This window comes from Ovis canadensis, chromosome 5 (genome assembly GCF_042477335.2).
Source record: "Ovis canadensis isolate MfBH-ARS-UI-01 breed Bighorn chromosome 5, ARS-UI_OviCan_v2, whole genome shotgun sequence".
NCBI classification, from domain to species: Eukaryota; Metazoa; Chordata; class Mammalia; order Artiodactyla; family Bovidae; genus Ovis; species Ovis canadensis.
Genome location: NC_091249.1, coordinates 75639361 through 75705519, shown reverse-complemented (window position 1 = coordinate 75705519; position 66159 = coordinate 75639361). Strand labels below are relative to the sequence as shown.

Sequence of the window (66159 nt, the reverse complement as noted above, 5' to 3'; positions counted from 1 at the left end):
GTGCTTTGCCGGAATAAACAAGCCTGCCATAAACGTCCTTATTTACCTGTTCTATAAACTGGTAAATTCTTCACAATAATTTGTTTTGAAAATAAGGTTTTCCTGCTAAAAACAAACTCTAAAAGCCACAGGATTAAAGACTCTTTCATCTTGGGTCTCCTGAGAGTCTCTTTTTCTTCAGGTGACTGTGCTCACGATGAGTTAAAAATGGGTGGGCAGCCAAGACCCCAGGAAGGAAGCCCAGGCAAAGGGAAGGCTTCCTGGTGGGGTAGGAAGGAGGAAAACAGCCCAGCACTGTGGTTCCCAGCTTGGAGCTGGTGTTTATCAAGGCGGGCGGGAGAGGAGCTGGCCAGACTTGGAGGGTCCAGTGTTGGCTGGGAGAAGGGCCGGGAGACTGGAGCCATTCAGCCGTGTTCTAAAAAGAGCAGGGAAAGGAAGGAAAAACAAGCCCAGACACACACTGGGTGGCTGCCGGCTGGCCAGGGATCTTGGCACAACAAGCCAGGTGCCGGGCATTGAGGCCAAGGCAGTGGGAACCCACCCCAGACTAGGCAGGTTGAGGTCAGTTCCACAGCTGCCTCTGTTAGGAATGAGTTTTTACAGAATATGGAATAATTCTGTACTTTTCCAGAAAGATGAGCAACATGGGCCAGAAGGGTGCATTTCTAGCCATGTTGTATATGAGATCCATGTGTATTAATGCATCCTTTATCCCTCAAAGGGGCTCAGCATCATTTGCCATGGTGTTAGTGAAACACAAGAGCCGAAGTCAAAAAAGTCTGGGAAATGCTAGGTCAGTCAAAATCAAGCAAAATTCTCTAGTCTGGGAATTCACAGAGCCTTCAATATACTAATGCCATAATTCATGGATTTTCCAAAAGGAGAGATTGTGTTGTTTCCAAAACTTGGAGTCCTCAGAACACAACTCTACCCCCAAACACAGAACATATAATAACATCTTTGCTAAACGTTGATTGCTAATTTTAATCTGTAGGATAAGGCAGAAGCCAATAAGCCTAACCTTAAACATCCAAAAATCTAGGAGAGAGAGAACTGTGGAGCCTGGGCAATATGGGATGCTGTCAGGCCCTACAAGAAAGCATGAGGGGCACTTTTCACAGTGTAACATAATTGACTTTCATGAGCGCAAGGGATTCCCTGGAATTCTGACTTGGGAGTAGCCCCATGCAGGTCGCCACATTTGACTGATTATGGCAGAAGAGCTCTGGTTTGCTCCAGCCTGCATCTCACTCCTATTGGTCCTAGAGACTCAGCAATACCACAGTGCTCTCTGAGGACCTTTGTGTATCAGAGTGGGAGCACACAGAACCATAGGAGAGAGGCCCTATGCTGGATTCTGAGAAATGCTGAGATCACTTCATCCAGTTAGCATCCCCACTGCATGGCTCTGTGTCTGTGACTCCACCTTTGCTGATGCCTCCTTCAAGGTTAAAATGCAAAGCCATCTGGGGAGAACCACTGGCAGCCTCTCTGCCCTGAGATCTGAGTGGAAAGAGCCAGGTTTGGTGCTGGTCAAGGATGAAATGCCCTGTACTAAACAGGCTGTATTTGCAAATCTTTCCTATCCTTGAGTAACTAGGTAAGGCAGATACCTTGTATCGAGGGTCCCTTCCCTTAGAAAGAATTAGCAAATGAAATGCTAAGGTGTCAGGGAAAGTCTGTTTCTCTGCCACTAATTTGCTGATTGATATTAGAAAATCCTTTCCCCTCTCTGAACCTCACGTTCTCCCTCTGTAAAACGAGGTGGTCACACTATTTCCATTATTTTCTAACTTTTGACCAGAGGAAGACTTTGGTCAAACAAAGTCTTAAACTTTATCCTGTATATTGGGTTGGCCTGAAAGTTCATTTGGATTTTTCCATAACATCTTATGGATATTGTGCTTTTAGGAGCAAAGAGGTTGCTGTGATTGAGTCAGAGCATGTGGAGTTCTTCTGTATGACTGCAAAATTCTATTTCCTGACCTGAGTGGTAGTTACAACTGGTGGTTTCCTTGGAGAAGGAAATGGCAACCCACTCCAATATTCTTACCTGGGAAATCCCATGGGCAGAGGAGCCTGCAGGCTACAGTCCATGGGGTCACAAAAGAGTTGGACATGACTTAGAGACTAAACAAGCACTAACTCCAAAATAAAAGTGGCTTGGGAATTTCCTGGCAGTCCAGTGCTTTCATTGCCAAGGACCTGGGTTCAATCCCTGGTTGGGGAACTAAGATCCCACCAGCCAAGCACCAAAAAATCAAAAGTCAACAACGACAACAATAAGAAAATAAAAGTGGCTTAAATATGACAGGATAAAGCATCTGCCTATAATGCTGGTAGACCCAGGTTCAATACCTGGGTCAGGAAGATCCCCTGGAGAAGGAAATTGCACCCCACTCCAGTACTCTTGCCTGGAGAATCCCATGGACGGAGGATGCAGTCCATGGGGTCGCAGAGTCAGACGTGACTGAGTGACTTCACTTTAAATATGACAGAGGTTTATGTCTCTTTCGTATAAATGAAGTCTGGAGATAGACAGTCCAGGAACTCAATATAATCAAGTTAGAACTAAATGATCATCATGGATGACTCTTTGCAACCCCATGAACTGTAGCCCACCAGGCTCCTCCGTCCATGGAATTCTCCAGACAAGCATATTGGAGTGGGTTGTCATTCCCTTCTCCGGGGGACCTTCCCGACCCAGGGACTGAACCCAGATCTCCTGCACTGCAGGCAGATTCTTTACCATCTGAGCCACAAACAGGCAGGTAAATGAAATGACCATCAAAGACCCAAGATCCTTCCGCTGTTTTTGCCCATTATCTTCAACATGAGACTTCTAAGTCCAAGGTAGCCGACCGAGCTTCAGCATCATGTCCACATTACAGCCAGTGAGAAAAGGGAAGAAAAAGAGCATAGACCCTCACTTTAAAAAATCATCCAGAAGTAGCACTCACAACCATTACTTATATCCCAGTAACCAAAACTTCATTACATGGCCTTACCTAGCTACAAGGGAGGCTGGGAAATGTGGTGTTTAACCTAGGGGGCCATGGACCAACCCCCCGCCCCACCCCACCCCCCACACCAACTGTAGTTTCCACAACAGACAGAAGAAGGAAGGGTAGATTTAGGGGACAGTATCAGTGGACTCTGCCACAACATACTAATGAATTTTCATTTCTGATGTGTTGAAAGTTACAGGTGACCAATATTGGTGTCTTCGTTGTTTTTCAGTCACAGTTTTAAATACAGCTTGAGGTATACAAAAGGAGATGAATATTAACAGTTTGTGGAACTGTGGAAGCACCCACAGAACGTGGCTTAAAAACCCCTGAACTAGAAACTCCCTAAGAGATTTTCCAGCACTGACATTCTAGAATTCTATGAAAGCCCTGCCCGTTCCATGGGCTAACAGTGGGCTTTCTCTCTGGGGACTGGCAGGGGACTTCTTGTTACCTTCAGGACTGAGAATTGTACTGCTTGTTTCTTCTGAGTCAGCATGGCCCCGGCCAAATATCTTGAAAAGCTCTCTGTCATTCAGTAGCCTTCCCTTTTGGGCTGGGAGTTCCCTAGAGGAGGTGGAGTTTACTGAGGCATTGATAACTCAGTGTTTCAAAGCCAGGGCAGTTTCTTAGCAGGGAATGGCTCAGACTTTCCGTCAAGAGTTTCAGAGATCTTTAGAGTAGAGGGACCTATTTTTTGGTTCAGCTCTTTTATTATTTCAGAGAAGGAAGAACTGATCCAGAGAGGTTGAGAGATTTATTGAAAGTCATCAGCAACTTGATAGCAGGGCTGGGTCACATACTGACTTGTCCTGATGCTTTCCATCAACTGTGATAGCTTGAATTTAATGTACACTTTCTATGTGCCAGGCTCTGAGCTAAGCACATTACTTGCTAATATAATGCCCTCCGGCACCAGAGGCTTTTAATACATTCCTGAGACACAGGAGGGAAGGGATGAGGTCATGGGCCTGAAAGACTTGGTATCTTAGAGAAGCTTCTAGAAAGACCCAGAGGCCAAGGTATTATTTCCTGATTCTGACCACATTTCTGAGAGGAATGTTGTGGGGTTTGGGACGGCTGGGCAGCCTGTTGCGAGGGTGGTGGGGCTGGAGCAATGAAAGGGGATCAACATAGCTGACCTGCCTCTGTGAGAGCATAACCCTGGAAAATTCCAAAGCTTCGAGCAGCCTAGTCTGGACAGAGCCACGTTCGAAGAAAACAAAGTCCCACCATCACCAGTCATTTAAAAGCTCTATAATCTTTACTTTTATATCTCTAAGAGCATTATAAAGGATCTAGTTAATTAATCTAATTAACCAATCCATTCCTGTCCCCTTCAAATTCTCTCATTTTCTCACTCCTACTGCTCGACTGCTAGGAAAATACAAAACCCTGCACCTGGCCTTGTAAGTTTTTGTCTCTTTTTTCCTATTAATGAAAAAAAGAAGAACTTTTTGTAGAACTTTTAACTTTGAAATAATCATAGATTCATAAAAAGCTGCAAAGGTAGTAGCAAGAATACTCAGAGGTCCCTATCCTCTCTATCAGGTTCCCCCAGTGGTTACTCCTTATGTAGCACTTCCATGTTACATCTTCCCAGCTCATCTAACCCTTGCAACAACTCTAAGAGATGACTCTTACAATGATCATTTTACACAGGAAGAAACTGAGTCTCCAGAAATGAAATGCAATGCTCAAGATCCCCAGCAATTTGGTGCAGATAATCAGGACTTCGATTCAGATTTTCTGACTGTAAAGTTGGCACGTGCTCACATGAAGTCTTGTTCTCCCTCCGACTTCTCCCTGACCCTCCCCAGGAAAGAGGAAAAGTCCAGAACAGAGAGGCCCAGCCCCCAAAGAAGGCAGTTCTTCACATGTCTCAGGAGTGTGAGGGCCAACTGCAGTTTGCTAAAAGTTGGAGGAGCCTCCCCTACATAGCTTGGCTGTAGAGTCATCAGAATTATGTGCATGACCCAGACAGTGGCCCCAGACACTGTTTCAGTTCCTTTCCAAAGCTGGGACACGTTTTCTGCTCTCCTTCAGGTTGCTCTTTGCCCTCTCCCGGGACTTTCTTCCTCTCTCACCCCCCTGCTCCACTGTTCCTCTGAAACCACAGGGTGATTCTCCTCTGCCACGTAACAAATATCATCTCCTCTTGTCTTAAAGCTACGACTGGGGCTCACGTTGTAGAAGAGGTTAGCCACCCGCTTGAGTAAACACAAGATCTCCTCAGAGCCAGAAATCTGACTTTTTCTCCTGAAAGGGACAGAGCCCCCAAGCTGAAGCAGCATAAGCCCCAAAGGGACTCGACGGGCTCCTGTAAACAAAAGGCCAGGAGCAGGGCTGTCTACCCTGAAGGGATCGCAGGCGGCTGGGTGTCACAGATGTTTGCATCCAAACACGTCTGCCTCACTCTGTAAAGCAAGCCATTCCATCTGGCAGCCTTCCTGGTGCCTCTCGCTCCCCTGCTGCTCCCCTTCTAATCTCTCATGCCTGCAATCTGAGAAGACAGGGACAAAGAGCAAAGGCTCCTTCCTATCACAAGTTTCCCCAGAAGCTTCCGGGCACAGACCTGCCTACAAGTCATTGACCAGCCCTGGGTCACATGCCCTCTCTCTTCATTGTAAGGAGGTCTAGGAAGCTTGGTGTGTTGGCTGGACATGGACAGAGAGCTCCCCGAGCTAAACAGAGGGTCTTCAGATTAAGCAGAAGAGCAGACAGATAGCAATGGCTGCCCTGGGCTGGTTTAGGGACTCAGACCAGTGTCCCAGGATGGGTCTCCGTCTCTCTCACGTTGGCTTCCTGTTCATATGGGCCTCCCAGGGTGATCTTGGAGAGGCTGTTTCTACTCTGGATCTCACATGCACTGCTAGTCCAGCCCAGGAGGAAAACACCAGATCCTTTGCTACAGACCTGCCTTCCACCTCGTGTTCCTCCGTGAAACAGTCACTATTATCACGGAGCCTGGAATGCTAAGTAACTTAAGTAACTAAACCATTCCTGTCCCCATCAGATTCTCTCCTCTCCTCATTCCTACTGTCCGACTGTTGGGAATTAGCCTAGTCACACCCTCTTTCTCTAAAATGGACTGAGAATGCAGGAGAGGGTGTCATTGCCCAAGAGGGAAATCAAGGCGTGGTGCCAAAGAAAGGACAGTGGGTACTGGTAGCCCCCAGACCCCAGCAACTGTCTACTGCTGAACCTTAGGCATCATCCAGTTCTGAGATTCTTCAGTCACTGAAGGTATGTCCAGCTTCCCCAAATATTTGATTGAAATTTCATATTTTAGATCAATTCAGTCCAGTTCAGTCGCTCAGTCGAGTCCGACTCTTTGTGACCCCATGAATCGCAGCACGCCAGGCCTCCCTGTCCGTCACCAACTCCCGGGGTTCACTCAGACTCACGTCCATTGAGTCAGTGATGTCATCAAGCCATCTCATCCTCTGTCATCCCCTTTTCCTCCTGCCCCCAATCCCTCCCAGCATCAGAGTCTTTTCCAATGAGTCAACTCTTCGCATGAGGTGGCCAAAGTACTGGAGTTTCAGCTTTAGCATCATTCCTTCCAAAGAAATCCCAGGGCTGATCTCCTTCGGAATGGACTGGTTGGATCTCCTTGCAGTCCAAGGGACTCTCGAGTCTTCTCCAACACCACAGTTCAAAAGCATCAATTCTTCGGCGCTCAGCCTTCTTCACATCCATACATGACCACAGGAAAAACCATATTTTAGATCAGTGGCTCTCAAAGTGTGGCCCCAGGGTTCCGGAGGTCCCTTTAAGGGTCCACAAGTTCCAAACTACGTGTTCGTAATACACTAAGATGTTATTTGCCTCTTTCACTCTCATTCTCCCCCAGGGATACAGTGGAGTTTTCTAGAGGGTACGTGATGTGTTGGCTCCAGATGTTGTTTTGCTCTAATACCTAACGGGGTGTGTGTTTGTATATTCTTGTTCTTTAAAAAGGTCTTAGTGTTCATTTCTAACACAGTGAATATTGACAAATATAACTAAATAAAACATTTATTCAAAGTCACAACAATTTTTTTATTTTGGGGGGCCATGCCACACATCTTGTGGGATCTCAGTTCCCCAGTCAGGGACTGAACCTGGGCCACGGCAGTGAGAGCCCAGAATCCTAACCACTAAGCCACCAGGAAACTCCTCACAATAATTTTTTTTTAATTTAACTCACAATAATTTTTAAGGCAATAAAAGGGTTCAAGACCAAATGTTTGAGAATCATCCTTCATATTTTGGAGTGGCATATTCTGCTCCCCATCAGCTATTTTAGATATTAGGTTCACTTGAAAGTCTTAAAGAACAACAGGGGCAATTACCAGTGTTAGGTAACAAATTTTAACCCATTCAAGACCATCATCTGTTTAATTTTCTGTATCACAGTTTCAGCTGTAAGTATCAAAAACCAAGTGAAAAAATAGCAATGCCTTAAATAACACAGAAATATGTTCTGCCCTCAAACAAACAAAATTTGGAGGCAAGTTATCAAGGGCTGGAGTTCTGGCTTCTGTCAGGGCAGCCCGAGTGTGGGCTGGAAAAGAATTTCCAGACACACAGTATTTCAGAAGGGAGTGTGAGTTTATTAAGAGCAGGGAGCAGAGATAATCAGGGTTCTGCAAATGCATCAGGTTGACCTCCTGACAGACCAGGGAGAGCCAACAGGATGCTGTTAGAGAAGAGGGCTGGCTCAAGAGAGAGCTGAGGCTTTTTTCGTGGGTTGCATTCTCAGTCGCTTCAGTCCCCTCTGACTCTTTGTGACCCTATGGATTGTAGCCCACCAGGTTTCTCCGTCCACAGGATTCTTCAGGCAAGAATACTGGAGAGGGTTGCCATGCCCTCCTCCAGGAGATCTTCCTGACCCAGGGATCGAACCCATGTCTCTTACGTCTCCTGCATTGGCAGGCAGGTTCCTTACCACTAGCGCCACCTGGAAAGCCCTTTCTCGGGTTAGCAGTCAATTTTTACAGTCTCAAGACAGAAAATTCCTGCTGGAAGGGTGGCATTAGGTGATTTGTTAGAGCACTATAGGGTAAGTACCAAGGTGGGCATTTTTGCCCAATTTGGGGTCAGGAAGCTTGCTGGTGATGATTAAGGGGGCTTTTGGCAATAGTTACAAAGGGTTAGCTTCAGAGGTAACCTTGGTGGTGGTCTCCACTTCGGTGGCCTTGGTGCAAGGCCCCATACCTCTCTCCTTGGGATAGGAATCCACAGCTTCATGATCATGCGAGACCTGGATTCACTCTGTTTTGCTGCTCTGCCACACTTTAAATGTTGTGTTCCGAAGTGGCTGCTTAAGCTCCACCCACCCCAATTGCATTCTGTCAGCAAGACATTTCCCCAAAGTGGCATATGACACTACTATGTACATTGTTAGGCCAGAACTTAGTTATATGACCACATCTATCTGCAAAGAACTTGAGGAAATTCAGTTTTTAGAAGTCTGTTCATCACACATTCAGTTAAAAATCAGTGTTTCTATTTCTGAGAAAGAGGAGTCTACAAAATATCAGGGATTAACTATCAGGTTAAGTTTTTTTAGGTGTGTGTAGACTTTGGAATCAAGCTTCTCCTTTATTCTCTGTTTGTTGTTCAGTTGCTAAGTTGTGTCTGACTCTTTGTGACCCCATGGACTGCAGTACATTAGGCTTTCCTGTCCTTCACTATCTCTTGGAGTTTGCTCACACTCATGTCCATTGAGTCAGTGATGCCATTCAACCATCCATCTTCTGTCACCCCCTTTTCCTCCTGCCCTCAATCTTTCCCAGCATCAGGATCTTTCTAGTAAGGTGGCTCTTCGAATCAGGTGTCCAAAATATTGGAGCTTCAGCTTCAGCATCAGTCCTTCTAGTAAATATTCAGGGTTGATTTCCTTTAGGACTGACTGATTTGATCTCCCTGCTGTCCAAGGGAATCTCAAGAGTTATTCTCTGTTTAACTGCAAAATATTCTGTGTTTCAAAGTGAGCTGTTTAAAAACTGTGCCCATTTTCAACTATGTATCTATAAATTGATATTCTGTCAATATTATGGCATAAAAAATACATTATTCAATGAATTGGCTGTGAGGCTGATTGAAGTCTATGATTGAAACCTAAATCCCAGTTTTAAGTTCTTGTGATCATCAGTGCCTGCTCTTCATGTTGACTGGCTTTCACAAACAGATAAGACAATGTTTATTTAGCTATTTATTTATTTTGGCCAAGCCACTGAGAAGGTTGTAGATCTTAGTTCTTTGACCAGGGATTGAACTTGGGTCCTCGGCAGTGAAAGTCCAGAGTCCTAACTACTGGACCTCTAGGAAATTCCCAAAACAATGTTTAAAATCAGAAAATAAATTTACACTGATAAAACACTACTGTTATTTGTTAATATTTTGAAAGTCTGTGTATAATTTCATTTGGAATTGGGGATATATTGATAGCAGTGATTTTCTGAAAGTCCTAGGCCAACAGATATGTTTTGTTTGGTGACGACTTTGTTCATAGCATTTTAAATTTGAACATCTTTTATAGACCAGATACTCTCCAGTTCAGTAAGGCTCCATTCCTCCCTCTTGTGTTAAACTGGGCTATTTAACCAAATCTTAACATATGCCTGGAGGCATCTGAAATTTCTAACAGATTATACAGAAAGGGAAAGGTTTTGTTTAAAGTCCAATAAGCATTTGTTGAACTTGGGAAAAACCAAGAAAGTAGGTGAGCAGTCTACAGAGAATAATCACTAAAGTATGAATTAAGTACAAGTTGTATAAAAGATGATGGCATATGTTGAGGTCAGATGTTGGAGAGTCTTGAAGGAGAGCTGAGAAGTCTGGCCTTAACTACATGAGAGATGGGAAACCGCTGGATGATAAATTTTAAAGGGTTTAGGATTGTTATGGAGGTACTGGGACATGCCTCTTTAAAACCAAGGGTAAAATGATCTATTCTGAAGATGAGACTAGGGCACATTAAAGCAAGGCACATAGAAATGGCCTCTTGCTTCTGTTGTTCAGTTTCTAAATTGTGTCTGACTCTTTGCAACCCCCTGGACTGCAGCATGCCTGGCTTCCCTTTCCTTTACCATCTCCTGGAGTCTGCTCAAATTCACCTCCATTGAGTCAGTGATGCACTTTTCCCCTACCTATTTGCCATAAAGTGATGGGACTGGCCTGAGGTTAGTGTTAATAGAGACAAGGGCTGGGTGCGTCTACCAAGGGAATTTGGAAAAGTCTTTTAGGAAAAAAAAAGGATCAGATCCATCCTAGCCTCCTGGCTGTTCTTAATGGTCATTAGTATTCCAGTGAACACTCATAGAAAAGAATTTGATTGATTTCTTGAGTGTTCCAAGGATACCTGCTTGGGTCATTCAACTCAGGGGCCATAAATTGAATGACCAGGGTTCCAAAGTTGGGTTTTCTGGGTCCAAAAGGAGACTGAGAGCAAGGGTCACAGATAATCAACAAGAAGGTTACACTCCAAAATAAATAAAATAAAATAAACAAAAGACAGTTATATTCCAGGAAAGCTAGGCAAGCTAGAGAGTTGTTTCTGGGTCTGGTGAATGCATGGAGTGGACAAGAAGCAGTGAAATGTTCCAGTTACTGTGCTAAGCCTTTTACATGGAGTATCTGCCTGGATCTTAATTGCTTTATGGGGATAGATACCTTTATCCCTAATCCACAGAGAAGGTAGAAAGGTTAAAACAATTCTTTGGATGGATTCCTATTGATACATTCCCATTGATGGGTTAGTTAAAAAGTAGTGTAGTGACATTTCATTATGTTATCTCCCTGCAGAGGAATGGGCAAGCGTGGTATCTTTATTCTAGCACTTGCAGTGAGGTTAAGGGAAGCAGTGGGCTGGTACCTTTTGTCCCTCTGCCTTCACTGACACTTTCTCCATTTTATTGCACCCAAGTTTTCCCCTGGCCCATCCCTCTCCCCACTCTCAGCCCCTGTGTGGGGAGGGTAGACTCTGCTTCAGGATAAGAACAACCCCCCTACCTAGGCACTCAGAGGATTGCATCTCCTGGACCCAGAGGCAGGAGTTGTTCTGAAATGCAGGCAATTTGGGGAGGAAGAGTCAGGATTTGAGTAGACAGGAGACCTGGGAGAAAATGATCAGGCTCCTTCCAAAATGTGTCAATACACCACTGTCTATTTTTCAGAATAATTGACATTCTCTTGGAAATAGCCAATTACAGCTAGACTCTAAGCTCTATGAAGGCAGAGACTATGTCCAGGCTCATCCCAGCATAAACAACCATCAATAGCAGGTGTTGAAAAAATCGGTTGTTGAATGATTGAATGAGTTGTTAGACACTTTGATCATTTACTAAATCACAGCATGACATAATTGGAGGGATCCTTGAGATCTTTTAGCCTGATTTCTCCCATTTTACAGAGAAAGAACCCAAGGCAAGGGAACTTCCTGTGAGACAGTGCTGAGTGAGAATTAGATCCCAGGCCTCCTGCCCTGAGTCCTGGGTTCACTTTATAATACCAGAGCTTCTCAAGGTGGGACACAGACCATTTTTTGTCCTGAAGATTATTTTTTGCATGAAACTACACTGAATCCACAGAGTAAATAAACTATTTTTCTTTAAATATTTTTCCAAGCCTTCTGATCATGCGGAGGAGAAAGTCATGGTTTGGAGCTAGTAAATTGCTAACACCCGTCACTTGCTAATAATCTGTTTTATTCTTATTTTTTAACAAGAAGAGAGCCCATGTTAGGATCAGAACCTTCACAAGAAACAGAAACAATTTAGTTTAATTCAATATTGTTATCTAAATGTTTTGTGGGAAGTTTCAAGCAGAATTCAAAACAAACAGAATAATATTATTAACCTTCTAAGTACTCAGCATCCAGCTCTAATCACTATCAAGAGTTCATCAAACTTGTTTACATACCCAGCCCCATCACACACTTTTTCTTATGAGTCTTTCAAAACAAATCTTGTATTTACATTATACCATCACAACCATAAATATTTCAGTATGTAAAGCTAATAGCTAAGAACTTTCTTTTTGGTAGAGCCACAATTTCATCATCTCACCTAATACAACTGAAAGCAATTCCTTAGTATATATAGGAATAAAACTACCATATGACCCAGCAATCCCACTACTGGGCATATACCCTGAGAAAACCATAATTGAAAAAGACACATGTACCCCAAAGTTCATTGCAGCACTGTTTACAATAGCCAGGACACGGAAGGAACCTAGATGTACATCAACAGATGAATGGATAAAAAAGTTGTGGGTACATACAATGGAATTTGTGATATGTACATTGGAATATCACTCAGCCATTAAAAGGAACAAATCTTAGTCAGTTCTAAGCAGATGGATGAATCTAGAGCCTGTTATACAGAGTGAAGTAAGTCAGAAAGAGGAAAAACAAATATATTAATGCATATATATGGAATCTAGAAAAATGGTACTGAGGAATCTGTTTGCAGGGCAGGAATAGAGACTCAGACATAGAGAACAGACTCACGGACACAGCAGGGGCAGGAGAGAGTGCCCCTAGGATGAATTCGACCCTGGGATGAACTGAGAGAGCAGCACTGAAATACATACGTTACCGTATGCAAAACGGCCAGTGGGAATTTGCTCTATACCACAAGGAGCTCAAAGCAGTGCCCTGTGACAGCCTAGAGTGGGGGGATGGGATGGGAGGTGGGAGGGAGGTTCAAGAGGGAGGGGACATAGGGATACCTATGACTGACTCATACTGATGTAAGGGAGAGACCAACACAATTGTAAAGCAGTCCAAGTGAAAATAAATAAAATTTTTTAAAAAGTAATCTCTCCTTATCGTTCAATACCCAGTCAGTGTTCAAATTTTCCAGATTATCTTAAAAATGTTTATTTCTATTTGGCTGATTTGAATCAAGATACAAAGAAACCCACACTCTACACTCTTCTTATGTCCCATTAATCTATTGTAGTTCCTACCCCCACCCACCTCTTTTTACACCGTTTATTGAAGGAACCATCTCATGTGTCCTGCAGAATGTCTCACATTCTGGATATGGCTGGTTGGATTCTCGCAGTGTTTCTAAATATTTTCCTCTAACCCTTCATTTCCTGTAAACTGGTGGTTTGATTCAGACACAGATTGATACGAGATTGGCTCCCGAGGAATAGAATATTAAGATGAGTTTTTTAAATTCGTTCTCTAGTCTGACTGGATTTAAAGGCAATAATGATCTGTTTTCAGTCCTAAAGGGGATATTTGCAGTCCATGGCAAATGGTGGCACTATTAGCTGGCACTTCCCTGCCAATGGAGGGAACACAGGTTCGATCCCTGGTTGGGGAAGATCCCACATGCCTTGGGGCAACTAAGGCTGTGTGCTGACACTGCCCACACTTTAGGGCTGGCAAGTGGCAACCTCTGAGCCCACACGTCTAGAGCCTGTGCACCACAACAAGAGAAGCCAAAACAATGGGAAGCCCAAGCACCACAACAGAGAGAAAGCCCCGCTCACTGCCAGGAGGGAAAGCCCTGCCACAGCAACAAAGACCCGGGGCAGCCATAAACCAACAAACAAACTACCAGCCATAGATTCTCATATCCAAGTACCTAGAGAAGCCGAGGCTCCAAGCGATCAAGTATTTGCTGTCAAACAGCATCTTAGTGAAATGAAGGAGGATGATGCAGCTGATTGGCTGCTTCTAAGGGTGCTGGCAACGACAAGGAAAGAAAAGTGACGAGCTCAGCGCTCTAAATTCCCAGCATTTTCATTTTTTATTTTTAAAAAGTTTATCTCTTAGGCTCCAAATCTTGAGTGCTAATGATATCAATATGATTCCTTCACCACATATAACTTCTTTACCTACTATATCCAGATAATAATATCTGGATAATATTAATACTAAAAGTAAGTCTGTGGAATACATCTTTCCCCCCCTTCCAGATATAATGAGTATATATCTCATTAAGGATGAACAGCCAAAATACTATTAAATTTACTTGAAATAATGATTCTCAGGATGGTTATGCCACCAACTTGATATACAATGAGGTTCAGTTGCTCCTGTACTTTTTCTTTTTAGAATTTATTTATCTCTTTGATATAATTAAGCATTTTAAATTAGGGCTTCCCAGGTGGCACGGTGGTAAAGAATCCTTCTGCCAGTGCAAGAGATATAGAAGGCACAGGTTTGATCCCTGGGTCGGGAAGATCCCCTGGAGAAGGAAATGGCAACCCATCCCAGTATTCTTGCTTGGAAAAATCCACGGGCAGAGGAGCCTGGCAGAGTACAGTCCATAGGGTCAAAAAGAGTTGGACACGACTGAGCATGCATGCACAGCACATTTTAAATTATGTAAAACATTTAATAGTTCCAATGTTAGAATTATATAACAAGGTATATTCAGAAAGCTAGCTTTTGCCTTTTTCTCTCTCCTTAAGGAAAACATTTCTGTTAAGTTTTGGTTTATCTCTCATTCATTTCTCTTTGAAATATAAGCAAACACATATACACATTTTTATTTGTCTCTTGCCTCCAAACACTGTTTGGCACCTTGTTTTTTGTTGTTGTTGTTGTTTGGTTGTTGTTGTTGTTTTAACCTAATATGTCCTGGAGGTTGTTTTATAGCATTTTATGGAAATTACCAGGGACTTTCCCAGCAGTCCACTGTTTAAGACTCTGCTTCCAATGCAGGAGGCTCTGGCTTGATCCCTGGTCAGGGAACTACTGTCCCACATGCCAGGCAGCGTGGTCAAAAAAAATAAAGGAAAAAACATTATTCCTCATTCCTTTTTAGACTGAGTTAGAATTTAACATCATCATTTTCTTAGCACTGTGTCAATTGCTTTCTGTTTATGACAAGTTTATCAGTCAGGTTCCTGGCAGGAAACAGATGGCACTTTCAAAATGGGTAATCTGAGAATTTAATCAAGGGGCTATTTATACAGATGTGGGCCCATGTAGGTAAGCCACAGAGATGGTGCAGGTCCCCAGGGCCAGCAATAGCTTGAGGCCTGAGGCGGTGAGAGGAGAGATGGCTACAAGAACAAGAAGGGGGACTTGGTTGGGAGCTGGGCCCCGGGGTTGAGGGACAGAGTCAGTTTGCTGTGATCCCCCAGGGAAGGAGCTGGGGGAAATCAACATACCAACCTCACTCTTCTTCCTGCTCTTCCCAGTCTCCTACTGTGCTCCCCACTGGATCCTCCCAAGTGGAAACAGGCCACTGAGGTGTGCAGATGCAGAGGCTGGGGAGTAGATGCCAGCAGCAAGCAGGACACAGCTGGCACAGCCAGGGATACTTTTCCATTTAAGTTTTACAAGCTCTCATTTAAACGAAATGCGTTTGGGACTTCCCTGGTGGTCCAGTGACTGAGACTCCCAAAGCAGGGGGCCTGGGTTCCATCCTTGGTCAGGGAACTAGATCCCACATGCCATAACTAAGAGTTCACATGCTGAAACTAAAGATCCTGCATGCAGGAACTAAGACTCAACACAGTCAAATAAATAAAAATATATATCAAAAAATTAAATGGATCTAAGCTTTAAAAAATAAGCTTAAATAAAGCAAATAAGAGGATAGGTTTCAGGAGGATACTGCAAGGGTGGTGAAGGTGGTGCCTTATGCCTGAATCTGGAAAACCCTGGTCAGGATCACCCACTGTCCCCCTCTCCCTACCCCCCACCACCCACCCCCGTATTTTAAGAGATAACCTCCTCTCTCTCCTGGCCATCCCTGGCTGCCTCTCTCTGGACCTTTGAGAGTTGCTGAGAAACATTAGCAGAAATGATGCTTTTCATCAGAGAGGAGAGGCCCTGGGAGGTCACGAGTGAAGGGCTCTGAGAGGTCCTGAAGTGGATCCTTAACCCCCACCCCCAACTCTCACCCATTCCCTCCCCACCCTGGCCTTCCCCTCTTCCCCTGTCCTGTCCCATCCCCACCCCTACTCCAAATCCGCTCCCTTGGCTGTCCTCCCTGGGAGCACAGGGCCTTCTTTCTTATTCTCTGACCAGCTGAGCTGTTGAGGGAAGGTGCATGCTTCGTGTCCTTGGGGCTGAAACTCTAGGTTGGAAACCGGAGAAGGACCAGGAGGGGTGGAAGAATCCCCACCTGTATTCAGTCCAGGCCCCCTGCGGGGGTAGCTTACAGCCTGTGGCTTGGGCTTACAGCCTGAGGGCTGAGTGTGGACCCCAGAGATGACCTCTCCAGGAACAGGGAGCCAGGAAGTTATATAACTCCGGGGAGGGGGGGGAAGAGACATAAGAGACTATTGTAAATGGAGTCAGCCCTCTTGCTTTATCTTTACCCTCCTCCTCTTGGTATAATCCCATTCACTCAGATGTGTGACGGAGCACCCCCCCTGGGTGGGGCGCGGGGCAAACGCTGGGGCACAATGAAGAACAAGGTGTCATTCCCTGGCCCAGGAAACAGTAGAATGTGGAAGAGAGAGAAAAAAACAGTTACACAGCCTGTAGGGGAGGTACCTAACCCAGTTCTCTGGAATCAGAGAAGCTTTCCAGAGGCTGAGCATTAAAGGAGGGTAGGAATGAGCAGTTCAAGTCCATAGAGAACTTGGTGGGGAGAAGAGGATACACAAAGGCAGCCATCGGTTCAAGAGATCCTGGTGGCCAGCAACAGTTACTGCGGGTCAGCTTATTAGAATGTGTGTTGTGTTGGGTGGGGAGGAACGGTATAGAAAGTGTTCAGAGATGAGGCTGGAGGGTAGGCAGGGGCCAGGCTATGCAGGGACTCAACCTGCCTTAAGGAGTTTGAAGGGTATTCTGTGGGGAAGGAAGTGTTTATGTAGGGGAGTGACATCATCAGATTTGTGTTTAAGAGTCTCTTCATGGTACTTTAGAGCTAGCTCTCAGCTGCGCTTCCACGTTTCCATCCTCACTGTTAATCCCTGGACCCTTGTAACAGCATTGCTCTCTTCCTGAATCCCCAGCCCATTGTATCTCTGCTCTACACTTGAATCTAACAGAACATTCAATTTTAAAATGCATAGGGACTTTGCTGGTGGTCCAATGGTATCCAGTGCAGGGGGGGGTGTGGGTTTGATCCCTGGTCAGGGAACTAAGATTCCCACATGCCTCATAATGCAGCCAAAAAATAAATAAATAAAATTTAAAAAAAATCAAACCAAGTTTCAGTGAGCCTTAAGATTTATTAGCATAAATTTCTTTAAAATTGCATCATTATTCCTTAAACCTAATCGTTGCACCTACTGATTTTCTAAAAATTGTGATTAAAAAAACATAAAATTCATATGGGGAGTTCTGGAAAAGGAAAAACCATCTCTGGTGAAGAAATGTAGGCACTGTGTGAAACACAAGTGCTCTACCAGTAGCCAAGATATGCAAGATCCCTGCTCAGGCAACGCTTAGATTCCGGGGGAGAGGCAGGTAGAGCACAAGCCCATGAGTAAGCACAGGTAAATTTATCTTGTAAAAAGAAAGAAGATCCCCTCAGGGTGGATGACAGAGTGACTGAAGATTAGGGCTGGGTTGTTGCTGTTCAGTAGCTCAGTCGTGCCTGACTTGTTCAACCCCATGGCCTGCAGCACACCAGGCTTCCCTGACCTTCACTATTTCCTGGAGTTTGTTCAAACTCACGTCCATTGAGTCAACGATACCACCCAACCAGGAGACTAGGTGGTTCGTGAAGGCTTCTCTTAGGAGTTCACTGAGCTGAGGTCAGATGGCTGGAGGCAGTGTGTCCAGGGCTGCTATGGCAGTTCTTTGGCCATCAGACCCCAGGCTCTTTCTTTCTTCTCCATCCCCTTAGCTAATGGCTTCCATTCTTGAGGTAATTTTGTGGTCCAGTATAGCTGCTGGTACTCTAGCCATTCATTCCATGCAGCAGGAAGAAGGAAGGAAGAAAAGGCGAAAGGAGGGACTTCTGCATGCCAAATTGAAGTATGACTTCAAATAACAACTCTGTCCTTTGGAGTCCTTTTCCATCCCACCAAGAATGAGTGTCTACCTCATCATAGGACTTCACTACCTTGGGAAGAAGAAGGGATGGACAGGGCCAGCTAAGACTACTCTACATGCCAACAGGATCTGAGGAGACAGCCCATGTCGAGAGCCAGCTGAGGACATTATACATAAGACATTTGGATTGAGCCACAAGAAGCGCTGTCTCTAGGATGTACGTGGCCTTGGCCAAAGGTGCAGTGGGCGGGCAGGGTAGAGCCCTTATCTGTATAATTTGATATTTTAAAAGAGAGATGGACTACCCAGCTGAGTCAGATTCCTGAAAGGATCCTTCTCAGAAGTGCCATACATCTCATTATCTAGAAAATGGCATTGGGGGAGAGAATTCTGCAAGGGTTTCCAGCAGGGAAGGGACATAAAGTGATGCGCATTTTAAAAGAGCCTTTCTAGTTGCGGTGTGGAAAATGCAAAGTGGTGAGGCAAGAATGGAAAAAACATCAAAGAGGGCGTCATAGACCTGGCTCCTCCTGCTGATGATATACAAATTAACCATGTGAACAAGTCTCTCCCCGTGCCTGGGCCTGAGTTATCTCCTTTCATAAACTGGGTTGAACGTGACAGGCCCTCAGTCTGCTTCTCCTTATGAGGCTGATGTGCCAGAGGTGGTTGCCTGTGGGCCTGCCAGCTCTCAGGGCACATTCTATGCCCTGGTGAAGCATCTCTGGGAGGCTCCCCCATCCTCTATCTCCTGGACCCCACAACATCTCTGAAAGCTACTTCCCTTCAGGCCTGGGTGCCCAGGTTCTGGGAGGCGGGAGGAGGCCTGGCCTCAGCTCCTGTTTGTCCCTTGACCTGCCCTGGATCTGTTTGTTCCTGCTCGTCTCTCTCCTCCATATCTGCCTCTTCTCGCTCCCTCCCCACCTCCCACATTTCTGCCAGCTCCACACCCAGCCCACAAGGGCTCCAGGCTCAGTGAGCACAGGAGCCGATGTGAACCGTTCCTGGTCCTGCCTCCACGGCCTCCCATCAAGTCTCACTTGCCCCGCCTGTGCTGCTCTTAATGCCATCCATCTCTCTTTGGTGGTTTCTTTTTCTCTCAGTGTCTTTTGGCCTTGCCCTCTGTGTCTCTTTTAAAAGCACAAAACAACAGGCAATTATATGTCCATAAAAAATGCACTAGGGAAGTGGTAAGAAGTTGGTATAAAGTGCCTCTCACCTCCGTTGCCGCTCAATCCATCCCCTCTCCAGAAGCTACCACTATTTATGGTTTCATGCGTATGCATGGCTGACACTGTGCTCTGCTATTAGCTCTCGTTTCTCTCTCCTTCTCTCTCTCTGACTTTGTGTATGGGTTTGTCTGGGTCTCAGCTCCTCTGCTTTGATCTCTTTTTCCTTTTGGCTGTGCCACGTGGCTTGCAGGATCTTGGTTTCCCAACCAGGGACTGAACCTGGGCCCTGGCAGACAAAGCGCTGAGTCCTAACCACTGGACCACCAGAGAAATCCCATCTCTGCCTTTAGCTCTTTCTGCTTCTCTGTGTTGCTTTCTTCTCCTGATCTCTCAGTGCCTCTCTCTCTCCCTTTCTCTCTCTACCTCTCATTCTTTCCTTATTTGCCTCATTCTATTTTTTGCTTCTCCTGTCAAAACCAGTTTTTTTTTCTAATTAAAAATGTTCATAAAAAATAAAAAATGGGCTTATGTCAATGATTTGTTTAACCTGTTCATGAGGGAATAGCAGGGTGGTAAAACTGATTCCAGGAGAGTTCAAAGAGAGATCATGTCTGCATAGGCACTGAAGGAAAACTGGAGAGCCTGCTAGGTCATATACAAAGCTGGTTAATGTCCTACAAGGCATTAAAACTCCAGCCTCTGGGGTTCTTCCTTCAACTGGACAGAAATCTATGGATTAATATGTAACTTCAGAGCCAGGCCCCCTAATCAATAGTAAACAAGTCAAACAACAGTACATCTTCTAGAGGAGGTGGTCCCTAGATGGGTGTGTTAGTCCAGGCTTTAGTCTAACATTAAGAGGACATGTAGTCACCCTCTGGTCTTACTGCTGAGCTTTGGGTCGATTTCTCCACATTTGTTTCTCTGTGGGTGCCTTTCCCCCTCTCTCCTCACCTCTGCTTCTCTCTCGATCATGGCATGCTCGGTCAATGTCTTTCTCTTCTCTGTCTGAGCCTGTTTCTCTGTCTTTCTTGGACTCTGTCCCTCTGTCTGGATCTCACAAACTCATCTTAATCACCTTGACCCGGGAGTCAGCCACGTTGTGCCAGCAGCCGCACAGGAGCTGCAGGGAAGGAGCAGGGCAGCCATGCCCCTGCCACTCTGTCTGAATTTCTCTTTAGCCTTGGAAGGACATCAGATGGAAATTCTGAGCCCCTGGAGCAGAGCTGAGGGTGTGGGACGTGGCAGGAGAAGGGAGGGCTGGCCAGCTGCTGTGGGCTGGAGCGAGCTCCTGGCTTCAGCTGGCTGGGGCGGGGATGATTTCACACCACAAAAATGTCTGAATCAGGAGAATAATCCAACTTGGGATAAGGCTGGGAAGTGGGCCATTTAGTGGGGGAGGGCAGAGGGTGGAGATCTCAGTGTTGGGACCGGGGGCCAAGATGGGTGGCTGGCTCCAACTACTCATAGCTCTGGGGTGGGGCCCATATGGTTCTGGGGTTTCAGGAAAGAAATGATTCCTTCTCCCACATTGCAAGTCAAAGTGCAAAGTCTGGCCTCCTGAGAGATAGCAGGGCAGATGCAGGGTTGCCACTCTGGAGAATCACAAGGCTCCACTAGAGAACCTGAGCATCTGGGGGAGGGAAAGACAAGGAGACAGTTGAGAAAGAGAAGAGGAAACATTGAACTGAAAGTCTGCAAGGCCTTGAGTTAAACGACATAGTGCTTTTCAAGAGTTATTTAGCTGCAGAACCCGATTAAAATATCCCAACAACAGCTGCCTTGTGGGGGGTGGTCTAAGGAGAGAACCTGAGCCCCCTCACCTTGGTCCTCATCCCCCACCATTTGGAAATTGTGACCTAACCCGACAGCCTCATTTTACAAATGAACCAAGTGCCCAGAGAGGGGAGATGACTTGCCTAAGTCATTTATGGAGTGAGGAACTTGAGCCCCTTGATGCCTGGTCCACTGCTCTCTTCAAAAAGATGGGAAGGGACTACCTGGTGGTCCAGTGGCAAAGCCTCTGCGCTCCCAATGCAGGGGAATGGGATTCCACGTGCTGCTGCCAAGACCTGATGCAGCCAAATAAATAAATAAATAAAGAGATGGGAAGAACAGAAAAAGAAAGTTCAGTCGCTCAGTTGTGTCTGACTCTTTGTGACCCCATGAATCGCAGCACACCAGACATCCCTGTCCATCACCAACTCCCAGAGTCCACCCAAACCGATGTCCATCGAGTTGGTGATGCCATCCAACCATCTCATCCTCTGTCGACCCCTTCCCCTCCTGCCCTCAATCTTTCCCAGCAACAGGGGCTTTTCCAATGAGTCAGCTCTTCGCATCAGGTTGCCAAAGTATTGGAGTTTCAGCTTCAACATCAGTCCTTCCAATGAACACCCAGAACTGATCTCCTTTATGATGGACTAGCTGGATCTCCTTGCAGTCCAAGGGACTCTCAAGAGTCTTCTCCAACACCACAGTTCAAAAACATCAATTCTTTGGCACTCAGCTTTCTTTATAGTCCAACTCTCACATCCATACATGACCACTGGAAAAACCATAGCCTTGACTAGACAGAACTTTGTTGGCAAAGTAATGTCTCTGCTTTTGAATATGCTATCCAGGTTGGTCTTAACTTTTCTTCCAAGGAGTAAGCATCTTTTAATTTCATGGCTGAAATCACCATTTGCAGTGATTTTGGAGCCCCCCCAAAATAAAGTCAGCCACTGTTTCCCCTGTTTCCCCATCTATTTGCCATGAAGTGATGGGATCAGATGCCATGATCTTAGTTTTCCAAATGTTGAGCTTTAAGCCAACTTTTCCACTCTCCTCTTTCACTTTCATCAAGAGGCTCTTTAGTTCTTCTTCACTTTAAGCGATAAGGGTGGTGTTATCTGCATATCTGAGGTTATTGATATTTCTCCTGGCAATCTTGATTCCAGCTTGTGCTTCCTCCAGCCCAGTGTTTCTCATCATGTACTCTGCATACAAGTCAAATAAGCAGGGTGACAGTATACAGCCTTGATGTACTTCTTTTCCTATTTGGAACCAGTCTGTTGTTCCATGTTCAGTTCTAACTGTTGCTTCCTGACCTGCATATAGGTTTTTCAAGAGGCAGGTCAGGTGGTCTGGTATTCCCATCTCTTTCAGAATTTTCCACAGTTTATTGTGATCCACACAGTCAAAGGCTTTGGCATAGTCAATAAAGCAGAAATAGATGTTTTTCTTGAACTTTCTTGCTTTTTCGATGATCCATCAGATGTTGGCAATTTGATCTCTGGTTCCTCTGCCTTTTCTAAATCCAGCTTGAACATCTGGAAGTTCATTGTTCACATATTGCTGAAGCCTGGCTTGGAGAATTTTAAGCATTACTTTACTAGCGTGTGAGATGAGTACAATTGTGTGGTAGTTTGAGCATTCTTTGGCATTGCCTTTCTTTGGAATTGGATTGAAAACTGACCTTTTCCAGTCCTGTGGCCACTGCTGGGTTTTCCAAATTTGTTGGCATATTGAGTGCAGCACTTTCACAGCATCATCTTTCAGGATTTGAAATAGCTCAACTGGAATTCCATCACCTCCACTAGCTTTGTTCGTAGTGGTGCTTCCTAAGGCCCTCTTGACTTCACATTCCAGGATGTCTGGCTCTAGATGAGTGATCACACCATCGTGATTATCTGGGTCATGAAGATCTTTTTTGTATAGTTCTTCTGTGTATTCTTGCCACCTCTTCTTAATATCTTCTGCTTCTGTTAGGTCCATACCATTTCTGTCCTTTATTGAGCCCATCTTTGCATGAAATGTTCCCTTGGTATCTCTAATTTTCTTGAAGAGATCTCCAGTCTTTCCCATTCTATTGTTTTCCTCTATTTCTTTGCATTGACCGCCGAGGAAGGCTTTCTTATCTCTCCTTGCTATTCTTTGGAACTTCTGCATTCAAATGGGTATATCTTTCTTTTTCTCCTTTGCTTTTTGCCTCTCTTCTTTTCACAGCTATTTGTAAGGCCTCCTCAGACAGCCATTTTGCTTTTTTTCATTTCTTTTTCTTGGGGATGGTCTTGATTCCTGTCTCCTGTACAATGTCACGAACCTCCATCCATATTTCATCAGGCACTCTGTCTATCAGATCTAGTCCCTTAAATCTATTTCTCACTCCACTGTATAGTCATAAGGGATTTGAAAAAGAAAGGGTTCAGATTAAAAAATGGAAGATGGGAAATGAGAAGATGGAGAAGAAGGAGAGAGTAGCAGAGAGAAGAAAGCACAAGGCTAGGTCTCTCTAAAGTTTTCATAACCAGAAAGTAAGACATTGGTCTTTCTCCCGGAAGGTTACAGAAGAGGGACCTTTGGGAAAGGTGAACCAGCCTCAGCTCCCATCAATAAAGCTGCCAGACTGGTGGCTGATAAGAGATACCTCCAGCAGATGGATTTTGTTTGAAGGAGAAAACATTTAAAAAGGGGTAAGGGATCTGAGAGCTTCTGGGTGGGGCATGTTCTCTCCAAGTTGACCAAGCTCCGTGCCCACCCCCCAACCCTGCACCCGCTAGATCCAGCACATTGTCTAGAGGAACTTCTCAAACCTGTCACCTGCCTGCTCCCAAATATGATGACCCTATCTCCCTAGTAACTCTGGTTTCTCCTCCAGGGATGTACGAGGCAGGTGGATGGAGTCCCTTCCTCATGGCTGCCTACCTGGGGTGAGGAGACTTCAAGCTTCTGGAGAGTGGGTCTGACATTGTCCAGGGCTCACATTTGGCTCATGGAACTCTTTCCTTTCCCACGGGGCTGGGTACAGCTTGTGAGTTTGTGATACTCTGTGTCTTGGGACAGATTGCTCTCTCCCTTTACTCATTTTTTTCTTCACTGGTAAAGCCAGTGGGCTAAAAATAAACTCATGCATTTCAATTTTTTTCTTAAGTATTGAAATCTTAGGCAATAGCCTGATATGTCAGACAAGTAAAAGTAGTTCTGCTGTAGGTAACTAATAAGGACCTGCTGTGTAGCGCAAGGAACTCTACTCAGTACTGTATAATGGCCTATATGGGAAAAGAATCTAAAAAAAGAAAAAGGACATATGTTTATATACAACTGATTCACTTTGCTGTACACCTAAATCTAACACAACGCTGTAAATCAACTACGCTCCAATATATATATTTTTTAATGTAGTTCTGGTCTGGCTGAAGGCAGAGATGGACTGGGAATCTGGAGAGCTGCCCCTTTGGCTTTCTTTCTGTCTCCTAAGGCTCCTCTATGAAACTCCCATAGAAGCCTGTGTGAACGTCACTGGTGTGGAAAGTCTCAAAGATTCATTACAAGAAGCTGCTGTCTGAGAACTGAAGCCAGGAGTGGGGAGAGATGACCTACTGGATCAGCCCCAGAAGACAGTGAGTCTGCCAGGCAATGGTGGGGGAAAAGAGACTTGGAGACAGGGGTAAGGGGTTAATTGGTAATTGGTTAATCCAGATCTCCCTTCTGTGTCCCCAATTCCTGAGACCCAGAAAAGAAGGATGGAGGCTCTAGGCTGTCCCCCAGGTCAGCTGAGTCACAGCACCAGTTGCCACGTCGCTGGACCGGCGGGGATGTCATTACCCCTGGGTCCACAGTTGCTAAAACTGAAGAGAGGCTTGGTTTGCTGGCCACGTCAGGGAACATGTAAGATCTGCCACGTTGCCGGACTGGGTTATAGGGCTTTCCCCCTCCTTCAGAAAAGATTTCCAGGCGTGTGGGGTTTCAGGAGAAAATTGGTGCCTGCGTGTGAGTGTTCCCTGGACCCAGACCAGCAGCTGGAGTGCTACAGAGCCAGGGATGGGAGGAGGCAGAACTAATCCATCGTCGAGCTCCTCCAACCCCACCCAGGGCTATGGGGAGATAGCTCAGTTCGGAGGGAGCCTGGCATCTTCAGTCATGGATACAGGACCTCAAAGACAGAATAAAAGTCTATGTACTCTGTACACGAATCTTTCACATTTAGAGAGAATTTGTCTATATTTCTGGGCTCCCCTGGTGGCTCAGACGGTAATGAATCAAACTGCAATGCAGGCGGATCAAACCTAGGTTTGATCCCTGGGTTGGGAAGATCCCGTGGAGAAGGAAGTGGTCACCCACCCCAGTATTCTTGCCTGGAGAATCCCATGGACAGAGGAGCCTGGCGGACCATGGGGTCACAGAGTTGGACACGACTGAGCAACCTGATGATGACCTGTCTATATTTCTACAGGAGGCCTTTCCTCAGCGAACTTTAATAGAGCACTATGCCGAAGAATTCATGAGCTTGGGTCAAGCCCCGGGTCTACCATTCACTGGCCTCATGACCCAGAACAAGTTACTTCACCTTCCTGGACAATGACATTGGATCCAACAGACATCTGTCAAAGGCATTTTCATGGAAACTGAGGTCTGTGGGACACACTCAGAAGTTCACTGAAAAGAGGGACACATAAGATCGGGGAAATAAGATCCTGAATGCCGTATGGCACAGCCTAAACAAACAAACAGACCCCCAAAAAAGGTTTCTTTCCTGCAGAACTTTTCAGAGGCTTTAACACTGTCTTGTGCCTCAGGAAGAACCGTGAGGAAGGTGGCTGATGCCACACTTCCCAAACTCACTTGAACCCAGGGTCCCCCTTTTTATCTGAGGACTAATAGTATGTGGACATGCTTTGGGATATTTTTAATGCTCTAATGATAAGATAGCTCACATTTCTTGATAGTGCAGGATATGAAACAGTGAGCCAAACACATTACATATATAACTTCATGTCATCCTTACAAGATCCTCATAAAGGCAGGGAGCTGGGAGGGGGGTGGATTGTACCATTACATTTGAGAAAACTGAGGTTGGAGTTGAAATACTATGCCCCAAGTTTTATTGTTGTTGTTGTTGTTTTCCCCTTAATTTTTGGCTGTACCTCACAGTCTGCGGGATCTTAAATTCCCAGACCAGGGCTTGAACCTTAGCCCCCTGCAGTGGAAATGCAGAGTCTTAACCACTAGACCACAAGGCGAGTCCCTGCCCAGAGTTTTAGAGTTAAATCACTTGCCACAGAATCCAGGCCCAGTGATCTGACTCCAAAGTTGAGCCTTTCAACTTTGCTCATATTTAACTCATTCTCTGAAACCTACTCTCTCTTGAATCTAACACTAACTTTGTACTCAGGAGGGTCAGATGTATAATCATGCTTATTTAATAAGACAAGAAAATCGAGGTGCAGAGAAAAGATAGGCCACTCGAGGATAGACTACAGGCAGGGTCCTACTAAGGGTAGAAGCTAACTGCAACTCAAACACTGTTCATTGGTGGGGGGGTGATGGTTTATGTCAACTCAAGGAAGTGCAGCCAACACATGGTGAATGCTTTGCCACCTCAGTGGAGAAGGAGATGCCTTGGTAAGCTCTCCCTTGACCCCAGGTAGAGGCAGCTGGTTAGTAGAGAGAGACTCGGACCAGTTTGGAGTGGTCATTTCAGCTTCACCTGGGCCATCTGGGTGACCATGAGCAGAACATTCTGTCTGCTCAAGCCCTGAATGTGTTGAGTGAAGCCTTACTTTTCTACCTGAGGGACTGACTGTGCTACTCCTTAAGATACGGGAATAAAAGCCCTTCATGAACTGTAGAGAGCTGAGGGAGAATGTGAATGTGCTGGTGGGAGTGTTGAGGGTACAGTGGGTGCTGACATGAAATTCCATCCTCCTCTCCCTTCGGCCTTGCTCTGGTCATCAGCCACTCTGCCCAGGGGACCAATGACCAGAGAACAATGGGGTCTTTGTGCACTTCAGCCAATGGGAGGGCCGGCCCAGGGGAAGACACAGTAACAGGAAGACAGGCTGAGTCAGTCTCCCCGTGCCCGGGCTGTCTTAGTTTGGCAGCCTTGACCTTCAGCCAGATGCACAGATGGTGAGTGTCAGAGTTTTGATACAGAATCTTAAGTCCAAAGGGATCAGGTGGCCCAGTCCCTGCCTCCAGAGACTTGGAGCAGCCAGAGTTTACCTCCGCTTGGGCCTGGAGACCAGGGCTCCCATACTGTGACCTTGGGCTCTACAATCCTCCATTTCCCCAGCCATACAAGGAGGAGTAGGCCTGGATAGAGCTGAAGGGCCCTATCAGCTTTAAACTTTGAAAGACTAACAAAGATTCAGCCTGAGCCCAAAGATGGGTGGGCGTGGGGCAGATGGGGGAAGGGAGAGAGCCTCACCAAGAACATGGCACAGGCAGGGTTGTGATTAGGGAAGCGACAGAGAGCTGGGGTCTGGAGTTAAGCTACTTGTGTAGATTCCTAGCTTTACAACAGTGGGACTTTGAGCAAGCTATGTAATTCTCTGAACCTTTCTTTCCTCATCTCTGGAATGCGAATGGTAATTTCACCTTCCTGCATGCATGCTAAGCCACTTCAGTCGTTTCTGACTCTTTGCGAACCCATGGACTATAGTCTGCCAGGATCCTCTGTCCATGAGATTCTCCAGGTAAGAATACCGGAGTGGGCTGCCTTTTTCTCCTCCAGGGGATCTTCCCAGCCCAGGGACTGAGCCCGAGTCTTCTGTATCGTCTACATTGGCAGGTGGGTCTTTACCACTAATGCCACCTGGGAAGCAATTGTACCTCCCTATGGTAGACAAAATCATGCCCCCCACCCCTCCAAAGTGTCCATGTTCTTGTTCCTGTAACTATAAATACGGCCAAAGGGACCAACTTTGCAGGTGAAGTTAGACTTTGGAGATGGGAAGATTATCCCAGCTTATCTGGGTGGGCTCAATGTAACCACAAGAGTCTCTGTAAGAGGGAGGTGAGAGGGTCAAAGTCAGAAAAAGGAGATGCAACACCGGAAACAGAGGTTGGAAAGATGTGCTTGGAGGATGGAGAACAGGCCACAGGCCAAGCAAGGCAGCTGGCCTCTAGAAGCTGAAAAGGCAAGGACACAGATTCTCCCCTCAGGCCTTCAGAAGGAATGCAACCCTGCCAAGACCTTGATTTGAGGACCTCTGATCTCCAGAAATGTAAAGTCATAAATGTGTTTTAAGTCACCAAGTTTGCGATAATTTATTATAGCAAAAATGGAAAACTAATATCCTAGCTAAGTGTGTGTATTAAGTGAAGTTTAAAAGAGATAATGAACATAAGACTTTTGCCCAGTGTCTGCTGAGAAATACTGGAACTTGTCATCTCTCTTTCTAGTTTACTCATAATTGTTCCAAGAGGACCTAGTCTCCCCCAGGGCCTCAAGTTCCCACATACAAAACTTATTAGTTTTTTTTTTTTTTTTTACTCGCAAGGCCCACTCAGGATTTACGGCCTTGGAAATCTGAACCACTGAGATGCTGACACTGCTTCTGATGTGAGGCCTGAGGGGATGTTTCTTGGCACTGCTTCTATTTACTTAACTTTCTGCTTGGTTGCTTTCCTTCTTGCTAGAAGTCAAATTGACAGAGTCTCCACATCTGTTTCCAGAGCTCGGACCTCTTGCTTCCTCTCTAGGTGGTTCTGCTCGTACGTGGGAACACTGGTGGCTCACCCGGCCCCAGTTCAGCTCCCAGAGATGGTCCATCACATGGCTCAGGTCACAGAAGCTCTGGAGTTACGAGCAGAAGGATGAGCAGGTTCTCAGTGAGCCTGAGATTCGGTCTCTGAGCCAGGGCTCAGGGGACCTGGTTTTGAGTCCCATCTCCACTGAGTGACTGGGGCCTCAGTTTCTCTATATCTACAACCTAGGTTCTAATTCCCTATTTCCCTGATTCCTTCACAGCATGGCTCTGTCATTCACTGAGAAAGGAGATGAAGAACAGGGACGAAGCAGAGGAAGAGGAAGGAGAGGAGGATGAGGAAGGCCATGAGGAGAAGGGAAATCTCTGATCTATAATTTTAGCCACATTTTCGGTCACTTGAAGAAGTCAGGGTCTTCGCACTTACTCTCCCCTTGCCTGGAACACTCCTTCCCCAGCCCTTCTCACTGACTCATCATTCATTTTTCCCCCAAAATTGACCTCCTCCAAAGGCCTGCCCTGACCACCCTATCAGTAGATAATTCTCCCATTACCTTCTCAAGTCATCCTGTTTAGTTCATTCACAGAATTGATCATAACCTGAAACTTTATCACCTGCCTCTAGCTGTTAGGATGTAAAAGGCATGAAGACAGCCTTTGCCCTACTTTCGGATACTTCACTCCTCTGTGGAGTGGAGTCCTTGAATGAGTGATGGAGGCAACTGATGTTCTGGGAGGTATGGGAGCCTGGGCACCATGCACTTGTGGGCACTATCCTGGAGCCCTAAAGCTGTGCTGGGTGCTATGTCAAGACGGGAAGGATCAAGGGAGCAGGGGTGGTACCTAAAGGAGCACAGCTGGTGAGAAGCTGGGCGGGGTGATGGGCAGCTGGCAGGGGCCCCGAGGGGCTGACTTCTCATTCTGCAAGCTGAAAAGCTGATCCAATCTGATGTGAGGTCAGCAACACACCCGACTAGGGAGATGGGCAGTCCAGACCCCAGAGATGGCAGAGATGGAGGGGAACTTAGGAGAAGTAGAGTGTAGTAGGTTAAGCACTTGGGCACTGGTGACCCTTATATCTGGATTTGAATCTCTGACTTAATCATGTACTTGGTGCATGAGCTTGGGCAAATTATCGATCTGAAATTTCACTTTCCACATCTCTAAAATGGGGTTAATAGTTCCTATCTCGTAAAGGTTAGGTCAGAAAATATGCACAAAGCACTTAGCTCAGTGCTTGGCACATAGTAGGTGTTTAATAAATATTGGCTCTTATGACTACTATGGGGCTTCCCTGGTGGTTCAGACAGTAAAGAATCTGCCTGCAATGCAGGAGACCTGGGTTCAATCCCTGGGTTGGGAAGTTCCCCTGGAGAAGAGAATGGCTACCCACTCCAGTATTCTTGCCTGGAGAACCCCATGGACAGAGGAGCCTGGCAGGCTACAGTCCACAGGGTGGCAAAGAGTTGGACATGACTGAAGCGGCTGAGCACACATAGGGCTACTATTATGCTGTCCACTATACTAACCAGTGGAAACCAATGGCTGAACCAGTGGCTCAGACTGGACCAGGGATGAGCCTGTGCCACTCGGTGACTCAGTGTCAGAGCGGGGACTGGCACCCAGGACGAGTACCCCGGCCCAGCTGCGCTTCTCTCTCTTCCCTTGGTGGTGGCCAGAGGGCCAGCCTTAGTCCTAATGGTCTCCCTCCCTAGGTCCAAGTCATCTTGCTTCAGAGGCTCCTGTCCTCCCAAGGTGCTAGGGAGGACCTAGACAGAAAACCTCCCAAGTTTTCCTCTGAGGAATCCAGCCTCAGGGTCTCCCCACAGAGAGCCCCCAGATGGGATCTTTGTCCCAGAGCTTTAGCCTAGCCCCAGTCAGCTTTCTAGCTCCTGAACTGAAGGCCTCATGAGAACTGCAGCCAAACACTGGGAATGGTTCCATCAGCTCACTTTCATCAGAATCATTATCTCAGTTTATGAAGAAAAACACAACGTTTAAGTTAATTTTAGTCCCCATGATCCCTGGGAGCTATAGCAACCAATCCTATAAAAGCACACATCTGTCCACAATGCAAACAGATATCTGAGGAATCTGCCAGCACCCTGTACTAAACAGCTGAGGCAGAGTTCTTGATTTGTGCAACTGGGAGAGGTCTTGGGGGTCAGCTGGTGCAGAAATACTTTCATGGATTTCTGACTCATCCCTTTCAAAACCTGAAGGAAGCCATGGGCCTTCTCTGATGAAAAATGCACGGACACCCAGATTTTCTCAGGTTCAAGAATCTCCCCCCTTTTTTTAACTTTGCAATTTATAGTGGAGTACAGTTGATAACAATCCTGTGTTAGTTTCAGGTGTACAGCAAAGTGATTCAGTTATACATGTACGTATCTATTCTTTTTCAAATTCTTTTCCCATTTAGGTTGTTACAGAATATTGAGGAACATTCCCTGTGCTATACAGTAGGCCCTTGTTAGTTATCTGCTTGATATGTAGTAGTGTGTCTATGTCAATTGCAATCTCCCAATTTATGCCCCCTCCCCCCCCCCGTCCCCCGCAACCCTACCCCACTGGTAACCATAAATTCATTCTTTAAGTCTGTGAGTCTGTTTTGGTTTTGTATGTAAGGTTATTTGTATCATTCTTTCTAGATTTGCATATAAGCAATATCATATGCTATTTGTCTTTTTCTACCTGACTTTACTGCTCCTGAAGACCAGTGAAGACCAGCATTGGGCACTATTGCAGGCTGGAACCCTAGTAAAAGACAACCACCACTCTGACCGAGAGCCAGCTTTATGCTGGCCACTGCTCTAGACACTTGGAGCATGGCAGCGAATAAGACACATGGAGTGCCTGTTCTCACGCAGCATCTGTCGAGCACAGGTGACAGGCCACTCCTGATCATGACAAGTGCCAGGAAGGAAGCCAAGCAGGGTAAGGTGCTGAACTAAGCCTCTGAGAGCCTCTTTTAGGAGCTGACATTAGAACAGAGATCTGAAGGGCAAAAAAACTCCAGGCACAAGAAAATCAGATGGGAGAAAGTTCCCAACAGAAGTAAGAGCAAGTGCAAAGCCCCTGGGGTGGCAATAATGTTTTAGTTGTTGAGGAACTGAAAGGAAGCCAGTGTGGATAGGGTAGAGTGAAAAAAAGGAGGAAAGTGACAGGAGGAGAGGATGGCAATGAAGCCAGAGCCCATATTGTGCAGAAGTTCATGAGAATGTCCTCTGCCTTCTCCCTTTTCATGTTATTCAAACCCAGTTCATGCTTCGAGAGCTACCTATTGCAGGAAGCCTTCTCCGCCTGCTCCGACTCAGAAACCCTGCTACTCTGAACTCCCGGGGCAAACCTCAGAGTCTGAACGACTCACATGAGTGGGTGAATGCCTAAGGCCTGCCCTCTCAGCAAGATCCAAGCACCTTGATGACAAGGACCAGATATTAGTTCTTACACTTCTCCAGATGCGAGCTGTGCACTCATAAATATTCATACACTCAGTGATATTCTCATAAATATTCAACTAAGACCTGTCATACCAAGAAGTTCATACACATCAAAGTGAACCAGGTTGGGACTTCCTGGTAGTCCAGAGGCTAATCTGCTTGCTAATGCAGGGGACACAGGTTCACTCCCTCGTCTGGGAAGGTCCTACATGCCGTGGAGTGGCTAAACCTGTGTGTCACAACTACCGAGCCCACGCAGCTTGGATCCTGTGCTCCACAGCAGAGAAGCCACCACAACGAGAAGCCCAAGCACCACAAGGATGAGTACGCCTCACTCATCGCCAACCAGAGAAAGTCCACCTGCAGCAGCAAAGACCCAGGGCAGCAAAAATAAATACCTAATTTAAAAAAAAGTGACCCAGACTGAATGTAGAATCTGCCTGCCTACCCCACTTCTAGACAGGGGATCTTGGGCAAGTAACAGCCTCTTAGCCCCTCTATTTCCTGATTAGTAAAATCAGCCCAGTAACAGTATCTATGTCAAGGGTTTGCCGAGTAAATTCTAAGTCCCAAGTAAACCTTGGTCATTGTTACCTCTGTAATCATAACCCGTATCAGCAATCACCTTATTTATTCTATACTGATGACACAGATTCCCCCAGCTAGATGGCCAACCTCTTCTGTGTCTATCAGTGGCACAGCTAAGAGTTTGAGGTGGTTATTTTTAGACAGTATTCCGAGCCATCGGTGATGACGCCATCAATGGCAGCTTCTTCAGTCTGTATAGAGGCAAGTCCTGGCCTAGCCTTTGCCACAGATACAACCCCCTCACAGGGCTCTGCCCTCCTCAGCACTGCCTGATGCTAGGGAGCTCTTGTAGAGATACCGGTCAGACACTCCAGACACGTGGGCCTGGATATTCCCCTTGGGAACCCTGGGTGGATGATCCCTTGCCCCCTCCAGGCCTCAGCTCCCCTCTGAACAAGGAGGGGGCTGTTTTAGGTGATTCCCGCTGGCCCTTCCAGTCCCAGCGCTCTGCTCGGTCAGTCTGTCTAGGCAAGAGCTCCAGAACCCATGTGGCGGGCGGGGTTGGGAGGCGGGTCAGGACAGCCCACCGAGAGGAGAGGAGGAAAGGCTTGGAAGACAGAGACGGCTTTGGCTGTGGGGAGAAGGGGAGGGGAGGGGAGGGGAAGGAGGAGACACAGGAGGAGGAGGGACCGCGGGGTGGAGGGGGAGACAGACCCAGCCCAGAGCTCTGAGTGGTTTCCTGTTGCCAGGCTCTAAGCCCCTCACATTCCTGCAGACCTCCAGACTGCCCAGAGCTCGCCTGCCGCCTGCCTGCCCACCACTGAGGTATGTCCGACCCCTGCGCTGCCTGTCCCTCCTCTAGGCCTGCACCCCCTGCACCCTGGCCCACTCCTCACTTTGTGTACAAGGAAAAGAAGCTGTGTTGGGAGGTCTCCAGGCGCAGGGACTCCATCCTTGTTCTCCTGAAGGGCAGGGGACTCGGACTTGCTGCCTGTTAACTCCTCAGGTGAAACTAAGATCATGTGGTCTCCCCTTTGGTATTGCAGAAAGTAATCCGATTGTCTCTGAGAGAGTATTTTCCTCCCTGTCTCTCTCTGCGCCTGTCTCTCGGGTTTCAGAGGCTGCCTTTACAAATGGGGGCCACCTCTTCCTTTCCTGGGAATATGATCTGGGCACAGCTGCAAGAGGGATGGGCCACCAGAGTCTGCCCTGCTTCCCATTCCAGGAGGAGAAACTTTCTAGACTTGGTTCTTGCACTCTGTTTTCCCAAAGGAATTTGGCGTGAGTGATAAACTGATCTTTGGAGGGATAAGAGAGGGTCTTCACCTTTCATCAGCACTTCTGTGAAGGCTCCTGTTGCCCTGGAATTTCTCCCCTCTCAACCTCCACCCCTCTCCAACACACGCGCGCGGGCGCGCACACACACACACACACACACACACACCGATTCCGCTGCCATTCAGCCTGAAATAGCACTGTCAGACAATCAGTCCGGGGTTAGGCATTGTTCCCATCCCGGGCTCCCCAGGATGTAAACACTGGAAACTCAGCAGCAGTAGCCCTCTGTGTGTCTAGATTTGAAGACCCCTGATATCTGATAGGGTCCAGAGAGGCGCAGGGTCCGACGGGAGACTGGGTGTGGTGGGGTGTGCTGCCAAGAATGGGAGGGAGAAGACAAGATGGAGAGGGTTTCAGGGCGACATTCCCACACCTTTGCCATGAGAAGTTCAAACTCTACACTAGGCTGCTGTTAGGTCTTCTTCAGGTAAAGCCCTTCCTACCTATGGCTCCACTGGCTGGCTCATGAGCGGGCTTCCTGAGTCCCTAAGGGCACCAAGGGGAAAGGGGGGCCTTGGGGAAGGCATGTCTTCCAGGAAGCCCAGTCCACCCAAAAAGGAACAGAGGGGCACACGTTTTCCTCCAGAAAATGCTACTCTATGCAGAACACAAAGAGAAAGGGTTTTCTCTGTGGTTGAATTTCTGTGCACCCCAAGTGCTGAGAGCAGGATGAGAAGCACATCCGAAGTAGGGGGGCAGACTGAAGACATACATTTTACATGTGATCTTAGGTAAATGTCTCCCCTGGACTTCGTCTCCCTGTCTGTAAAGTCAGAGGAATGGACTCAACCGTCTTTGTGGTGCCCGGCGTCCTCTGAACTTTCCAATGAAGGTCTCTTAAAGCAGAATTCATGGACTAGCTTTTGGCTAGGTTTCGAGGAGATTGCAAGCCCCTTAAAATTGTATATACAGTTGTGTGTGTGTGAGAGAGAGACACAGAGAGAAATAGAGACAGAGTTAGCGGCAATATCCAAGAGGGTGTTCACAGCCTTCAGTCTTAAAAATATTCTCAAATGGACGCCGGCCCCTCCAGGTAGCCAGAGGGCATGACGTGGGAGATGGAGAGGGTGGGGACTGGAAGCCGAGGTGTATTTGCAGAAGGATGCAAAGCTTTGGAATGGGAGTGGTTGAGGGGAAGAGAGAGTTAACTTGCAGCCATCAGCTGCCACATCGACAAAGCCTGGAGCTGGAGTTGAGGGAGGAAGGGGGAGGGAAGGGAGGGTGCCTGGAGAAGGAATCAACTTTTGAAACTTTCTCCAAGTCCCACCCACCAAAAGGCTCTTCTTTGCTATGACTCACTCTAGGAGGAATGCGAGTTGCCACGGTAACCTTTTTTTCAGGGTCTCTGCCTGCTGGCTGGGAGGGGACACTAGAACACTTAGAATATCAGGCTCTGTAGGTCTGAATGTCCCCCACTCCACTCCATCCCAAGAGGGCAAATTCTAGGTCCTGCCCTGCCGACCTCCCAATCTCCTAGGACCCCAGGGCAGCTGTGGGGCTGTAAGTTGCTTCCTGCTTCCTGGGATAGGCTACTTGAAGACCTGAGTTTTAAAACTACCTCTACTTCAAAGGTGCCATTTGACCTTGAACTAATGGCTTCTCCTTTCTGAGCCCCAGGTTCAAGGAGAACCAGGTCCTCCTTGGTTCAAAAAGTGATAACACCACCACCTCAAAGGGATACTGTGTGGACAAAACGGGGATGATACACAGAGAAGCTTGCTACACTGTGGCCCTCTCACCTAATGAGATAGGTTTTTAGAATGGATGAATTGATGGTATCCAAATAATTGGTGACATCATTCCCTGCTTTTTTGTCTGGCAGCTTCATCATCTTAGGGTTTGGATATAACTTCCCTTTACTAAAAGTGCTGACAGGCACGTTTAAGCAAAATAAATATCGTCCAGATTCTTTTGATTTGGTCACCTTCATTATTTCCCAAGAGTGTTGCACCCTCCAGTGTCCAAGGCAAAGGCAGAGGTGGAGCCTAACTCACAGTGACATTCGGAAAGACACTTTCCCTCTCCAGACTCAGTTCCCCAATCTGTTAAATGGGGAATCCAACCCAGGGCAGAAGAATTGATGCTTTTGAACTGTGGTGTTGGAGAAGACTCTTGAGAGTCCCTTGGACTGCAAGGAGATCCAACCAGTCCATTCTGAAGGAGATCAACCCTGGGATTTCTTTGGAAGGAATGATGCTAAAGCTGAAACTCCAGTACTTTGGCCACCTCATACGAAGAGTTGACTCATTGGAAAAGACTCTGATGCTGGGAGGGATTGGGGGCAGGAGAAGAAGGGGACGACAGAGGATTAGATGGCTGGATGGCATCACTGACTCGATGGATGTGAGTCTGAGTGAACTCCGGGAGTTGGTGATGGACAGGGAGGTCTGGCGTGCTGCGATTCATGGGATCACAAAGAGTCAGACACCACCGAACGACTGAACTGAACTGAGCCTAGGGTCTCCAGGTGCCCTTTCAGCTCTGAAGTCCTGTGACCCTAACTGCCAGGTGCTGCTTTCATTAGAAAGAGCAGTCAGGCTACATTTTTAACAGTGCCTGGCCCCCTAGTTGAAAAGGAAACAAGAGGGGGGGCTAGGGGAACTGGGATTGCATAATAGCCCTGCTAAAATCTTTATCCAACTGTAGAGACTTGTCAACCAATTGTGTGGCTGGGGTTTGCTATTCACAAGAGCAGTTTTCCTTGCTAAAAAAAAATAAGCTATAAATAGAAAAGGATGGTGGAGGAACGGAAGGAGCTGAGGATGTGAGGTAAACAGGAAAATATTTGATTTTTGACGTTATTTAGACAGGTAGCTATGTGTGCAGGGATAAAGAGGGACAGACACAAACCCACGAGGATGCCAAGTATATAAACATTGATTTCACCAACAGGCACCCTCTGGCACAGCTGGAAATAAATGTTTCAATACATGAGCAGACACAGGGGGTCATGCACTCACGGCTCCCTCTGAGCAATACCTTGACTCACAGACAAGTCTCGGATGTCCATCTGATGCATATGCAAACTCTGACCCTCACCTGTAAGGGCTGAAACCCACAGATGCTGAGTCAGGTAGACACGCAGCATCACATACAAAGCTTCACACAGTGGTCCTCAAGGTCATTGGTCACTTATGCAAATACACAATCGCCATTTGTAGCCACACACAGACATGCACAGCCAGACCTAACTACAGGTCATGGCGGAGAGGTAGACCCCTGAGTGTTAGTCGCTCAGTCATGTCTGACGCTTTGCGATCCCGTGGACTGTATGTAGCCCACCAGGCTCCTCTGTCCATGGGATTCTCCCAGCAAGAATACTGGACGGGGTTGCCATTTCCTTCTCCAGGGGATCTTCCCAACCCAGAAATTGAACCCCGGTCTCCTGCACTATATGCAGATTCTCTGCCATCTGAGCACCTGTTGTATGTTAGAGACAGCAATTGAGACTCGGGAAGGGAAAATAACTCAAAGTCATGCAGCAAACTGATGTCTGAGCCAAATTTTCAGACATCTGGAAACATCCAGATGTTCATTTTGGCTTCTTTTGTTGGTTTCCTTTGAGCAGTTTGGTACTCTCCTGACACTCCTCCCTGTAGTCAACAGCCCCATGGATAACAAGTGATAAGAGCTACCTCTCTTCCTCCTTTGCTGGCTTGCCATGGCCTGACGCAGGCCACATGGCTTTGTCATTAGGGCAACAGGAAGTGGCTAAGAGGTGACTGAAACCAGTGACTTGACAGAATCATTTAGAAAAACAGCCTCCTTCTTATCCAGGAGATGTCTAGACAGGACATTAACTCTGCTCTCACTTGTCAAGTTATAGAGCTTGATGTCTGTAGGCAAAGTAGGAATGGAGATACCAACTCTCACTATAGCTGGGTTCTTTCAGAAATGTGGTATTAACCCATTTCATCTGAGGATCTTTCTGGGCCCTTATGTGTTAGTTATGGCCATAGGATCCTAGACTAATCAAGTGAAAAAACAAACAATTCCCCAAACATCTTGATATTTCTGAATATCTGGAAGTTCAGCCCAGATACCAGCTTGTCATGTATTACCTCAAGTGAATTATTTTCACTCTCTGATCCTCAGTCTTCCTATCTCTAAAATCAGAAGCATGGCAAAGAGGTGTTGCTTGGCATGACACCACCAACCCATTGGTAGCAGCTGCCAAAAGAACTGTGTCCAGGATTTGAGTCCAACGAGGAGAAGGGGACGACAGAGGATGAGATGGCTGGATGGCATCACCGACTTGATGGACATGAGTCTGAGTGAACTCCGTGAGCTGGTGATGGACAGGGAGGCCTGGTGTGCTGCAATTCATGGGGTCGCAAAGAGTCGGACGCGACTAAGCGACTGAACTGAACTGGACTTTAGGGGGAAAGGTCATATGATTGATTAGTAATGTCTGCCACATGCACAGGAGGAGCAGGTGTAGCCACGTGTGCCATGGATTTGCTTGCTATCTTTAGGATGTGACAGGTTGATGTTATTTCTCATCCCTTCCATTTGCGGTCACCCAGATGCACCAGTGGCCCCTAGGGGGAGCCAACGGGGAGAGCCTGAAGCTCCGCCCTGGGGCTTCTAACCACAGCAAAACGTGGCATCTTAGATGTGTTTATGGAACCTCTGTCAGACTGATACCAGTCTCATCCTCTGGGGCCATTTCTGAGTTGCCTCTGAATCTCTTCAAAGCTATGCTTGAGCACCCTAAAACAGGGGTCCCCAACTTCCAGGACCTAATGCCTGATGATCTGAGGTGGAGCTGATGTAATAATAATAGCAATAATGTGTACAATGAATAGAATGTGCTTTAATCACACGCTCCACTCTGCCCTGGTCTGTGGAAAAATTGTCTTCCATGAAACTGGTCCCTGGTGCCAAAAAGGTTGGGGACTGCTGCCCTAAATGTTTCCCTTAGCTTCTTCCCTTCCAGCAAGAATTGTTAGAAGTGGAGCAGGAAGTCAAGGGCCAGGCTGGGAAAGGTGGTCCTCTGATAGGTTTCTGACTCAGCTGACTTGGAACGTCAGGGGTGAAAGGAACCTTAGGGACTATGGCCTCAGGTCTTCAAACTCTCTCATGAAAGAACTTAGAGGTTCTCCAAGGCATCTCAGGGAGTGTCCCAGTGCCAGCCCGCATCTCAACACTGTTTTTGTTTTGTTTTGTTTTGTTTTAATTTCGAGCTGATTCATTGAATAGATAATAGTGCATTCATATGTACAACAAAAGTGAACGGCTCTTAGTTGTTTCAAACTTGGACTTCTGCAGAAGACTTCACTGAGAGAAAGGCTCCCTGGCTTATATGACTCTGAACACCACTGATCTAAAACAACGTCTGCATTGTGCAGAGGAGTGGCGCTAGGTGAAGTCCAAGGAGTAGCGGAGCCTATCCTGATTTGAAGGGTGAGCTGGAGGCAACACTGCCAAGACTCAGTCCCAGGGCTCCTGACTTCCACGTCACCTCTGAGTGGCTGTGTGTGCTCCCTGGGGTGTGAGCGCCCACGTGGCCACACTGGCACCTCTCTGGACCGTCTCAGCCTCCTTCTGAGTCCTGGCATTCTGGTGGGCCTGGCTCACTCACGAGTTCCTTTATTAGCCTCTAGACGTGTTTTCCTCTCTTTGGGCTTGTTTACCAGGAACATGTGTTTTGGGAACCCTTGTTAGTAAGCCAAATGGTGGAAGCAAGATGTCTGGTTTGCGTCAGCAGCCCAACTGAGAGGGCAGCCTGGGGCCTGGCTTCATCACTGTGCCCTGCGGAGGCCGGGCTGGAGTGCCCGAGACCAAAAGGAAAAATGCCTCCTTTGTTCCAGCCCAGCACCTGTTCTCCCTGGGCCATGAACAAAAAGCTAGGATTCTTGTCCTGGATTTTCAAGGTGAATGGAGATTCTGGGATCTTTGTATTTTAAGATACTCTTCTGATGCTTATCTCTTGTAATCACCCATGAGTCTTTCAAGGTAAGTATGTTATTTTCATTTTAAAGATGGAGAAATAAACGGAGGCCCAGAGAGGGAAAATCACTTTCTGAAAGTCACACAACTGCTATATGGCAGAACCAGGATTTGAACCTGTATATTCTGTCTCCAGAGCCCCTGGGCTTACCTCTCTGCCATAATGCCTCTATAAAAGTTGATAACCACTCTGTCTAATATGGGCTTCCCCGGAGGCTCAGATAGTAAAGAATCCACTGGCAATGAAGGAGACCTGAGTTTGATCCCTGGGTTTGGAAGATCCCATGAAGAAGGGAAAGGCAACCTACTCCAGTGTTCTTGCCTGGAGAATCCCATGGACAGAGGAGCCTGGCGGGCTATAGTCCACAGGGTCGCAAAGAGTTGGGCATGACTGAGGGACAAAGCAAGCTCTGTCTTAATATGGTAGCCACTAGCCACATACGGTTAGGTAGAATTTAAGTTAATTAAAATGAAATACAATGAAAACTTCAGCCCTTCATTTGCACTAGCAACATTTCAAGTGTTCAATAACCACTGGTGGCCACTAGCCATCATGTTACACATGCAGATACAGAATATTTTCATCATCTTAGAAAGTTCTATTAGACTGCATTGCTTCATAAATTCTTCTACTCAAATCAGATTTGATGACTGTAACTCAGATTCTGTGCTTCATGTCCTTAGGGTTCTATGATTCCAAGATCCACAGTCTAAAATTTAATGATTCCAAGATTTTTCCCTAGTTCTGTCCTTCAGCAACTTTTCAGTGTCCAGAGAGAGCCCACAGGAGGCCCTTTATGTTTCAAGGGAGGTGAACTTGGGTGGTGGTGGGAGGAGGGGGCGGCTGTACTTTTCCATCCCCAGACTCTTTCTAAAGAAGGAGAGGTGACCTCAGCTTCAGGTCCTGCTGGCAGCCAGGGATGGGTTTTCAGCCGTCTCCAGAGCAAATAAAGGCAAAAGGAAAGGACTGGATGTTCGGAACAGGAGGCAGGGGCGGTGGCGGGGTGGGAGTGAGCTAAGTCTGCATCTGACGCCCACGGGGCCAAGGTGAACATGCCTCCTGCTGCCCCCCTCCCAATCTCGTTTCCTCCAGGGTACCCAGGGCCAGTTCACAGCCCAGCTGGGCCCCATCAGGTGAGCACCCAGGGGAGGAACTGCTGCCAAGGGAAACAGCAGGTGAGGCAGAGGGCAGGCCAGAGGCGGAGGGGGGCAGCCTTGGTCTTCATTCAGCCCTGCCACCCTCCCTGGGGCTCTGGGCAGGTTTTTTCCCCTCTGGGCCTCAGCCCTTTCTTCTGCACTATAAGGTAGAAAGACATGCCTTCAGCCCCCAGGGGATGCCGGATTATGAAAACATTCTTAAAAGGATAAGCACAGGCATCATTACAAACTAAAGAGATACAGAGTTTTTATTTAATACTGCTCATTTATACAAAGGTGTTTATATTTTCACCAGGTGGGCATGCCAGACCTAGGTTTGACTGGCAAAGGATGTGTGCACAGCTGATCATTTCTGGATGCTGGGGTTTGGCCCTGTGTTCTGACCTTGCTAGGGTTACTGATGCACCCCCTGACCTTTGCAGGATGGGCACCTGGCCTCTTTGACCAGTGGTGGTTTAGAGAACCTCAGAGAGGGAGCTTATGGGTATGCAGAGAGTATGGTCATACATTCGAGAACCGTCCAATGCTGCCCTTCCCTCCCATCAAACGATCTGGATGGAGAGGATGTTGGGACTGGTGAGGGAAAACTGGGCAAACCCTCAAATAAGGAAAACAACTCCTCCTCCAAGACTGTGTGTCCTTTTCTTAACACTTACTTCCCACTTTTCTCCCCGATCCCCATCCCAGTCTTAAAGAAAAACTCTATGAGGCCCAACCCAAGTCCATGAGGAGGAATTTTGTCAGCTTGGAAGGGGCCTGAATGTTGTCTGACATCCTCCCTTTCCACCTCAGACCCTTTCATTGTTCCTTTCATCCAAAGCCATGTGCACGCTTAGATTGGAGTTGGGGACACCGTGAAGCAAAGCCAAGCTCCCAGGTTGATTTCTTTAAATTTCTGTTGATTTTATTTCTTATAATGCCATAAAATATTGAGGTTTAGTGTCTATTTCAACCTCAGTAGAGGACCATTATGAAGTCTTCCCTTCTGCTGCCTCTTTCTGCTACCCAAATACCATAATTTAAGTGAAGATGGGAATAGTGGAGGGGATGATGTGTGTCAAGACCAGCATGTGCTTGGGACAGTTGAAGGGCATCTCAAGGGCTCAGGCTACCGCCTCAAAGCTCAGCTAGTCGAACCCTCTCAAGTAGTAGAAGAGGGAAACCGAGGTCTGGAGAGGATGAAGGATTGAACCAATATACCAAGTTAATATTGAGACAGAACCAGAATCCTTGGGATTTAGCTCCAAACTAAGCGTCTTCCATGATGCCAGGGTACCTCCCACCAAGGTGCTTGGTCAGTTGAGAAATCTTGGAAGGAACCAAGGGCAAATGAGGGGAGACATGGCCACTGCCCACACTGACTGAAAGCTGCTTAGGCGCAGGGGAGATGCTTGCTCTGTGTGGCACCAACGGATGATCATAGGAGACCAGGAGAAGCTTGAAGGGAGGCAAGCTGAACAGTAGAAGGAAGGACTTTCTAAAGCCATTTGGAAATGGAAATTCATTGAGTTAGAACAAGAAACAAAACATCCCCACCACAGTTCCTTGGTTAGGGACAGTATTTTGGCAGCAAATCATCAGAGATTCTGCTCCAAGATGCCCTCCAGTCATTAGATTGTTAGAGTCAAGAGCTCAGCATCTAGAGGATGGTTTCAGCAGTGACCAGAGTGGGAGAATTTTCTAGAGAACTTTCTAGATCTCAGTTAACATCTTTTAGCTGTGAGGGAGAAACAGAAGGTAACACAAAACATATGCAAGCATTTGGGTAGTTTCCACACAGAATCCAGAGAAGTGCCATCCCTCCTGGGCAGAATGGAGGAAAGTATGGCCATAAGTCTCCACTGGCTACACTCGAAAACTATTGTTCTTTGTTTTAGAATGTAGGCCTCGTTGTCTCAAATTGGCAAGGGGTTGCTGCCTATTAAGTTCTCTTATTAAAGAAGGGTAGGGAGAAGGAGGTCCGGGGAAAGACGGGAGAGGAGGAAGAGGAGGGGGAAAGTCTGGGGTATAGGAAGAAAAGAATCCTAGAACATCAGGGATTGAAGGGCCCTTGAACAAAACCTGGTTCAGCATTGCCCAGACTTGATTAATTAACCAGTTGTCTTTGCCCAATCACTGTCTAAAAATTTAAATAAATGTACTGAGGAAAGAGACAAGATTCCCTACCGTAAATGGAAAAACCTGCGTACTTTTGTCATAAATAGAAGGAAACTGTTAAACTAGACACAAAGGAGACAGGACAACTCTACTGAATTCCAGCTGGATGTCGTTTCCTGCGGAGGCTCTGAGCCAGAGGCCTGCCCTCTGCTCAAAAGGGCGAGAGATGAGTGTTAGATGTTAAAGGCTGGTTAGCACCAAACTGAGACTTTCTCATACCATCAGGATTAAAAGAGAACCAAGTGGAAGCAACCTTCTCCCTGTCTTTCACTATCGTCTACCATGGACCATCTAAAATTATCTTGCATATCACAGGAATTCAGTGTCAGGAGGAACTCTCCATCAAGAAACCTCGCCCTCACTGAATTCTTCATCTCTCTTCTCCCCGCAGGGTTCCCAGCACCATGAGGGCCTGGATCTTCTTTCTCCTTTGCCTGGCTGGGAGGGCCTTGGCAGCCCCTGTGAGTACCTGAAAGTCGCATCTTCTTGATCTTACCTCCCACCACAATCTCAGGGGCATTGAATCTACCCGCCCTGGATGTTCAGGGGGGCAAGCACTTCCCCGTCTTGAGTTGTCTTTTTATTTTTTTTTTTTTTAAGATTTTTTTCCCTTAAACTAATAAGCTCAAAATAAAAAGGAGATTTCAGGGAAGACAGATTTCCATGTAATGTGAAGATGTACTTGTTTAGCTATCAGAGCTTTCCCAGAAAGGGACTAGGATTGTTTTAGAAGGAAGTGAGCTCTTTATCATATGAAGACTTCCAGAAGAGAAAGGGATGCTGATGGGAGTGATGGGAAAAGAAGCCCCAGCCAGCCAGGCACCTCAAATTCATGTGCTATCTTGCTTCTCTCACTCCAGATTGACTCCAAGAAGGAATTGCCAAATAATGAGGATGATGATAATATCACACTTGTGGGGAAGATACTGACATCTGTTAAAATTCAGGGTTCATCCCCTATGGGTCTCAGTTTTTCCATCTGAAGGGAGTTGGTCTGCATCAGACCAGTTGGTCTCCCATCATTATGGGAGTCTAAGCTGCAGAGATGCTTTTTGAGTTTTGATAGACACTTCAGATATAACTATACAAAGTAAGGTGCTCCAGAGACCCACAGGGCCTGCATCTGTGCCCGAGTTGTCCACCCATGGCAGGCCCTGAGGCACAGCCTCGGGGGGTCTCCCGTGAGCCTCTCTCCTAGCTCCCCAGCTTCAGTGGTCCAGGCTGAGGCATGTTAGTGGTGGAAGCTGGCCTGGGCCCCAACCTCTCTGAACCCTATTTTCACCTCCCGACAGCAACAGGAAGCCTTGCCTGATGAGACAGAAGTGGTGGAAGAAACCGTGGCTGAGGTGGCCGAGGTAGGTGGTGAGGGCCCCAGACTCCTCTCTGCCAATATCCACTCGCTGGGGAATCCAGACGGGGGCTGCCGGAGCAGGCCATTGCTCCCCTTCCCACGTGCATGCACAGGACAAATGTAAATCCTGTGGATCCCCCAATGATGACACTCCCGAGTGCTCCCCAAACTCTCCCTGGAACCTCATAGGTGGGAGCTATGATTCTGAATTTGTCTTTTACTGTTTGAATTGTGTGACATTTTTTCTCAGATGGTCATCCATGGTCTCCCCAAATATCAACTGATGAAAGGGAGACTACCCTGGTGCAGCTGAAGGGGAGAGAGCTTGGCACCCCCTCTTGCCCTGACATGCCTGGTGGCCTCTAGGGCATCTCCATAGAGTTCCGGGCCCATAGCTTCAGTCTCGATTCTGGACCTGGCACTTGTGCCTCCTGGGATCTGAACCCAGCACCCATTTCAGCATGTCTATCCCCATCCCCTGTGGGGACCCAAGGCTTCGGGCAAGTCCCCTCCAGCCTTTGCCCCCTTCCTCCAGGCCTGGGGGTGGGATGGGGCATTTGACTCACTCTTCTCCCTCCACCCCAGGTACCCGTGGGAGCCAACCCCGTCCAGGTGGAAGTAGGAGAATTCGATGAGGGTGCCGAGGAAGTCGAGGAAGAGGTGGTGGCTGAGAGTAGGTCCCTTCTCTTTGTCTTGTTACACCAAGCCTTTGCCCTCTGCCACCCGGGCCTGGGGTGTGGGCCAAGCCTGTGTGAGGTTCCTTCCCAAGGAAACGCAGGGTGGGGTCCTCCCTGTGGGAGGGGCTGTGAAGGACAAACTGCCTTGACTGAAAGGTTGGGAGTGTTTTCTGGAATCTAGAAAGATCTATTTATAGCCAGGCTGTGAGTGCCAGGAAGCGAAGTCTCAAGCTGGAAGTGGCCTTGTACCCTTGCAGCACTTTAATCTAGTTCCAGAGTTGGGTTTCAGGTTCCTACTGAGATCCCCAGTCCTGTCTGGTCACTTGATGGCCCCAGACGCTTTCACACTTATAAGCTTACTTAATTTTCACGTGGCCACGAGGAAATAAACCTGGACGCCTGACACAACTCCCATAAGGCTGTGAGAACCGTGACCTGGGGCTTCTGGCTCCCGCTCACAGCCCAGCATCCCTAACCCGCAGAACGGAGACTCACCGTACCCCAGGGGCTAAAGCCCCAGCTCTGGAGGGGGACCAACCAAGGTCTGCCTCCAAACTTTCTGCGATGTCCTCTGACAGCCCTCAGACCGTCTCTGAGCCCAGCCTGCTCATGTCTTCTGTGGGGAAGGGTGAAGACAGTAGACCCCCGCCCCAGGGTTGTCGAGGGACTAAGAGACAAAAGTAGAGGCCCCCTTGCCCAGGACCTGGCAGGACAGGCACCTAACAGAGGAGGACTATGACACCCCAGTCAAGCGCCAGGAGGAAAGGCGAGAGGAGCTCTCATCCTCAGGGCCTGAGTGTCCACTGGAGCAGAGAGGCGTCCACTGAGCGCTGTTCCTTCCCCTTCACGTCCCCCATCCGGTGTTTACGAGACACAGGCAGACTCTATTGTTCAGTGCGGTCCTGGGGCCCTGTTCCCTTTTCTGCTACAGACACTCAGGCCTGTTTTGCTGGGCTGCATAGCTCCCTGGCTCTGTGACAACAGCCGACTTTCCAAGTCATTCTAGAAAGTCTATTCTAGAATTCTGAAATACCTCGCTGTCATTGATCCATGAACAGCCGAGAACACAGTGGTTGCTTCAATCCTCAGGGGAGCCATATGGCGCCCAGTGCTCCCGGGTCCCAGACTGAATCCCCAGCCCCTGCAGGTGTGCCTGGCCCTGATCTCAGACCGAATCTCTAGTCCCCAGACTGAGCCAACTGCTCCCCGTCAAGCTGATTTCAGCAGAAGAGAAGGGAGGGCGCAGGGCTGCCCAAAGGTCGAGTGGGGGCCAGAGCTGAGGACTTCTGTCCAAGGATCCATGTGGGTTGGGTTGGGATGGATGTGCTAGCCCAGGTGAGGTTAACCATGTTGCCCTCATGCTCTACCAGACCCCTGCCAGAACCACCACTGCAAACACGGCAAGGTGTGCGAACTGGACGAGAGCAACACCCCCATGTGTGTGTGCCAGGACCCCACCAGCTGCCCTGCCCCCATCGGCGAGTTTGAGAAGGTGAGGCCCAAGGGACAGGGCAGGGGGTGAGGACTGCGGCCCTCAGGGCATCTGCCCAGAACACTGCTAGCCTGGGGGGTCCCACAGGGCAGCTCCAGGTGCATAAGTCCCCTCGCTAGGTCTAGTCACAGCAAGAGACCCAGCCAGAGAGGGTCTCTGTCTGGGACTCTCCAGCAGTCACTGAAGAGTGACTGTCACTGGACTCTCCAGCAACTGGCAAGAATTTACTCAGCACCACCAGCTTCCAGCCCTACGGAGACTCAGAAGGGAACACATGAGGGACTTTCTCATGTGGGAGAATCTGGGCAAAGCATCAGGTCCAAACATGTGGGTTCTGGGTCACAGCAAAGGTTGACATCAACCTTCATCTCCACCTCTTGATAGTGTGAGATCTTAGCTATGTTCCTGATCCCCTCCAAGTTTTCTCACCTCTAAAGATGGACCAGAAATAGACTTTATCTCGTAGAGCTATTGCAGGGATTTGTCAGATAATACCTGGTACTTAGTAAGTACTCAATATATTCTATTTAAAAAAAACTTTCAAAGCTGTCCATTCAGTCTCCAATAGGACTCATCTGTCCATTCATCCATCCAAGGAAATATTTATTGAGCACTCATGCATATCAACCATTGTGCTCGTGGTCATCTAGCTCAGGGCCACAAATTGAGTTCCAGGATCATTCCCACAACCTCCACCTGATCTCTCCATCTTTAACCTCTCCCCAGTACAACTTACCTTTTGAGGTCCAAATTTTAGCATCTTCATCAGCTCTTCCCTCCTCTTCACCCCTTCACCCCCTATCACACGGGTCACCAGTGCCCATCAATAGTCCCTCTGCAGAGATATGTAAGCAGTAAGCATGTGCAGGGTGTTCAGGACAAGGCTTCTCTCCTCCTGACACAACTCCTTGCTGTCACTGCCCTTGTTCAGCCCACAGCATCTCTGCTCCACCATCCTCATGCTCAGAGATTCGCAAGAACCAACATAACTCACCACATATTTGCACTCACTGCTAATAGTTAAGGATATATAGCTGATGAAAAGGGAATTGGGTACAGGCTGAGTGTGGAGGGATCCATGCACAGTCTTGCTTATTCTCCCCCTGCCTTGAAGGGTCTCTTTCCCCAGCTACAAAGATGAACTGCAGCCTCATACGAGCAAGGCTTCTGACCTATGAAGCCTATTACAGACTCAGCACCTAGTGTTTAGTTGAAGCCTGGACACGCAGGCATCCCATGCCCAGCATATACCCAAATTCCAGACTCTGAGCAGGAAAAGAGATGTTCAGCATGAACCATACTGTTTGTGTGAGCAACCCAGGCAAATTGAGACACTTGCATCATTTATGGACAGTTTTCTAACGGCGCAGGCAACTGTTCACCAGCCTCGCTCCCAGACACCAGCCAAGGGCCAACATCACAAGAAGGCCTTTCTAAGGATAACAATCCCAGGCCTGCTGTATTAACCCTTTTCTGAGTACTCTGCCTTTCCCTCATCCTCACCTTCGATTCATCTTTTCTGTATCTCCCAGGTTTGCTTTCCCATATCTCAGCCCTGACTCTGTCATTCCGCTGCTCAGAGACCAGCATGGGCTGAGCATTGACTTAGGAGTCCAAAGAGTGGCTCCTCGCCAGGCCCCACCCCTAACTCACCTTGTGGACCCCGAGCTAGTCATGTTCCTTGCCTGGTCCTCAGTGTGCCCATCTCTGAAATGGGCATGGGTGGCGGTACTGGCCAAGGGCTTTGGGAATGAGGGCGAGGCTCTCTGCTTTGCCAACAGGTGTGCAGCAACGACAACAAGACCTTCGACTCTTCCTGCCACTTCTTTGCCACCAAGTGCACACTGGAGGGCACCAAGAAGGGCCACAAGCTCCACCTGGACTACATCGGGCCTTGCAAATGTGAGTCTCCTCGGGCCCCGCCAAGCCTCCGGTCTCGGGGAAGAGGTGCCAAACTGGCACTGCTGCTGGCTCTGCCACCTCTGGGCTGTGTGATCTTGGGCACCTCTCTTCCCCTGTCTGAGCTTCAGGGATCCCAGTTATAGAATGAGATGATTGTTTATGAGCTGGTATCTGTACTCAGGACCCTTCCAGGGAAGGACTGAGCAGTGGAGGGAACACAGGATCAGGGCAGATTTCCAGAGCCTCTCACTAGCATTCGAGACAGCTCACTTCTTTTCTGTAATGATGAGGAAGTTCTTCTATAGGTCTAACCACAATCTTTCCTGCTTCAATGTTGTGAAACAAAAATGATGTTCTTCCTGGGCCTAAAAAAGTGTTTTAAAAATACTTGCATTTGAATGCTTTAAAATCAAGGCAATTCTGTCAGTTCCCCTTAGGCCCTGTTACTCAATATTGTCATATCCTAGGCCCTTTTACTCTGTTACATTCCCATCTGCCTGCATAAAACATATGATTAAGTACCTGCTTCTAGAAACCTAGGAGCCAGGTGTTGGGGGCAGGGATGCCAGGGTTTGCCTGGCCTTTGGAGAGTGATCCCAGGTGCAGACTCAGCTGGCCCAGGCTCCTTCTCCAGTGTGTCTGCCTCCCTGTCATCCGAGACAGGCAGGGGCCCCTCTGCTTCCCTCCAAGACAACATCCATATGGTGTGTCTGGTACATTCTGGCACCAGATGACACTGGGGAGGGCCACTCACCTGCCTCAGGTGTGCAGAGTGCAGAAAGGTGGAGGAGGGGGAACCAGGTTCTCCTGTGGTCAGCACTGCTCTTCCAGTTACAGGGCCGTGGATGTGAAAAGAGAAGGCTCAGACCTGGAGAAGGAGGGCAGGGGAGAAACATTGGCAGGAATCCCTGGGCAGTGAGACTGACACTTTTGCCAAGTGGCTCTTCTGTTCTCTGGGGCGTATCGCTTTCTCCGACTCCTAGCGTTTCCCTCTCAGATGTTCTCTTCCACTCCCCAGCTGCTGGTGAAGAAGGTCGTGGTCCTAACCACAGAGGGGTCTTTCTATAGGTCCAAGGATGGGGGAAACGATGGGCCCCTAGGCCCCCTGGCACCCACATGCCCTGGTGCTGGATGAGGCTCTGATAATGTGGCCTTAAGCAAGCCCCTTCTCTCCACACTGATCTCTAATAATTCCAAGAGGGTGGACTTGGATGAAATCTCCAGGACCGACATTTTGTCACCTTGAGTTCCAAAGACCAGGATGCAATCCTATCGCTAAGAATGTTCTGGTGATTAAGCATGCCTGAACCCCCACCCCGGCTAAGCTGGGCCTCTGAGTGAATGCTGTTCCTCAGGCTCCCAGCTTCAAACACCTCTCAAGGGTCAACATCATCATGGTGGGTCCTGGCCTCTGTTTTCAGGGCCCAACACCCAGAAAAGCAGGAGTCTCTGGAGCAAACCATTTCCCCCCCAAGATGAGATCAAGGTCGAGGGAACAGGGGATGTGCCTTTGCTCTTGTCCAATTGCAGAGTATTCTCCCCCCACCCCCTCCAATCTCCTTTGTTCAAAAGGTATGAAGAAACTGTGGCCCCGAGAGGCTGAGCCGGTGCCAAGGCCACCGACTGAAGAAGTAGCAGGAGAAGGGCAGGGGTCGGGAGAGCGACCTGGCCAGCACATTGGCCCTCGGGCAGGGAGTCAGGGTCTGTGCTGACCACCCCTGTGTTGACCCTAGACATCCCCCCCTGCCTGGACTCTGAGCTGACTGAATTCCCCCTGCGCATGCGGGACTGGCTGAAGAACGTCCTGGTCACGCTGTACGAGAGGGACGAGGACAACAACCTCCTGACCGAGAAGCAGAAGCTGCGAGTAAGGGTCTTTTCTCGTCCTGTCTCAGGGCACTTGCTCGACCCTGAGCTAGCCCTGACCTTGGGCCCCAGGCTGGCTGAGATCCCCAGTCCCATTCCCAGATCTAGGCCCCCAAATGTAAGCCCACATCCCTGCTCCAATGAGTACCTCTGTTCCGGGCTCTAGGACACAGACTCCTCCGTGCGGCCTTTGGAGGCTCCTAGAGCACATTCAGGGGCTTCCCAGGTGGCGTAGTGGTAGAGAACCCACCTGCCAGTGCAGGAGATGTAAGAGACACGGGTTCAATCCCTGGGCTGGGAAGATCCCCTGGAGGAAGGATGGCAACCCACTCCAGTATTCTTGCCTGGAGAATCCCACGGACAGAGGAACCTGGCGGGCTACATAGTCCATAGCGTTGAAAAGAGTCAGACACGACTGAAGTGGCAGCACGCAAGCAGAGCCCATTCACACGTTAAAGGCTCTGAGGGGCCCCGGAAGGAACGGACCTGCTCACTTTGTTTAGGTCCATGTTAAGCGCGAGACATAAACAATTCTATTCCTTTTTCTTTCTGAGTCTGTGGACTTTAAGGAACATATCAAGCACTAGGAGTACTGATAAAATACAGCTCCCTGGGCCCCACCTTAGCCACAATGAACCAGTGTCTCTGTGAAGGAAGGCCCAGGAAGCTGCATTTTGACACACTCCACAGTTACTCTGATTGAGATGGCCCCAGGCCTCCACTTCTGTGGATGAGATAATGATGGTACTCATCTAACCACTTCCTTCCCTCATTTGGTCTTTTTTTTTTCCTGGCCACACTGCTCAGCATGTGGGATCTTAGGTCCCCGACAGGGATCAAACCTGCGCCCCCTGCAGTGGAAGCACAGAGTCTTAACCCCTGGACCCCCTTCCCTCATTCTGAACCCTGGAGTCCCCCTTCCCTCATCCTGAGCCCTGACTTTGGCTGGTCTCTGCCTACTCTGGCCTCCTGTCGGGGGGAAGGGACCTTGACTGGCCCGACAGCCTCCCCGGACCCTCTGTCACACAGCATCTCTGCTCCCACAGGTGAAGAAGATCCACGAGAATGAGAAGCGCCTGGAGGCTGGCGACCATCCCGTGGAACTGCTGGCCCGGGACTTCGAGAAGAACTACAACATGTACATCTTCCCTGTGCACTGGCAGTTCGGGCAGCTGGACCAGCACCCCATTGACGGGTAAGACCCCAGAACCTCAGGGTCACGGAGGGGAGCTGCCTCTAGCCTGGCCCTGGAGTGGACAGTCGCCGCCAGGACTGCTGGGTGCTCTAGATGTGGTCAGAAGACTTCTCAGTGGCCTCTGCTGCTCCCAGCCCTGGAGGCCCATAGCTTGCCTAAGAGCTGCCACCGGAGAGGATAGGTGTAGGAGAAAGGATGGAGAAAGGATTTGGTACCATGAGACAATCCCTCCTTACTGCCTAAGAGGCAAAAGCCATCAGAACTGAAAACCCCTCCTTAACCCCATGAGTGCCAGCCTTGGGTATCCATTCAGCAAGGTAGAAGGAGCTGGGAAGGAGCGCCGGACTCCGTGGGGTGGCAAGGCTGAGGTGGGGGAGCAAGGCCCTAAGACCTGGCCCCAATGGGGCAAACTGGCTCTGGAAGTTCTTAAGACAATCACAGTGCCCATCCCATCTCCATGGCAAGCTCCTGGTTTGATCACTCCTGCCCCATGTTGAAATGAGTTAGGAAGTGCTGTGTAAATGCCCTGTGGGATAGGCCGGGAGTTGGTCAGTGAACCAACATTTATTGAGTGTCTATTACATGTCCAGCACAATTCCAGGCAGGGGATTTAACTGTACACAGAACTGCCACGTAGGCCCTTGCCCCCATGGAGCTCACCCTCTGGGTGGTGCTCTGTTTCTCACAATGGAAGGAAAAAGTAAGGAATGTGCCCGGAAGTTGCAGGTGGTGGCTGACCGTCTGCAGCCGAGCTGGACCGGCCCCTCTCGCCCCCGCCTTCCTTTGCTGTGCACTCCTGGAGCAGGTCAAGAGGAGGGCCGCTCTGCTTGCGCAGGATGCCCAGGGCTGCTCCCCTCTGGGAGGCTCAACCCTCCCTCCCGGTCCAGCCCACCCTGTGGGTGATCCTGGGGGGCTGGGGTCTCTTGAGTGCTGGGAAACTGCCTGTAGCTTCTCTCCCAGGCTCTTTCCGTGGCTGAGATCCATCTGAGTCATACCGTGAAGGGGAGGGGAGACGTAGGGAACATCTGGACTCAGGCTGAGCAAGGAAGGGGCCTGGAGGGAGGCTTCCAGATGGGGCTGCAAGGACCCTGCATCTGGGAAAACAGCCTGGGTCACAGGATCCGTCCTCCCCCGCTCCTTGTCCCAGAGCTGCCTGGTGACCTTGCCTGAGTCCCTGCCCCTCTCTGGGGCTCACTTTCCTCACTGATATACAAAGAAGGGGGAGGAGCTTCAGTTCAACCTATCCCTTCCATGAGTTGGGCCAGATAGGAGGGCCCGGGGGTCCTTGGGGAAGAGTGTTTTGAGGACAACTAATGGAGGGCTCTGGGGAACAAGGGGAAAAAATCCTACATGTGCTCTGGAGTCCAGGCCAGCTGGGAGGACAGGAACAGAGGAGATGGGGAGAGAAACCAGAAGCCCTCCTTCTCACATGGGACACAGTACATAAAAGATAAAGTTCTACTCACCCTCCGCCTGCCAATTCCAGTCCCTTCCCACACTCCCTCCCCCAGAAGTCAGCACCCTCTTCCTGTTCTTTTTCTGGCCACACATCTTAAGGGATCATAGTTTCCTGACCAGGGATCAAACTGGGCCCTTAGCAGTGGAAGTGCAGAGTCTCAACACTGGACTGCTGGGGAAACCCCACCCCTGCTCTCCAAGTTTTTCAGTACTCTCTTCACTTTGAGGCATCTCTTTTTCATCTTTTTTCTGAGCATTTGCAGATGTATAAATGTGTGTCTGCAGAAAATATGCATTGTTGTTTCATACCAGATTTTGATCTACCAATAGCGGAAATGCTGAATATCTTAAGCGTTTGTGCCCTCAAGTCTTAGCCAATTAGGAAACAATGAAATGCACCAAGAGACCTGTGTTATGAACCCACAGATCTCAGACCTGGAAGGGCCCTTTAGACATTATGATCAACTCCTCCCCCTTTGATGGAGGAGGAAACTGAGGCTCAGAGTTGGCCCGTGCTGTATGCTCAGAACCACAGCAGGTCAGTGGTAGAGCCAGGGTAGACCCAGGATCCTGGCTTCCCATTGAACATCCTCTCCTTCAGCCCCAAGGGGCAGGCTCCCTCCCTGTCTCCCCAAGCAGGGCTGTGGGGCTCGCTCAGCCTCAGCCTCTCCCCACCTCACCCCTGCAGGTACCTGTCTCACACCGAGCTGGCCCCACTGCGCGCCCCCCTTATCCCCATGGAACACTGCACCACCCGCTTTTTCGAGACCTGTGACCTGGACAACGACAAGTACATCGCCCTGGACGAGTGGGCCGGCTGCTTCGGCATCAAGGAGAGTGAGTGTTTGAGCAAAGGATCCAGTGTCCTCTCCCTCCCTCCTTGCTGCTGTCTGTGTGTCTGTCCTTCCTGTCCATCTCTGCTCTGTGCCTGGTTAACTCCTGTCTGCTCTCCCTGCCTGGGTGGGCCTCGCTCTTTTATGTCCTTCTCTATCCATCCAGCTGTCTCCTTCTCCCTTTTCAAGCATCAGTACTCCCTCTGTGTCTAGCACTGCTTTGGGAACTGACAGGCACCTACAGAAAACAGCACATGTAATTTGGCAGCGCAAGTGACAAGGATCAGCCAGGGACGGGGGAGACCAAAGTTCTCAGTCATAGACTCCCTTGGTGACCTTGGACCGGTTACCTGGCCCCCGGTCCCTGGGATGGGTGGTATCCGCCAACTCCATGGGAAGCATGACCCCTCATTGACCCCGGCCCCCAAGTCTAATTCTGCTCCTTCTTGCCTTGCAGAGGACATCGACAAGGACCTCGTGATCTAAAGCCACGCCTCCTCCTGCAGAACCAGATTCTCTCTCTTGACCTTTCCCCTCCTGTTTTCCCCAATGTTTAAAATGTTTGGATGGTTTGTTGTTCTGCCTGGGGTCAAGGTGCTAATATAGACTTAAACGAATACATTAACGGTGCTAAACATAGACATTTTAACCCAAGTCACGACATTCTTAGCCTTAACTCAGCTATCACGGCCTCTTGCTCACCCACTAGTGGTCCCACTTTCCTCTTGCCGTGTGCACCTCTGCCCATTGTCTTGGGTGGAACACTTGATCTGCTCGAGTCTGCCTTCAACACACGTTGCATCTTCAGATTTTCTACTTTTTGTTTGAAACTAATATTCACCAAGTCAGACTTTGAGTTAATTTTATTTCAGGGTATTGGCTGCCAGGGGGTCATCCCTCAGTGGTCTGAAGATGGACAAAGGGAAGTAATAGGCACGTGATATTGGCAAGGATGCTTCTAGGGCTAGAGGGTCAGTGGTGGGAGAGACCTGCAGAATCCACCAGCCAGAACCGCAGATAACGAATCTTGTGGTCAGCGGCTGTGACTGAGAGAAGGAAACAGGCTGTGTTCTGGAAGTACATAAACTCTCACATAAACCCAGTTCTTCACCATTTCCCCTCCTCACTTTGCACTGCCATTTCTTTTTGCATTAGGCAACTTGCTCAGACTTTCCAGAGCCGTGGCCCATCCGTTCTCTGGCATCCCCCACACCTCTGAGAGGTGGATCACCACATCCTGCAGGGCTGCTCCCCTCCAAACTACCTTTAGGAGATGCAGGACAGGGAGGCTGTTTCAGCCAGAAAGACCAAAATCAAGAGTGAGGTGCAGAACGTGGTAAAACAGAAAAAGGGCAGGTGGCAAATTGGTTTTCTTTTGGGTTTTCTGTTTTCTTTTTTCACATCTGGATGGCTGTCACCAGAGATCTTTCCTTCAGTCGCTAGCATGTTCCTCCTCTTCTCCCCTCCCCATTTTTTCTTTCTATTAATCAAAAGAAATTTCAAAATCAATGGGATGGTCGGATCTCACAGGCTGAGAACTCGTTCACCTCCAAGCATTTCATGAAAAAGCTGCTTCTTATTAATCATGCAAACTCTCACCACGATGTGAAGAGTTTGACAAATCTTTCAAAATAAAAAGTACTGATTTAGAAACTGCCTCCCTGAGTGACTCTGCATGTGTCTTAGTGACCTCATTTTCCTGACATGGAGATGCGTGGACATAACAACACGTCCACACGTGAACGCACAGATGCAAAGCCTCGCAAATGCATGATTACCCTTTTGTATACACAAGCTTACTTATACACAGGGAGTGTATACACAGGGAGTGTATGGTGCCTATAAGCATGGATTTAGCTTTTAATTTTATGACCTGGGGGCTGACCTTTTTCATGATTCATTTCATTATCAGAGCACTGGGCTAAGCAACTAGGGAAAGCACCAATGAAAGCAATGCCTCCACTTAGCATTCACTCATTCATTCACCCACCCATCGAGAAATGTTTATGATGTACTTGCTATGGACTGATCCCATTCCAGGTGCTACAGACACAGCTGTGGCAAAGCAGATAAAGTGTTTGTTCTTCTGGAACTTACAGTCTTAACAAGGAATGGGTTTTAAAAATGCCCAACTAAATACAAGTGACAACATGTGATAGGTGGACTGAAGGGCTCCCCTGGTGGTTCAGACAGGAAAGAATCCAACTGCAGTGAGGGACACACAGGTTTGATACCTGGGTTGTGAAGATCCCCTGGAGAGGGAATGGCTACCCACTCCAGTATTCTTGCCTGGAGAATTCCATGGACAGAGGAGCCTGGTGGGCTACAGTCTATGGGGTCACAAAGAGCTGGACTGAGTGACCAACACTTTCACTTTCCACACTGCAGGGGGAATATAAGAAACCAGCAGTGTATGTCATAGAAGGAATCAGGATTACTCTTGTTCCACGGTAATCACTCCCTATGCCTGGCTATTTAGATTTACCTTAAAATTTAAAATTCAGTCCCTCAGTCACTCCAGAAACATTTCAAGTGCTCAACAGCAAAATGTGGTTAGCGGTTACCCTACTGAATAGGGCAGATATAGAACATTTTCATCATCACAGAGTGTTTGCACAGGGCTGTTCTAGGGCTTCCCTGAAAAAACCTGAGTCACAAAGGAAAAGAACGAAGTATTGGGAGAGGCAGAGGTGAGAGAGGAGAGGGGTCGGGGAAAGGGCATTCCAAGCCCAGGGAACAGCACAGGCAAAGGTCTTGAGTGGGTGGGGAACATGAGTCCCCCGGCATGGCTGGTGTCCAGGCTGAGGGCTGTCTGGTACTGGATGAAGCTGAACAGGTGGGCAGAGGCCAGACCCTGAGGTCTGGTAGGCCATGTGAGGAGTTTGGATTTTATTTTTTTGTTTGCAGTGGAAGTTGTGGGAGGATTTTAAACCAGAGAAACAGACAAGATTAGACTGCCTTTAAAAAGAACACTCTGGTTCTGGAAAGGCCCACCGTTAAGTCCACTGAGCGTTTTACAAGACCCATGCATGCCCATCATGCTGGTGTGATATTTCAGGCTGGTGTTCTGAGGCTCCCCTTTGAGACAGAGAAATAGTTCCAGGAAGTGTGCTCCGTTGCAATGGACCACACACAGAGCGAGGTCTTCAGATGCCAAGTCTAGAGCTGGTTTATTCCTCCCTTATTTCACATTATTTTCAAACTACTAACAATACAAAGTCATTAAAAAAAATCATGAAACTCATAAACTTTTATTACAGGGTTGCTTGCTCACACAATGGGAGGCAAGAACTGGGCAGTCTGATTTTGATCCTGGCCATTTGCAGAAGGCAAGTCCAGCCTAGCGTCATCATCTAGAGGAATCCAGGCAGAGACTGATAGGGTACATTTAGGAACTGGCTCCTTCCTTCAATCTATGATGTTTACCAGATGCCCGCAATAATGTTTTATGTTCTCCTGAGTAAGCGCAGGCATGGCCTCTGCTGCCCTGGAGCTTTCATTCTGGCTAGCCAGACTGTGCACAAGTCAGACCATTTGAGGCAGAAACATGTGCTGCAAAGGCCATGAAGCAGAGAGCTCTAACGGAACACGGCTTGAATGCGTTGTTCCTTCGGGTAGGGATGGAGCTGTGATGTTTCCCTGAGACTGTAGAACGCAGTCCTTGTGCCTGGGTCAACCTGGGGGAGATCACCTGTATAATGCACAGTGCTCACTCTCAGAACAGCTCTGCTCCCCATACTCACAGAGGAGGAAACTGAGGTTCAGGGAGGCTGAGTGACTTGCTCATTTTTCATAAAATGGGGGAAATGGGAAACCAGAGCTTCCCCTCGCCCCCATATCTAGAATTCTCCTTCTAGGGAGTTTTGCTGAGTTTTCAAGGGAAAGGCAGCATCAAAGAGAGGCAAAGAGCATGAATCAGCCTGGAGCCCTAGGAGGACAAGCTGGGGTGGCAGCAACACTGAGGAGCTGGGTTGAGGGGTCCCTCAGAATCCTTACAGGCAATGTTTTCATATTCTCCTTCCATCAGTGCTTCGCTCCCTGTAAGTCAAATCTCTTTAAAAAAAAAATTAACATTTAAAGGAAATTATTTCATTACCCTGAGAGAAAAATCAGTATCATTTACTATTGACATAAATAAAATAAAATTTAAAAAAAAAACACAGTGGAAAAAAGCATAATGCAATTACAAATATTGCCTGTGCCTGAAGGATGCTGTTTCTTGTCAAAGGAAGAAAAGACTTTCTCTTTGATAATCAAATGGTCCAGAAGAGAACTGAATTACACTTAATTCAATGCCAAATTGGTAAGTCTCCTAAAATCATTTCCAGTCCTGAAGTGGTGGGTATCTCTCCTATCTCTCTTTTTCTTGAAGTGGGTGGGGGTCCTTTAGAGATCTTCTAGGTCTTCTCTCCCATCAGCTACAGAACTGGTTTGAGCCCCTTTTAGCCCAATGAGCAAACACTGAGCTTGTTTCCTCATCTGTAAAATCCTGGCGATAACGGCCCCTGCCTCACAGGTCGTTGTATCTGGTGGAGAGGAAGACGATGTTGATGACAACATTCCCAACTTAAAGGAGAGGGGCCTGCACTTTCCCCACTGCCTAGATGAGTCCTTTATCCCTGGTGCTCTCTCATTTACAAAGTTTCAAGACCACATCCTCTTTGTGAAGCTGCTCAGGCATGTCACAGTGGTTAGGCTGGGCTGGGCTGCCTGGTCTCTACACTGGTTTCGGTTTTAGAACTGCAAGGGTTAAAATATGTCCAGCAGGAAACAGAACTAAGGGAACCCTCATAAGGTAAAGGGCCCCGGAGAGGGAGTTAAAGCCTAGTTTCCAGGACAGTGGTCTTTGCCTGGATTAGGGCCTTCCCCTCAGGGGTCCAACCTTCTAAATAATGGTAGAGGGGCAGCTGGATAAGATGGTCCCATCCTATGAGCCCTTCCCGTCTCTCCTTCTGAACCAGCGGTCCCAGGGATGAGTAAAGACCTGGGGCCATCGAAGCCTCACAACCCGGTTTCCAGATGGTCCCCCAGAGCCAGACGGACCCAGCAGTCTGCTCCCTGAACTGTGATCCCCGAACCCGCTGAGGAGAGCCAGGGCGCCCTCTGGTGGAGCCGGGGAGAAGGGCTCCCAGAACTATGGGATGCCTCTGAACCGACTGCTACAGCACCCAAGTCGTAGGAACCTACAGAAGTCATCTAGCCGAGGCCCCCTCATCTTCCAAACGTGGAAACGGAGGTTTGCAGGAGCAGAAGATACTGCCTAAGGCAAGATTGCCAGATAAAACACAGGACTTTCAGTTAAACTTGAATTTTATATAAACAATTTTTTTTAAGTGTATGTCCCGTGGGACGTTTAGAACATACTTCTTTTAGAAAATTATTCATTATATACCTAAAACTTTGCTAAATCTGGCGACTCAACCTCCAGTCCACTCGCTGAGTTGATGTCTGAGTTGGGAATGCAGCCCAGACATGGGTCAGAGCTCTTGCAAGCAGCTCTGCCCAGCACAAAGAGGCATAGGAAATGCTTGCTGGCATTATTCTGGGGGAAAGCAAATGTAAAGATATCAGAATCCAACTTAGATGATGCCAGGAATGTTTCAAACAGAACAAGGGAGACGGGTCTTCCCCACTCCATCCCTCCCTCTTCCCCCAGCCCCTGGCAACCATCCACAATCCACCTTTTGGAGGTTTTGGTCATAGAGTTTGCTGACATCCCTGCCCCAATCAGATTTACAAGGTTAGGGAGGAGCCTGGGATCTGCATTTCTGAAAGTTCCCCCAGGTGCCTCTGAAGCATAGCAAAGATTAAAACCTTCGGAGCTGGCTATAAGGAAAAACAGACAACTGCTTGATGGAGCGGATTTTAACCAGGATATGTCAGTGATTGTCAAGCTTCACTATGCATAGGAATCGTGGTGGATGAGGCAGGAAGAGGGAGAACGGATTGTTAAAAATGCACAGCTCTCTTTCCAGAGATTCTGAATGAGTAGACCCAGGCTAGGGCCTTGGAATCTGCACTTCTGACCAGCACTCAGGCTTCACCTGTATTTATGATGTGTTTTGTTTCTTAAGAAACAAAAACAGAACTGAAGCAAGCATGGACAAATGGTTAAATTCTTAACAGCAGATGGTGAGCATAGAAATAAACGTTATTCCACTTGCTAAAACTTAAATATTTCACTAAAAACACTTTTAAAACTTAGGAACATTTTAGGGGAACTGTGACGCAAGTGGTCTGAAGACTACACCTTGAGAAACACTGGCTTAGGAGGCAAGAGAGTGCGCAGAGCTTCCTGCTTCAACACATACTGAGTGTCAATTTCCCCACCCCCACTCTGCCCATGTCTAAGAGCTGCGAGAGTCAAGGAAGCTTCTGGGAGGAAATGGACAGAGGCTGATCTTGAAAGATGGATAAGAGTCAGAGGAGTATTAATAGAAGGAAGTATTTATGGGCAGGAAGCAAGCAGTCTGAGCAGATGAAAAAGTAAGTGTCAGGAGACAGGGTTGTGTCTTGTTTACAGATGGTGTCTAATAAATGATCCCTCTAGCCATGTCCGGTCTTCATGGATCACTGCCTCGTATTGAAGGGATTTGCATAACTCAATGAAGCTATGAATCCTGCTGGGTAGGGCAACCCAAAACGGACGAGTCATAGCAGAGAGTTCTGACAAAATGTGATCCACTGGAGAAGGGAATGGCAAACCACCCCAGTATACTTGCTGCGACAGCCTCTGAATTCTGCCAGTTCTGCCATGCAAGAGAATGCATGGCCAATGCTGAAATCAAACTGATTATATTCTTTGTAGCCGAAGATGGAGAAGCTGTATACAATCAGCAAAAACAAGACCTGGATCTGACTGCGGCTCAGATCATCAGCTTCTCATAGCAAAATTCAGGCTTAAAGCAAAGAAAGCGGGGAAAACCACTAGGCCAGCGAGGTATGACTTAACTCAAATCCCCTATGAATATGCAGTGGAGGTAACAAATAGACTCAAGGGATTAGAGCTTATAAACAGCGTGCCTGAAGAACTGTGGTCTGTAATACCGTATGGGAGGCAGCAAACAAAACCATCTTGGATAAAAAGACAAGAAGGCACAGTGGTTATCTGAGGCGGCCTTACAAATAGCTAAAGAGAGAAGAAAACGAAAAGCAAGGGAGAAAGGGAAAGGCTCAGTTCAGTTCAGTTCAGTCGCTCAGCCGTGTCCGACTCTTTGCGACCCCATGAATCGCAGCATGCCAGGCCTCCCTGTCCATCACCAACTCCCGGAGTTCACTCAGACTCACGTCCATCGAGTCCATGATGCCATCCAGCCATCTCATCCTGGGTCGTCCCCTTCTCCTCCTGCCCCCAATCCCTCCCAGCATCCAAGTGTTTTCCAATGAGTCAACTCTTCTCATGAGGTGGCCAAAGTACTGGAGCTTCAGCTTTAGCATCATTCCTTCCAAAGAAATCCACAGTTCTTCATATACAATGAATCAATGATTTATTATTGAGCAAGAAAAAAGTAAATGGAAGATTAATATCATTGTTTGAAAATGATTATTGGGTATGAATATTCAAATATGCATGAAAAAAACCCGACAAACTATTCACATAACTTTTCAGTTCAGTTCAGTCAGGTCCCAACTCTTTGCGACCCCATGAATTGCACCACACCAGGCCTCCCTGTCCATCACCAACTCCCGGAGTTCACCCAAACCCACGTCCATCGAGTCAGTGATGCCATCCAGCCATCTCATCTTCTGTCGTCCCCTTTTCCTCCTGCCCCAATCCCTCCCAGCATCAGAGTCTTTTCCAATGAGTCAACTTTTCGCATGAGGTGGCCAAAGTACTGGAGTTTCAGCTTTAGCATCATTCCTTCCAAAGAAATCCCAGGGTTGATCTCCTTCAGAATGGACTGGTTGGATCTCTTTGCAGTCCAAGGGACTCTCAAGAGTCTTCTCCAACACCACAGTTCAAAAGCATCAATTCTTCGGTGCTCAGCCTTCTTCACAGTCCAACTCTCTCCATACATGACCACTGGAAAAACCATAGCCTTGACTAGACGGACCTTAGTTGGCAAAGTAATGTCTCTGCTTTTCAATATGCTATCTAGGTTGGTCATAACTTTTCTTCCAAGGAGTAAGCATCTTTTAATTTCATGGCTGCAGTCATCATCTGCAGTGATTTTGGAGCCCCTCAAAATAAAGTCTGACACTGTTTCCACTGTTTCCCCACCTATTTCCCATGAAGTGATGGGACCGGATGCCATGATCTTCTTTTTCTGAATGTTGAGCTTTAAGCCAGTTTTTTTCACTCTCTTCTTTCACTTTCATCAAAAGGCTCTTTAGTTCTTCTTCACTTTCTGCCATAAGGGTGGTGTCATCTGCATATCTGAGGTTATTGATATTTATCCTGGCAATCTTGATTCCAGCTTGTGTTTCTTCCAGTCCAGCGTTTCTCATGATGTACTCTGCATATAAGTTAAATAAGCAGGGTGACAATATACAGCCTTGCTGTACCCCTTTTCCTATTTGGAACCAGTCTGTTGTTCTATGTGCCGCTAAGTCGCTTCAGCCGTGTCCGACTCTGTGTGACCCCATAGACGGCAGCCCACCAGGCTCCCCTGTCCCTGGGATTCTCCAGGCAAGAACACTGGAGTGGGTTGCCATTTCCTTCTCCAACGCATGAAAGTGAAAAACGAAAAGTGAAGTCGCAGCCTACCAAGCTCCTCCATCCATGGAATTTTCCAGGCAAGAGGACTGGAGTGGGTTGCTATTGCCTTCTCCATTGTTCCATGTACATCCAACCAAATGCAGACTTCCAGAGAATAGCACAGAGAGACAAGAAGACCTTTATCAATGAACAGTGTCCAAAACCAGAAGAGAAAAACAGAAGAGGAAAGCCCAGAGATCTCTTCAGGAAAATTGGAGATATCAAGAGGACATTTTGCCCAAGATGGGCACAATAAAGGACATAAATGGTTGAGACCTAGTGGACACTGAAGGAATCAAAAAAAGGATGGAAAGAATACATGGAAGAACTGTACAAAAAAGATCCAGATGAACCAGATTGCGTGTGGTCAGCCACCCAGAGCCAGACATTCTGGAGAGTGAAGTCAAGTGGTCCTTAGGAAGCACTGCTGTGTTGGATGTGATGGAATAAAGCTAATAAGTTAGTGGATGTGATGGAATTCCAGTAGAACTATTCAAAACCCTAAAGGATGATGCTATCAAGGTGTTGCATTCAATATGTCAGCAAATCTGTAAGACCCAGCAGTGGCCACAGGACTGGAAACAGTCAATCCTCATCCCGATTCCCCAGAAGGGTAGTACTAAAGAATGCGCTGACCACTGAACAATTGCACTCATCTCCCACGCTTGGAAGGAAATTTATGACCAACCTAGACAGCATATAAAAAGCAGAGACAAGACTTAGTCAACAAAGGTCTGTCTAGTCCAGGCTATGGTTTTTCCTGTGGTCATGTATGAATGTGAGAGTTGGATTATAAAGAAAGCTGAGCACCAAAGAATTGATGCTTTTGAACTGTGGTGTTGGAGAATACTCTTGAGAGTCCCTTGGACTGCAAGGAGATCCAGCCAGTCCATCCTAAAGGAAATCAGTCCTGGGTGTTCATTGGAAGGACTGATGTTGAAGCTGAAACTCCAATACTTTGGCCACATGATGCGAAGAGCTGACTCATTTGAAAAGACCCTGATGCTGGGAAAGATTGAGGGCAGGAGGAGAAGGGGACGACGGAGGCTGAGATGGTTGGATGTCATCACCGATTCAATGGACATGGGTTTGGGTGGACTCTGGCAGTTGGTGATGGACAAGCAGGCCTGGCGTGCTGCGGTTCATGGGGTTGCAAAGAGTTGGAAATGACTGAGCAACTGAACTGAACCCATGCTAGTAAGGTCACACTTAAAATCTTGCATGCCAGGCTTCAGCATTATACAAAACAAGAACTTCAGATGTCCTAGCTGGGTTTAGGAAAAGAAGAGGAACCAGAGATCAAATTGCCAACATTTGCTGGATCATAGAGAAAGCTAGGGAATTCCAGAAAAACATCTACTGCTGTTTCATCAACTACACCAAAGCCTTTTGACTGTGTGGATCATAACAAACTGTGGAAAGTTCTTAAAGAGATGAGAATATTAGGCCATCTTACCTGTCTCCTGAGAAACCTATATGCGGGTCAAGAACCAACAGCTACAACCCTGTAGGGAACAACTGATTGGTTCAAGATTGAGAAAGGAGTATGACAGGGCTGTCTGCTGTTACCCTGTTTGTTTAATCTATATGCTGAGCACAACATGAGAAATGCCAGGCTGAGTTAGAAGCTGGAATCCAGACAGGCAGGAGAAATATCAACAACCTCAGATATGCAGATGATACCACTCTAACAGCAGAAAGCGAAGAGGAACTAAAGCCCTTCTTGATGAGGGTGAAGGAGGTGAGTCAAAGAGCCAGCTTAAAACTAAATACTGAAAAAACTAAGATCATGGCATCTGGCCCCATTACTTCATGGCAAATAGAGAGGGAAGAGGTGGAATTAGTGAGAGATTCCTCTTCTTGGGATCTAAAATCACTGCAGATGGTGATATCAGCCATGAAATCAGAAGACGTTTGCTTCTTGGCAGGAAAAATATGACAAACCTAGACAATGTGTTGAAAAGCAGAGACATTACTCAGCTGACAAAGGTCCGTATAGTCAAGGCTATGGTCTTCCCAGTGGTCATGTATGGTTGTGAGAGCTGGACCGTAAAGAAGGCAGAGTGCTAAAGAATCGATGCCTTCGAACTATGGTGCTGGAGAAGACTCCTGAGGGTCCCTTGGACAGCAAGGAGATCAAACCAGTCAATCTTAAGGAAAATCAACCCTGAATACTCTTGGAAGGACTGATGCTGAAGCTAACACTCCAGTATTTTGGTCACCTGATGCAAACAGCTGACTCATTGGAAAAGTCCCTGATGCTGGGAAAGATGGAGGGCAGAAAGAGAAGACAGCATCAGAAGATGAGATGGCTGGATGGCATCACTGATGCAATGGACGTGAACTTGAGCAAACTTTGGGAGATGGTGAGGAACAGAGAGGCCTGGCGTGCTGCAGTCCGTAGGATCGCAAAGAATTGCACACGACTGAGGGACTGAACAACAACTAGCTCTGTCTCCCAGCACATCCTAGTCAGTCACTCTACTAGAGCCATAACAGCCTCCTTTGTATTCCTGAAATAGCCAAGGTCTGCCCTGCCTCAGGGCCTTTGCACTTGCTGTCGCAGTTGTTGAAACTACACTCTTTCTCTAGCTTTCCACATTAAAACACTTTTATCTCTAGCTTTTCATTTCGCCACTATCAGAATTCAGTTCAACTGTCACGCCCTCAGAGAGACCTTTCAGGTCTATTCTTTTGACCCCTTTTTCCTGTCCTTCAGATATGCAGATGACACCGCCTTAAAGGCAGAAAGCAAAGAGGAACCTAAGAGCCTCTTGATAAAGGTTAAAGAGGAGAGTGGAAAAGCTGACTCAAAACTCAACATTCAAAACACTAAGATCATGGCATCCAGTCCCATCACTTCATGGCAAATAGACAGGGAAAAAATGGAAACAGTGACAGACTTTATTTTCTTGGGCTCCAAATCACAGAGGATGTGACTGCAGCCATGAAATTAAAAGACACTAAAGCTATGACAAACCTAGATAGCACATTGAAAAGCAGAGACATCACTTTGCAGACAGAGGTCCATATAGTCAAAGCTCTATAGTTTTTCCAGTAGTCATGTGCAGAGTTGGACTATAATGAAGGCTGAGAGCTGCAGAATTGATGCTTTTGAACTCTGGCGCTAGAAAAAACTCTTAAGAGTCCCTTGGACAGCAAAGAGATCAAACCAGTCTATCCTAAAGGAAATCAACCCTGACTACTCATTGGAAGGACTAATGCTGAAGCTGAAGCTCCAATACTTTGGCCACCTGATGTGAACGGTAGACTCATTGTATCAGGAGGCAAGCCTCTCCCGGGGCTGAGGAATCCAGGCATTTTCTTTGTTAGTTTTTCTATAGGATGATAAGTACCCTCTTTCTTTTTATGAACCATACGGTAAAAGTGGTTATTTACAACTCTCTCTCTCTTTAATATGGATCGCCTATGTTTTGTAAGTCTGGAATTTTAATCTTTATCTTTGCTGAGAATAACTACAGTATATATGCCCACATCGTGTTGATTAACACACCTTTGCTCCATCAGAGCTCTGGTCCCT

General features: G+C 47.7%; 1 protein-coding gene and 1 long non-coding RNA gene across 2 annotated transcripts; both read left to right on the top strand.

The window, feature by feature from the left end:
- Positions 1-24337: 24337 nt before the first annotated feature.
- Positions 24338-31170, top strand: LOC138441449 (uncharacterized). Its single transcript, XR_011257348.1, has 3 exons — positions 24338-24481; positions 25315-27556; positions 28834-31170. It is a non-coding gene; the product is annotated as an uncharacterized lncRNA (long non-coding RNA).
- Positions 31171-33213: 2043 nt separating this feature from the next.
- Positions 33214-55573, top strand: SPARC (secreted protein acidic and cysteine rich). Its single transcript, XM_069592463.1, has 10 exons — positions 33214-33366; positions 43538-43607; positions 44439-44501; positions 45083-45170; positions 46545-46666; positions 48448-48568; positions 50302-50435; positions 51481-51629; positions 53776-53924; positions 54378-55573. The coding sequence occupies exons 2-10, from the start codon at positions 43551-43553 to the stop codon at positions 54404-54406; spliced, it is 912 nt and encodes a 303-aa protein (XP_069448564.1). The 5' UTR covers positions 33214-33366; positions 43538-43550; the 3' UTR covers positions 54407-55573.
- The last annotated feature ends 10586 nt before the right edge of the window (positions 55574-66159 follow it).

What these genes read in the sequence shown, in the direction of transcription:
- SPARC (XM_069592463.1), top strand. Translation starts at nt 43,551, where the DNA reads ATGAGGGCCTGGATCTTCTTTCTCCTTTGCCTGGCTGGGAGGGCCTTG. An exon ending in GGAAGAGGTGGTGGCTGAGA is followed by an intron (nt 45,171 to 46,544) that starts GTAGGTCCCTTC and finishes ATGCTCTACCAG; the next exon opens with ACCCCTGCCAGAACCACCAC. An exon ending in GACCAGCACCCCATTGACGG is followed by an intron (nt 51,630 to 53,775) that starts GTAAGACCCCAG and finishes TCACCCCTGCAG; the next exon opens with GTACCTGTCTCACACCGAGC.